Source organism: Arachis ipaensis, chromosome B2 (genome assembly GCF_059453495.1).
Source record: "Arachis ipaensis isolate K30076 ecotype BB chromosome B2, ASM5945349v1, whole genome shotgun sequence".
In the NCBI taxonomy this organism is placed as follows: domain Eukaryota; kingdom Viridiplantae; phylum Streptophyta; class Magnoliopsida; order Fabales; family Fabaceae; genus Arachis; species Arachis ipaensis.
Genome location: NC_142437.1, coordinates 29,948,325 through 30,020,413, shown reverse-complemented (window position 1 = coordinate 30,020,413; position 72,089 = coordinate 29,948,325). Strand labels below are relative to the sequence as shown.

Below are 72,089 nucleotides of genomic sequence, written 5' to 3'. Positions count from 1 at the left end.
TGCTCCTCACAAACCCTTTCCCAACTTGACCCACTGCTTTTAAAACCTTGGGTGGGTTGCGTGCTTCATTCACATCTGTCTCTTGCTTCCGCTTCTTTAAAAGAGAACGGAAAAAAGGAAAGGAAACGGTTACAAAAGAGAGGGAGATTTGTTTTTAATGTATTTTGCACTAAGTCCACAAATATAAAATTCTGAATGCAATTTTCATACCTTTGAAGAGTAAGATTCTACCCATGTTAGGCCAATTACATCACCTCCCAGAGAATCATGCCATACCTTGAATGTGTTGGAGAACTCTTTCTGCAAGTGATAGATGAAAGTATCAAAATTAGGCATAAGAAACACACCATGTTATGTTCACCGTCAAATTATTTTCAATGTACTTGCCTCTAAATCTCTGACAAAGAACCTTGATGGATCAAAGTCTATAAGCAACTTATTTTTAAGTGCTGCTGGTTTACCCTTCAAATCTTTTGGCAACAAAAAGGGTTGAAAAGACTTGCTAGCATGCCCTCTAGCAATGAGTTTTCCTGCCAACATTGTAAATATGAATATCATTTGATTAGTCAAGCACAAAATCTGAAATTGAAGCAGAGAAGCTAAAAACATAAAATATCCATGCTGTCAACTACTTATAGTCCTCGTTATCATATGAATCATATATCTTGAACATTTTTATATAACCATCAATGTTGATCAGATAAACCCGTATAAGCTAGCAAAATCACATAATTGCCTTGTATCAGTAATAATCACAGCAAACCAATTATGTTCCCATCACACTTAAACCATTCATGGACTGTAAAATTGTATAAACTACCAGTTATTAGGAATTGTACCATTATCAGCTTCAGATGGAAAGAGAAGTCTTTGGGGATATGGGAGTTTGTCCTTGTGGAGAAGAATTATGGCATCATAATTGTTTAAAGGAGTTCGAAAAAGGCACTGCAGCAATAATTTAATAACTCATCAAGTTTGTGCAAAAAGATATCTAATTTTTTATTAAAATTTGAAACAATTAAGGAACTGAAAAAGGTGCTCCACTTACCTCCCATCTATATGGACCAATCTCCTCCTGAAAAGTGAGTTTTGTCAACAAATTTGCACTGCTTCTGGCATATGCAACTAACCTTTTAAGTTCCTGTTAGAAACAAATAATGCAGAAATTAAATAAGCAGAAAAAATTACTTACGTTTATTCTTAAACACAATCTGAAGCCATGTATTACCATATATCATAGAGAATTACTCCAATATTTAAATGCATTACCAAAACGATGAGTCCAAAGACAATGAAATTATCAAACATATAAAGGTAATGCATTTTTTTCTTTCAAAACTCAGGCCTTAATAACTGGGAAAAAAGCTGTAAAATATCCAATCACAGGATGACAGGAAGAACTAACCAGAACACTTGGTGATAATCCAGTCCAAGACTCAGATGCCTTATCATAAACTGTAGCTAAGAACATTCCTGCTTCCGTACTTTTCCCATTCTCTCCTTGACCTTTCCTTCTTAGCAAAAAGTTATCCTGAAAATCCACAGTTGTCAAGAAGATATTATGTTTGACTGAAGACCAACATAATCAATCAGTCTTTACTGATGTGCTCAATCACACGACTTACATTTATTTCTTTCTCATCACTTGGGCTTAAGTCATTATTTATGTCAACAATCAATGGTGAATAAGTCCAATCATACTGTGAGAGTAATCTCAGGAACCTGTCAACAAATCGGACACGTGTATGAAAACTAGAAAAAGTGCTGGAAACACCTAAGTGCTTAACAGCAATCTGATATATACTGAATCCTAAATCTACGGAGAATTATCCGCCCAACTTCACACCCAATTCTGTGATATTTCAACATAAAACATAAGTTTCTAGTAATATAAGTTAGAGAGTACGTGATGCAATGTTTAAGCAATCTCAAAATAAATAATTAAACATTTCAAAATTATGATTGCAGATTTGATTACCAGAAATGATTTAGAAACTCACCTTAAAAACCCATTGATTCTGGAGCAAGGAACACCAAGCGGAAAGGGATTCAGAAAGACATATGCAACCAACAGCTCGACAGCCTCCTCTAACAAGCAAGCTGAAAATAAATGTGAAGAAACCCATCGTTTTGCAAGTCTATCAACATGAAATTCCATGTATTAGTTCCACATTACAAATGCAATATAGCTTAACAAAGAAATTTTCAAACATTCACCTCACTACTGTCCCATATATTGGGTGACGACTTTGTAAACCATTGATCATGCTTGCATGCTGACTATGAATAAAAAGTTTCTTGTCAGTAGAATGAACACGCTTTGCTTGATCATTTCCTGCTGCATGTTAAATGGTATTGAAGTAAGATTTCCAATAAGTCATCAAATTCATATAAGTAGTGGAAGCCCATACCTTCCTTGTTTAACAGATTAAGTCCCCTTTCATGCAAAATTTTAAGACGAAATGCATATCCAGCCATCAAAACATCTACATCATTCTCAGTGGCAGTACATGTCACCCCCCATGTCTTCTGAAGACTGCCAATAATAACCAAAAAATAAATAATGAATGAAATACTGGTAAAGAATCCATCCTAAGGTAAAACAAAGATTCAAGGCCCCACCTCTCTCCGATTTGAATAAGAAAACTAGATTTTGTCTTTTCAATAGCAATTTCATCCATGGGCCAGTTTCCAGAACCCTCCAGCTGTGAAAAGCCCCAAAAAAGGAAGAAAGTTGTCATAAATTGCCTATATCAAGCTTACTTCATTTAACACTGCCGGTGAATAAATCCATACCTGAATCATGACTTCCAGAGGTTGAATGCACGATGGAACATACTTATTAAGTCTCAGAGATTCAAATTTTTCATTAGCTAGAAGATGAGGTTCAGGAGGGAAGACTGATGTAAACCTGAAAGCTGTAAATAAAAAATAAACATGCAACATTGATCTGGCTCAGGTTTCAATAATTACTTTTTCTTTTTTGTAAAAAAATAATAATAATAATTTTGTTAATTGTGAACTACAATGCAAACGCAAATAGAAGCACTGAAAATGACAAGTTTAAGGTAAAATACCAGAGTCTAAAGGTTGTACACTTGACACCTTCAAAGGGAGGTCTTCAATAAGACGCAAGCGCTTTGATAAAAGATCAAATGCCCCAAGCAAACTTCCAGAGTATGATACAGGATCTGCCAAGAGTTAATCGTTTCAAAAACATTGCATTTATTAATAAGGTAAGCACGCACACACACAAACACGAGAGAGAGAGAGAGAGAGAGAGAGAGAGAGAGAGAGAGAGAGATTCCCAATACCTCCAGCACCATGAAGCAAAGAGAAATCCAGTTGATCAACAGCACCTATAATATTTTCCATGGATAGAGAAAGATGACGACCAATCACATGCTCAACTATTCTTTTCAAAACAAGATGCCTTGACCATTGCTCACTTTCCCATACTATGATTTTTCATACAATAAAAAATGCCATTATCATGTTAGTCATCAGGATATTTGACTTCAGCCACAAGGATAGAAAGGTATGATGGTCAAACAACTAAACCATAAGTCAGAACACAAGAAGCCAAACCTGTGCTTTCAGCAATTCTACCATCTTTAAACCTTCTAAGCTCTGCTTTCTCTCCCCAAAACTTCCGGAACTCCAGAGCCTGCTTCAAATCATGAGTAACGGCTGTATTGCATGCAAGGAAACAAATTTGAAAACAAAATGAAAAAGAGATTATATTTGGACAAAAAAATATACCTCATCTTTACTTTCAGCATTTGGGCCAATATCAACTATCCTAAATGCTTTCTCCAAAGTACTCACTGAAATTCCTATGAACAGTGGTTCTTTATCAAGTACAGACAATCCCTGGAGTTGTGAATTCAACTAGAGTTAAGAGAAAGAACAAAGTATCCAAAACATTATATTTAAATGAAATAGTGAAAAGTCATGTTTAAAACCATACATCATTCACACTCCATTGGCATTGTGTGTTTCTCCATGTAACTTGGATTGACTTTGCTCTGTCATTCAACGCTTTGGCTAAAATACCATGTACTTTCTCCTCATACAATCTCCAGCACTCATCATCCAAACAAAATCCTGATACATATACCTCCTTCTTTCCCTTCAAATTTAATCTATAAGAGCAATCATGTAATCAAATAGATTGTTAGCTTACAAGTCAGTCAATCAGTCATCAAGAAATTGATCCAAGGAGGGGAGCTCAGAACTTTTCTGTTCAAACTTCCTTTGATATATTCCGCTAAAATTTTAATGACACATAAACTTAAAAGACCTTATATAAAAATAATTAAAAAAAAAAAGAATTTGGATCCTCTAAATTTTAAATTTGTACTTTAGAGGGTAAAGTGTAATCTTCTACCCTTGAATGGTTTCTCTCTCATATTTATTCTTGGTCCCACCTATAAAATAAATGGTGAAAGATTACACTTAACTCTCTAAAGTGAAATTCAAACTTTAGAGAATCCAAATCCAAAAAAAATACTTGCTTTTAAGAGCTGCTAAAAATCCAAATATGATCACTGAAATTCTTCATTTTCCTTTGTATTTATATTACATTTCCAACATATTACATTGATCAGATTCCAATTGTAGAGTGTAATTAATCTACAAAGAACATTGAAAAGTATACAACAAAGTAAAACATGCAAAATGTTTTGCACTAGAACATGGAGATCGCAGAGTAACACTCCTATGACTTATATTGCCATCCAACAGGAAAAGCATTCAATCAGACTAACGGACACAACAAAATTAAACGGAATAAGTTACCTTATGCAATAGTCGTATTTAACCGCATAGTCTATCTTGGTCATAAAAACTTCCTCAAATCCGCCATCTCTACACTTTTCCATGCACTTAAGTGTCAAAGCAGCCTCATCTTGAAGCTGAATACAAAATATGTGGAACAAAAGCAAAGAAAATAAGGAGAACAGCAGCTATAGAAAAAAGAAAAGGAAAAATTAAAATTGGTATTATGGCCTACGTACCTGATTTAAACCATTTCTAGACATTCGGAAAGCCAAATTGAATCCCCCAGATGGATGGCATATGATAACAGGAAATGACTCTTTAAGCTGAATCTTTTCCTGAAAATGTAAATCATGGACACAATGATTGTATTAAGACAATGTAATGCACATAACATGTTGTGCCAGAAAATTGCAAATATATTATGCAAAATCATAGTATGAGATAGTCAAAACTAAGCCTTGTTTCACTAGGTCGGGCTGGTTCCCTCTCTCGAGTATAAAAAAACGGACAATAGAGAAAAAAGAGAACCAAATCACTCAAGTTGATATCAGAACAGAGAACAAATGGAAAGTAAATGCAAATAAATACCACATAATATGATAACACAGTTAAAAGTAAAACGAAACCAAATAATGGAAAAATTAAAAAACAAGTAGAGATGTGGACCTCTTTTGTAATACTACTCAGGCCTGTCTTTGGAAAGTATAGCCCTCGGCTCCACGACTCCGAAGTTGCTACAAAAAAGAAAAAACATTTGCAACAATGAATATATACCTATTGCACAACATATGTGCATTGAATGTCAAAACCTAATCCCCACTCCCAAGTCCCAATCTATGATGGTTCTTTGTCAATAGCAAATTGGCTACAAAATTGATTAAGAAACTAGATGTGACACTGGATTGAAAGGATATGGCATAGGCTTCCATAACAAAACTATCAAATTGGATATACCAGTAAAGAGGAACAATGTTAAGCAATTGCGAATACATAAAATACGGTAGACACCAACCTTGTGATCAAAATTAGCCAAGTATAGGGCAAAAAATTACAATAATTTTGTCCATAGCATTTACATGAAAGAAATGGATGTCTATCTTAAGTGCAAACAATCTGAACAGATACACTTTCGTAACTGACCAATCATGATGATGATACAAAGGAGAGTCTATACACATACCAATGAAGTTCAAGGTAACCCGAACTATTTCAATTGCCTTCATTGAATTGCTGATTTGTTGCCTAGAAGCAAGATATGCCAGTATGACAGAAATCAAAAACCCATTCAGGCAATCATGAACATACACTGAACTTCTATGTCGAGCCCAAACCTAGATCAATGGAAACAAGAACTCAATTCCGTGTCCCTATTATACATATCTTTAACATTATTAGATGTTATCATGTTATGCATGATGCAAAAGTAATATTCAAATATGAAACCTTAAGCTGGATCAAAGCCTCCCTTATTTCCTTCCAACCGAGAAATGTTTTGTTGACAAATTCTGTATCCTCTAGAAACATGTCTTCCAGAATGCTAGAATTGTACTTTGGCGTAGCCTGAAGTGTGGTCCCTTGAGAATATTAACAATCAATGATTAATAGGTTGTAGAAAAGGGAAGAAGTCGTTATCTCAATGAAACAAAATATAGATAAACTAGATATCGGGGGAAGTCGAGGAACAAACCATGATTCAAATTATGAATGTTATTACGCTTCATGTTTAGCTTTGATAAGCTAAATAGAGACGTAGCTGACGGAATGATTCTTACAAAAAAACCAGGAACTTCAGCAACCTTTGCAGCTGCAATTTTTTCCCTTTTAATGTTAGTCATGCCACTATTGTTTTAAGGTAAAATGTGTGCAAGAACAAAAAGAAATTACCTGGATAAACATGCAGCAGAGGCTTTCGGGCTTCATTCTGAAAGGTAGACCATTCAACCTTACCAATAGATGGAGAAGCCTCCAAGTACTTCTTGATCAAGCAGAGATAAAGGCACCTTTTGGCATGGTACCTATAATTTAAGTAATCTTTCTCGTGGAAACACCCCTAACATAAAAATAGGAAAATAGCATGACATTAATACCATGAACATTAACATGTATATAAGTTTGGTTATCCCTTCTTTTAGTTTAAGTTTATATGAATATTAAAATAATATACCTTGGGTAACCTGATAATAAGATCAACATTGAGCTCAGGCCTAACGAGACTCTGAATAGAATAACTGCCTCCGATTTCGATGAGCGATGGCTTCTTAAACATGAAGTCAACCTTATCCGCACCAATGTCCCTCACGAATTTCGGTGCTACATCCGCAGTTACCTGAAAACTCATCAGCACTCAAAAGAATCAGGGTTGAATGCTCCAAAAAGAACAAATTATAATAATATGAGCTTGAAAGAGCAGACCTTGAAGTCAACGGGGATTTCGTCGATGCATGACTTTATGGCGGAGACAGTGTTATCAACGAGGCTGGAGAAGTGAGAGGAATGATAAAGGTGGACCTCCTTCAATAACTCGCTAACCTTCAACTCCGTTGAGTCCATCATAGCATGGCTGCCTAAACCCTCCATGTTGGCACCGGCGGAGGAAGACGAAGGCGGACGACGGCGTGTGCGAAGGGTGTAGTGTCGGCGAGCTCACAGGACGGTTGTCTGGAATAGAGCGTGACTTGCTAGTGGCTTCAGGGAACAAGAAGCGTGGTTCCGGCGGTAGAGAAGAAAGGGGTGGGTGGTCGGAGGCAGCGACAGAGGAGGATATGAAGCTGGTGCAATTCTGAGCTGCTGGAAGCAGAGGAGGGAAAGAGTGTGTTGTTGGCACACAGGCACAGCATAGTTATCAGAACCGAACTGGTAATCAACCCGGTCATATGACCGGTCACCAGGTTATTGGTTCAACCGGTGGGTCACTAATTCACCCGATTAACCCAGTCATAATTAAAAAAATATAAAATTATATAAATAAAATTAAAATAATGTCTTAAAACTTAAAATGCAAGTCTTTACAAACATTAATAATCTAATATCAAGTCTTAAACATAACTAATAATCTGATGGTGTTTGAGACGAAGACATTTTTAAAATTCTAGCAAAAGAAACCAAAAATATTTTCAGCAACAAAAGATTTACTCAAGTCAGTTTTTAAGCAACACAGCATCCACCACCATTCCACCAAAGTTCACTAAAGTTCACTGACTTTGTGATTCAACAAAGTGAACAAACAGCAATTCAAAAAATGCGCCAGCAACAAACAACAACAGCTCTAAAAAACACGGCAACTCTAAAACATAGCAACTCTAAAAGACTAAAACACAGCAACCAGCAACAAACAACAACACTAAAAAACTAAATGCAACATCAGCAGCCACCAGATTCAAGTTCAACAATAATTCTAATTCTAACTAAAGTAATAACCACCAGATTCAATAGCAACTCTAAAAAATCAAATACAATAGTAATAACCATCAGATTCAATAACAATACTAACTAAACGATGCTCAGCTTCAACAACTCTAAAATTCAACTACAACAGTCACCAGCAATAGGGGTGTTCGCTGTGCGGTTTGGTTCGGTTTTTGAGAGAAAGGTCATCCACTCATCCGATCCGATCGTCTAATTAAACTGCGGTTCGGTTTGGTTCGATTTTTTTAGCAAGGCCATCCGAACCAAACCAAACCAATTAAAATCGGTTTGGTTTGGTTCGGTTTGTTTGGTTTTTTCAATCAATTCAAAAAAAATACTACCATACTATTTCACAAAGTCATAACATTGAAATCGACAAAAAAAATACACAATAGCTAACAAAGTCTTGATCCAATATACTTAGTGTTTACATATTATATAAAAGTTATAAAAGGACGTCATGTGGAATATCGCCTAACCATTGGAAGGCCAGTGTAATATTGTAATTTATCCAAGAACAAATGATCTAGGAAAGGAATACTCACATGATTTATAACCTTAAAGGAGTTCCCACGATCAGCTATAACAAGCAAGTCGGTCTTCCTATCTCTATTTCTCCCTCCAGGATTTGTTACCTACACAAGGCATATTAATCAATATAAATACTAATGCAAAGAGAATTACAGATTGACTTGTACACCAAATCACCAAAACAGATGATGGTGCAGGGCAAGAAGAATAAATAAGGTTTTCCTGTTTATCAGAAGCCCCGCTTAAATAATGGTATGTCATGAGTACAACAATAATCTGGGCAAAGAATTCGAAACATGGGAATGAGTTTAATGAGTTTCAACACATTTACCAAAGTTCTCAGTGTTTTGGGTTGATTCTTTTCTTTTTCTAGACGATAATAAGCAAATGACAAGCAGGGTATGGCCAGAATCAATTAGCAAATCAACAATCATAAATGATCATAGACATTCTTCAAAAAATAGTTTACCAGATGAGGAAAATTTCTAAATTGCATATGATAAAGTATAAAGGAAGCAAAAGCTAGACAGTAAAACTGGATAAGTTATGGAGTAATCATACTTAGTGAAGAACATACAAAGTTGCATCTAAAAGCATAATTTATATCTTAAACTCAGAGGTGGGTAGTAAACAAGATTTCCATGTTTTGCATCAGATGTCTAGGGTCTAAAGTTGGGGCACAGATCCAAATATACAGCACTTCTAAGGGGCATAGTAATATTCTAGAGCAATTCATAAGCATATTAATCTTAAGCACTGGTGCACCATCAATTCAACAAAAGTAATTCAACAATATTCAGTTTCTCATGACATATACGAGGTAATCTAATACTTCAAAACTGCTTCCATTTTCTCATTATTCAAATTTATCTTACCATACTGATTTCAATCTCTTCCTATCAAGATCCAGAACCTCCAACACTTGATAAATCATACTAAATCACTTCAAAAGTAATTTTTTATTTCATATTATTTTTCCAAAAAAACTAATAATAATAAACCAGAAGCAGTTTCACATAAAGTTTTCAGATATTATCAGATAACACTATTCAACAATACCAACAATACAAACCAGAAGCAGTTTCAGTAATTCAACAAAACAGCAATTGGAAATGAACAACAAACAGAACAGCAATTTCAGTCAAATTACATACCTGACTCGGTGGCTCGGGCTCCAACTCTGACTTGAATCGGTGGCTGGGTGGGAGGTGTTGTGTTGTGGGTGGCCAGAAACGCTGCTGGGTGGTGGCGTGGTGCTCTGTCCGCTGGGTGGTCCTGGGTGAGTGGGTGGTGCTGTGCTACTGCTGGCCTGCTGGGTGTAACTGTGCGAGGGTGGTGCTGGGCTGCTCGGCGCTGGCTGTGGCTGGGGCTTCGTGCCTTCGTGGTGCTCTGTCCGCGAGGAGGTCCTGGGAGCAGTGGGAGGAAAGATTCGGCGGCGCTGGAAGGAAGGCTTCGGCGGCGCTGCGAGGTCGTGGGAGGAACGGTCTCTCGCCGGCGCTGGAAGGTGCAGAGAGCGAGACTGTGAGAACTGGGAAGAGAGCGGCTAGGTTTCGTTTGGGGGTGGGGCGTGGGGGTTACTGGGCTAGGTTTTGTTTTCACGTTCATTTGGGGGTGGGGCAGTTTTTTTAGGGTTTTTTACCTTACCGGTTCGGTTCGATTATAGTTTTCATGGTCAGAACCGAAAATCGAACCGAACTGCAATAAAAACAGTAAAACATATTTTTTTCAGTTTTCGATTTTTTTATTCGGTTAGTTGGTTTAGTTCGGTTCGAATCAGTTTTGAACACCCCTAACCAGCAACCACCAGGTTCAGTATTCAACAATTCTAGTGAAAGGCCACAGTCAAAAAATTGAAGGGAGCTCACCTGGATAACTGGTTTCCAGACCGCGACCAAGAAGACGACCACCACCACCCGACTGACCCGAGGGAGCAGATGTAGAGATGCTGCTTGATTTCTGTCTTTTGTGCGCTTTCTGCTGCCGATGAAGTGAACGCAGGGCAGGAGCACGGGACCTCGATGACGACGAGGTGAGAGACTAAGAGAGCAACGAGGTGAGGGCATGAGGCCGTGACCGTGAGAGACCGAGAGTGACGAGGTGAGCGAAGAGGCGACGAATTAACGAGATGAGGGGGGAGAGGGTGGAGTGACGAGGTGAGGGCGAGAGTGAGCGACTGCCGAGTGCCGAGTGCTGGTGACGAAGGAGCAGATCAGCAGAAAGACGAGTGATGGGGCCTGGGGGTTCCACACCTTCACTAAAATCATATTAGGGGCAATGAGGTGGGGGAATAGCATTAGGGTTTCGTTGAAAGGGGAAGGGGATCTGAAAGCCAAACGACGCCATTTTCTATTTGTTTTAAAAAAAAAAAAAGCACAGCCCGGACTGGGTTGAATTAACTGGCCGGTTCATCAATTTTAACGAAAACCCGCCGGGTTAAATCGGGTTCCACCGGGTCCCATGCACAGTCGATTTGACGAGTGGCTCAGCCCTAACAGGTGATCGAGTGACCGGGTTTCCGGTAGAATCTGCCGGGTCGAGCCGAGTTTGATAACTATGGTTGGCAGTGTTTGATATTAGGGTAAGGGCATTTCAGGAATTTTGTTCCTATGGGTTCGTTTCTTATGACTTCCTAACAGGGTAGTAGAATTTATGGCGGATTCAATGTTTTTGGGTCAATTGGGTGTAGGGTTTATGGGAGAACCTCTGCTGTCTAGACCATTATAGAAAAGAAGAAACCAATAAATGTTAAGTTACTAGTGTTAAACTCGTGCAATGCACGGCTTACATTTAAATTTGACATGATAAATCCAAAATAATATTTTATAATCATAAATTGTAATGGGTATTAAAAACTTAGAATGAGTTGTTCTGCCACCAGGTAGGAGTAATGACGCAATTCCACTGAATGCGATATTTAAACCAATCTTTCCTCTAGATCAAATAGCAGAAGAAAGTCCATTCTAAATAAATATCTTACCACATCCACTATGCCCATAAACGAAGTAAAAACCATCCGAGTCTGTAATAATAGCATTGAATATCTCATCGAATACTAACATTTTCTCATGAGTCATCTTTTGTTCTGTATATAAATTTGTAAGAGTTGTGCCATATGCTAACTCCGCCTCTATTAGCTTTTTTTTGAAAGTAAAAGCTCAACACAATAAAGTGGAGCATACAAAGCTAGACAAACACCACTACCCTACTTAAAGAAATAAACACAACAAAACCACGAAAAGTTCCCATGTCATCTTCGGCATAGCCATCAACAACAGAAGGGATCGACACCTGTCCACTCCTTAACGCTAGTCACGGTCATGTTGATTATCTCTTCAACACCTTTGCTTTTATTCTGAAAAATCATCATGTTACTTTCCATTCAAATATTCCAAACGATCGCACAAAAGCACCTTAACCGCTGCTTTCGATCCTCCTTACTCCTCGGTTCCTCTGTCCAACTTAGAAAATGCTCTTTCATTGAATCCAGATAAGACCATTGACAGTCAAAACTTGATATCCAAGCACTCCACACCTGCCAAGCAAATGCACAGCCTAGAAACAAGTGATGTACATATTCCAAATCTTTATTATATAAAACACAGACATTATCTTTCGAACTGATAATCCCAAACCGGCTTAGCCTCTCCTTTGTATTCACACTGCCTATCAAAACAAACCAAGCAAACAGCTCCACTCATGGTGGAACCAAACCTTTCCAAATGGTCCTAGTGAAGCTGTAGCTGGTTACCTCCTCTAGAAGCATTTCTTCCTGCAGCACCTGCACAAATGAGTTAGTTGAAAAAACACCTTGCCTATCGTATTTTCGCACCACTTTATCCTCTCGATTATTTACTAATTTCACCGATCTCAAAGCCTCATGTAATTGACTCAGGAGTTCCAACTTCCATTGGAAAAGCTCTCGCCTCCATTGGAAGTTCCAAATCCACTCTAACCCATTCCAAAACTCGCAATCCCCTATAACAGATCCACATTGGTTTGAAACAGAGAAAAGCCTCGGAACCGATCTTTTAGAGATCCACAAAGTAACCATACATCCTCCCAAAACCGAGTCCGTCGCCCATCACCAATCTCCATAGACAAACCTGTAACCATCTTATCCCTTATACGTTGATTCGTGATTTGTAGCTGGCAAATATACTTCCATGGGCCTCCTCTAATAGGTAGCACTTCAGTTGACAGTAGCTCATTAGGATTTAGATTATTATACAAACATACGACCTTCTTCCACAATGGGCACTCTTCCTTTGCAAACTGCCACCACCACTTAAACAACAGTGCTGTGTTACGAATCATAGCATCTCCAACTCCCAATCTGCCTAGATTCTTAGAAGCCTGCACCACTTCCCATCTTACTAATGACATACCATTTCTACCATCTTCCTTACTCCACAGGAATCTTCACTGCAAAGAAATCAATTTCTCAGCAACAGCTTTCGGCATCTTGAACAAGCTCAAATAATACCCTGGCAAACTATTTAAAACTGATTTGATAAGCACCAACTTCCCAGCTTTGTTTAGCACCTTAGCTTTCAACAAACTGAGTTTCTCCTCCACTTTGACTATTATAGGCTTCCAAGTCTTCACCAACCTCGGATTTGCTCCTATAGAGATTCTAAGGTATTTAACTGGAAGGGTGTCCCCCTTACAACCCAATAAGTTGCACATACGCTGGACCCACTACTCATCACAATTAATTGGAGTCAAACTGGACTCATCAAAATTAATCCTGAGCCCTGACATCAACTCAAAACATCGCAGAAGTCGCTTGCAATTCTTAATAGTCTCCTCTTCAAGTTGGCAAAACAGAATAGTATCATCAGCAAAATGCAGGTGCGACAATTCTATGCTATCTCTCCCAACCAACAACGGTGATATACATCCGTTCTTGATTGCCTCTCCAACCATTCGATGCAGCACATCCACAACCAGTACAAATAAGAAGGGAGAAAGCGGGTCACCTTGTCTCAAACCTCTTTCCATTTTGAATGGCTTAGATGGCGAACCATTTATCAGAATCGACATAGATGCAATTATCACACACTCCATAACCCACGCTCTCCATCTATGCCTAAACCCCATCTTTTGTAATACAATGTCCACAAAACTCCATTTGACTCTATCGTATGCTTTCTAGAAATCTAACTTGATTATTGCTACCTCCTTTTTTCCTCAGTTTAAGCCAGTTTACTGTTTCACACGCAATAAGTGCCCCATCATGTATTTTTCTTCCCTTGACAAATACACTCTGAGTCTTCCCTACTAACCCCGGCACCACTGCCCTCATCTTCCTAACTAGCACCTTCGAGATAACCTTGTAAACGCACCCCACCATACTAATAGGTCGTAAATCTTTGATCTCCTTCGCACCAATAAATTTGAGTGCTAGCGCCACCCAAGTGATACTGGCATCTGCCGGTAATCTGGATGTCTAGAAGAACCCCATCACTGTTGTCGTGAATTCAGACCCAATCTCACCCCAGCACCTCTTAATGAAATTCATGTTGTACCCATCACAACCTGGTGCTTTAGATGACTCACAGTCCCACACAGCCTCTCTGATCTCCTTAGTCAACGCCAGCTCCTCTAAAGTCATAGCATCTTCCTCATCTATCTTACCCTCCAAACTATCTCTGAATTCCATCATAGGAGAAGCTTCCTGATGAGATAAATCCTTGTAGAACTCTCTGATAGCTATCTTAATTCTTGCTTGATTCCTGACTTGTCTGCCATTTATTACCAGTGTATCAATCCTATTATTCCGCCTTCTTGCTGAGGCTATATTGTGAAAGTATCTTGTATTTTTGTCTATCTCCTTCGCATGCCGGGACTGAGACATCTGTTTCCAATGTACTTCCTTCCTTACATACCATCTCTCACAACAAGTAACCAACGTCTTTCTTCTAGCCTCCATCGTTTAATCATACACTCGATTACTTACCATATCATCAATCCTCTTGATTTCTTCCTCAAACTTTGAAATTTGTTTGTCCATCTCACCAAAATTGGCCTTATGCCATCTTCCCTATGGAATTGTCAGCGCCTTCAGTTTATCTATGAACTGTATTTTCCCCAAACCTCTCCACTCCTCCTTAACCATGCTAAGAAATCCTTCATGTATAAACCAAGAATCAAGACTTCTGAACGGCCTTGGACCTCCCCTCAGCTTTTTGTCCTCCACTATTATAGCGCAATGATCTGACAAACCCCTTGGCCCACCTCGTAGCTGAGTCTCTAGAAACTCTTCTAGCCACTCCACATTAACCAGAACTCTATCTATATAACTGCAAGATCGTCCTCAAAACCATGTAAACTTACGATCAGTGAGCAACAGATCCACTAAGTGCATATCTTGTATCCAAACCTTGAACTCTTCTGCAGACCGAGGTAAGCTAGTTGCACCTTTCCTTTCCTCCACATGTACTATTTCGTTAAAGTCTCCCAGAAAAGAACAAGGAACCTGACGTAACCCATCTATATAACTCAACTCCTCCCAAACATGAGTCTTCTCATCTTTATTATGTGCACCATAGACCAAGATAAATGCGCAGTTGAAACTACTCTTTAACATTACTCCTTTAATACACAACCACCTCTCCCCTTTATAGCAATTATTCACTACATATTCCCAACCTGAACCATCTTGCCCCATATTCTTGCAATGTCAAATTTCGTCACAACTTGGCTTTTAGTCTCAATCAATCCTAATAGATTTAAGCTATATTTTTTCTTTAGGTCCTTCACCATTCTCAACTTCCCATCCACTAACATTCCAAGCACTAACAATCATTAAAAAAAATTTTACACACCTGTTTTTTATGTTTGGGTCTGCACTGTCTCATTTTCTCCTTCTGCTTAGCCATTTTCTTTTTCCGAACTATTTCATCGTTCTATGCCTGGAGAATTGCCATAATGCCATCCTCTTCATTGTACAGCATAACACCTAACTCTTTGGCCAGCTCCCAGGTCCTTCCATTTTCTAGCAATTATTCCCTCAAAATTGAGCTCTAACTGCCACTGTCTTCTGCTTCATTTTTGGTACCCTCATGGCCAAAATTACCCTCTCTAATGCCATCGTGATCACGTCTGACGATCACCCTCTTACCATTTTGAACAAGACACTGGTTCGTGTGGCCACCATTCAATATCACGTCTATCTCCTCAATGAACACATCTGCTTCTCCACTTCCACCGACCTCCACCACCTGTTGTTCTGCACCGCCATAACCTCCATAAGCGTCCCTAATTGCTGATATCTCTGTCCCGCCACTCATCTCACTTCCACTGTTGTCAAAAGCCGCACCTTCACCGGTTCGGACGCATTTCTCCCCTCCGCGAATCAATTGGCAGCGTAGGTCCCCGACCAGCCAAGTCTCGCTGTGGCTATCCTCATCATGCGCGCCGCTATCACCTTCGAAGACGACTTCCCCCTGAGCGCTGCTTTCTTTCCTTTTGCCCTCTGTAGCTCGAGACCGTGCCTAGCACAAACGCTGGATACCCGACCCGGATTCTCCACCACAGTCCCAATAGCTGCCTCCTTGGTAGCTGATAGCATTGGGCCCAACCAGGCCAGCTTCCCCTCCTCAAACTTCTTATTACAGCTGGCCTAAGGCTTGCTTAGGCAACCCCTTTTTTTTTTTTCGCTATTGGACCTCCTGTCCAGCCCATTAAGCTCACATGTCAATGTTTTCTCAGAATCTGCCACATAACTCATAATGTACCTTCCCCCAAAATTAGGCAATCCTTGATGATGCCAGTAACCGATTGATTTGTTACGATTTTTTCGCGATTGTGATATTTACTGCCATTAACCCATTCTTTCAAAATTAAGTCTAGAATTACTAATCTGCCCTTGTCTTCTTCGTGCTACCATCATCACCAGCTCTTCATCCTGGCTTCCTTCATGTATAACTTATGTCCCCTGCCTCTGCCTAATAACTAATACTGGGCTCTTACTTATGTTACCATGATTCCATTCTACACATGTCTCTTCATTCCCACTATTTTCTGTGCACTACAAATTATATGCCTCATGTCCAACCTCTTTCACCAGAACATCAAAGCCTCCTGTACCAATTGTGATATGGATCCATTCTTGAATCACATCCATTACACAAGTATCAATCTGAAGACGTCCTACAGTAAACGAATTACACAATTCCGTCTCTCTATCACATCCAACCACTTCACCCCATTGACCTCCTATCATTTTGAATGTGTCAATTGACCAGTGTACAGCGGAACCCCAAAGCATTCCAGCCACACTCTTCGAGTTTTACTATGTTCCGACTCCTCCCACTTTCATACACTGTGAAACAATTGCAGGAGACTATTCATGTTAAAAGTGTATGCTTCTTCAGCATGCAAAACACTATCAAAAGTTAAAAGCACTTTGTATGCTCCCATTTTCTGAACCGGGATGACATTTGGGACGTTCTTTGCAAACATTTCCTTCAAAGAGGCAAAATTAATAGGCTTCGTCGTGCTTCCTACAAGACTTCGCTGCAGCCATTCCAAATTTTCTATCGCCACTGCTACTTCTACCTTTCTGTTATATTTTATTTGTTCTCTTGTTCTAGTTGCATGATCATTTGCATTGATGTCTTAAATTTGTAAAATATTCTATATATCTTTCACCTTGCTTAAAAGAAGATTTTTATTTGAAAAGAAATGAGAGATGCATGAATTTTAAGTTTAAAATAAGAATAGTTTAATTATGTTGATGTGGTGTCAATTGCTTTTATTTTCTGAATGTATGATTGAACAGTGCATATTTGAAGTTGAAATTTTAGAATGTTGGCTCTTGAAAGAATAAGGAAAAAGGAAAAATATTATTGATAATCTAAAAAATCCAAAAATTGATTCTTAAAGCAAGAAAAAGTAGCAAAAATAAAAAGAAAAAGCATGTTGCAAAAGAAAAAAAAATTATTATGCATGCGAAAAAGAAAGAAAAAAATGGCGAAAAGAAAAAAAAGCAGAAAAATCCATTACTGCCCAAAAATGTAGGAAAAGGAGGGCAGATTGAAAAAGCCAATAACCCTTTAAACCAAAAGGCAAGGGTAAAAAGACCCAAGGCTTTGAGCATTAATTGATAGGAGGGCCCAAAGGAATAAATCCTGGCCTAAGCGGCTCAAATAAGTTGTCCTTAACCATGTGCTTGTGGCGTGAAGGTGTCAAGTGAAAAGCTTGAGACTAAGCGGTTAAAGTCGTGGTCCAAAGCAAAAAGAGTGTGCTTAAGAACTCTGGACACCTCTATCTGGGGACACTAGCAAAGTTGAGTCACAATATGAAAAGGTTCACCCAGTTAAAGTGTTTGTGGCATTATTGTATCCGGTGGTAATACTAGAAAATAAGGTACTTAAGGTCACTGTCAAGACTCTGAAAGCTATGTTCAAGAATAAAAAAGGGCTTAACTAGGAGAGTCAATAATATCATCTGGATTCTAAGTTCCTAAAGATGCCAACCATTCTGAGTTTCAATGGATAGTGAGATGCCAAAACTATTCAGAAGCAAAAAGCTACTAAGTCTCGCTCATCTAATTTTAGTGTTAAATTCACATTTTTGGATTCTACCATGAGTTTTTGTGTTCTTGGATAATTTTAAGTATTTTCTGGCTGAAATTGAGGAGCTGGAGCAGAAGTCTGATTCAGAGACAGAGAAAGCATTGTAGATGCTATCCGGATCTAACCTCCTTCCACTTGGAAGAGCTTTTCTGGAGTTACAGAAGTCCAAATGGAGCGTTCTTAATGGCTATGGAAATCTGACTTCCAAAGCTTTCCAGCAATATATAATAGTCCATACTTTGCTTCGGATTGGAAGGCCCAAAATTGGCAACCAACGCCAGCTACCTGCCCCCTTCCAGGCGTCCAGCGCCCAAAGAGCAGATACCAGCATCCAAATGCCCAGAGAGGACCCCCTAGCTGGCGTTCCATGCCTAAGAGAGATCATAGCACGTGGATCTCATCAAAGCTCAACCCAAACACTCACCAAGTGGGCCCCAAAAGTGGATTTTAGCACTGTTTTACCCTTGCTAGTCATCTATTTAGTATTTAAAGTGTATTTTACATAATCATTTGAACATGATCTATACTTTACAGCCCTATTTTCATTTTACGTTGTATTTTTACTTGACTATGAGGTTCTAAACCTCCTAGGTTGAGGGAAAGAGCCCTGCTGAGTCCTATGAATTAATAAAAGTATTACTGTTTTTTCTTCGATCCGTGTTTGATCTATTTCTAAGATGTATATTCGATCTTCAACGTGGTGGATAGGATGATCGAACAATTAACTCTTTTCATCACATTAAGATGAACGTACCTGACAAACACCCGCGTCTACTTGGGTTCGTGTGAATCCAACAGCTATGTTTATACATCTCTCAGACGGTTAATCCACGACTTCGTTGGAAACTTCTCGAGACACCAGTTCAGCCAATTTTCGGGGAGATTAGGGTCTCTGTGGTATAGGCTAAAATCCAAAGAAGGAGCATCCTCTGATCCGAAAGATTCGACCTTGTCTGTGGCGTTTTGAGTAGGATCTCCAGGAGAATGAACTGCTAAGCGCTTCACCCTTCGTCAGATTGGATGACCACGACCAATGGCGTTCAATCTGTAGCAGAAGAGATCAATGACCACGGCCCATGGTGTCGATCACATACAGTCTGCTATAGAAGAAGATCATTCACAAGCAAAGAAGACAGTAGTACCAGAGTTAATTCAGAAAGGTAAAGCAACTCCAATCCTCAACTCTATCCTTAAAGTATTAGCACCATATTATAATATTCCTTTAATGCAAATTTGACAACTCTTCCAACAACCTTTTGATCTGCCTGACTAAGACCTGCAAGATAACCATCGCTTACTTCAAACCACAATCCTTTCAGGATCGACCCTGACTCGCTCAGGTATTACTTGGACGACCCAGTCCACTTGCTGGTACAACAGTACAAAAGTGTGGGGATTCGTGCTACCAATTTTTTGAAATATTTAATAAGTAATTCCAAAATAAACCATTAATGTTATTAATAAAAATAAAAGTAATAAGAAAATACAATCTTGATATAAAAAAACACATAGTAAAATACTTTAGTTTTTCAATGCTTTTCTCCTCTCATATAGTATCCCGTCGGCTAATAATATCCAAGTTGCATTTCAAACACGCTCTGGTTTGCTAATGCTATTAGATATTGTAAACCCCGTTAAATTAGTAGATAATTAGTCAATAAATTAGTTTTTAATAAAGAAGATTAGAAATACAAATTTTATATTAAATTAGGATAGAGCTCATCGAAACGAGAATTTTAACACTAATATCGGTCCAAGATTGGACTGAACAGGCCGAACTGGTTGGACCGGGCCCAAGCCGATCCCGTGGGCCCAACCGGGCCAACCTTTAAAAGGACCCATGCTCTTTCTTTATCCTCATTTCAGCTGAAATAAAACTAAAAGCTTCAGGGAAGGAGAAGAATGTCGAACCCTTACGGCAAAATTCAACTCGCCGTAACTCCTCCGTCCGAACTCCGATCGCCGCGCCGTTTGTGGTCACGTGACCACCGCATCGAGCTCTACGTTTTTACCAAAACAATTTTATAGGTAACTGATGGTGCTCGGGGTTGCGTCGGTAAAGAATTTCTCAATAAAGTTGCGTTGCAAGTATAGCTCTACCAACAACAATCCTCGAGTATCAAATTTAGAAAGGGAATTGGTTGTCACAAGTTCAACCCCAATAAAAATAACTGAAGTATTCAAACCTCGGGTTGTCTCATAAGGAATGGGTAAACATGTGCTTCAACATTGGTTAGAAATCCGGGGTTGTGAGTCATGAGCAAAAATTTAAACTATGAATCTTAACAAACAAGTAATCTTAAATTGCAAGAAACTAATTCAAATAACTAAGCAAGATATGAGCAATTCCAAACTAATGAGATAACATTCAATGTAATTCTACACCAAACTAAACAACTAACTATAACTAAGACAAATTAATCAAGACTTTTGGGTTTTCAAATATGAATAATAAAAGTAACTCTTGGCTAGACATGGGAATTGGGGTCACTATCCTTGTCTAATAACCATATCTTGACAATTATGAGGAACCAAACTCATTAAGTCTACTTCTATACTTGAAGTACGTTAAATGGCTTGGTCAACATCAACCCGTAAGGTCTATCCTCACTACTAATTAACCTAGTAGTAGGCTAGTGTCAATGGCTATCAAATTGACCACTAAGGGTTCCCAAATCATCAAATCTATTAGACCCAATGACTCAAGTTTACCCAATTCCCTTAGCCTAGGCCAAGAGTAAAAAGAACTACTCCATAATCAAGGTAAACAATTCATCGAACACATGGTAAGCATTAACAAAAGACATGTTCAAATTACAATTAAATTGAAACTAACAAATACCCACTAACAATTATCAACATACAATCACTCAAACAACACAATTAATCATAGAAATCATCAATGTAACATCAACAAGTCAAGATTCACAACATTCATGAAATGGGTATAAAATGACAATTGACAAGAATTCATAAAACTAACACAAGATCTAAGCAAAATTGCACTAAGGAATTCAAATTAAGCAATTAAAACTAGTAATTAACAAGATCCAATTTAGAATTCAACAAAGGAAGATCAAATTAAAGCTAGATCTAGAGAGGAATAAGGGTTTCTCTCTCTAGAAGAACAAAGAACCAAAACTAGCTAAAAATTGTGTCTAGTGTCAAAATGATTGATCCTCCCTTTCTCCCTAGCATCCTTGGGTCTTTTCCATGCAGAAATAGCTTGAATTTGGGCCTCATGAGCCTCAGAAATCGCCAGACACAATTTCCTTTAATGAGGTCACATGCAGCTTTCCGCGCGTGCGCGCCATGTGTGCGTGCGCGCCGATTGCTTTTGTGATCCACGCGTGCGCGCCATGTGCGCGTGCGCGTCAGTGGAATTTCTCTGACTCGCGCGGATGCGTCCATCCTTGCGCGCCGCTTCTAGCTATCTTCATCCACGCGTGCGCGTGAAGTGCGCGTGCGCGCCGATGCTGAAGTTCCCAAAATCCAAATCTTTATGTTCCTTCCTTTTGTGCATGCTTTCTTTCTCTCTTCTAGGCCATTCTTACCCTATTAATTCTGAAATCACTCAACAAATACATCATGGCATCGAATGACAATAAAAGAAGATCAAAAAATAGCAATTCTAAGGCAAAATAAGCATGTTTTTCATTATGGAGCAATATTAGGAAGAGAACACAAAACCATGCATTTCTTGTGAATAAGTGTGAGAAATATTAACAAAACTCCCCAAATTCTACACAATATAAACCATAAAATTGGGGTTTATCAGTAACCTGCTTATTCACCCTCATCCTCTTCTTCCCCAATTTTTGGAAAATTAAGTGGGGATATTGAATTTATTTACTCTTTGATGTTTTAAGATCCAATTAGCTTGAGGAAAACGTTCACTCCTGTTTATGTGAAGCTTGGGTAAGGTGAGAAAACCATAATTCCACTTTAATTTCACTGAATTTGAGTTTTGAGTATTAAATTGGGTATATATGTGTTATGAAAGTGTATTAGGTTGCGAATAAATAGTTGGAGCTTGAAATTGTGAATACCGGAACTTGGAGGAAGTTGTTTAGTTGAGGTTTTGGGGCTATGTTGGTTAGTGTTAAATTGCCTTGATCGTTACGTAGGAATCGGCCAAGGTATAGTTTAGGTTTCTTGCATTATATATATTGTTAGTATCTTGTGAGAAAAACATGTTTGGCTTAGTGTTGGTTGATTAATTGATGGTTTGAATAAATATTGATTTGAGGTATATTTGTTATGGTGGTTGTTGTGATGATAAGGGAAGCTAAATTGTGTTATAAGCCTAGGTTTTGTCAACTATGGTTCTTGGTTAGTTTTGGTTGATGGATTTGAATATTGTAAGTGTATTATTGTTAATTTGAGGTAGGTTGTTGTGTTGATTGCTAAAATAATGAGAAAAGGGGTATATTGTATTGAAGAATGTATGGTTTAGAGATGAAAGGAATGGAATTATTGAATGAAAATGAGGTTTGGAATTGTTTGCAAAACTTTGGTTTTAGGCTGAACTTTGGTGGGCTATAACTTGATTTCCGAAACCCCAAATTGATTTCAACTTATTTTAAATGAAAATTGGGTTCGTGAAGTTTATGTCATTCGAAGAATGGAAGAAAAACGATTTAAAACGATTGAGTTATGCCCGTCATAAATTTTGGTGAGAAATATGTAATGTTGCAGGGGAGAATTTACATGATTGTGCAGCTCCCTGGTTGATCCTTTGTTTTGAAGAACGTACGTCCACGCGTACGCGTGACCCACACGTACGCGTGGCATAGAATTTTGACGATGTGTATGCGACCGGTCCCATGCGCACGCGAGCTGCAGTTTCACACTCCCACGCACACACGTGAGCCACGTGTACGCGTGGTCCCTGTTTCAGCAAACATGGTTTTTGGAGTTTTAAACCTTATTTCAAACTTCTAAACCTCTATTTTCATTCCTTTAGTAGTTAAAAATAGTATTAAACCTGACAATCAGATAAAGCTAGGAAGTGGGGATAACTTGGAGATGAAGTAAAGTTGAAAAGTGATGAATTGATTATGAAATGTTACAGATAATCATGTATGATACTTGGCCTGATAAATCAAATGAATGATCATGTATGATACTTGGCTTGAATGATTAAATGATCTGAGATACGAGATTCCTTGGGTAAAGTACCATGGCTTGCCACCACGTGTACTAGGTTGAAAGCTCGATACTCTGTTGACCCTACGACGTAAGGGTGACCGGGCACTTATAAATTCCCGGGAATGCTAACCCCCATTGAGCAATATTGATTATTTGAGAAAAAGCTATGCATAGACTCTTGGGGATGCACGTCGAGGGACAGTCTAAGGTTTTTGGACTTGTCGGGTTGGCTGGATAACCGACAGATGAGCCTCATCAGCCATAGGACAGGCATGCATCATATGCATACTACTTGAATTACTTGTTTGTGCATTAACTGGGTGTGCCTAAATGTACTTGTCATGCTAAATGTATATTTGTTACCTACAGTATTTGTAACCTTCTTGTGCTTGCTTTTATCTGTTTATTTGTCTGTGAAATACTAACGGAGATGAAGGTATGGAGGAATGGCAGTATGGAACATAGATTTTAAGGTTAAGTTAAGTTAAGCTTAGATACTCTTAGAAAACCACTTTGTATAGCTTCTGTTTAATAGTTTAAGCTCTATGATCTGAGTGTCAACGTTCTAGGATTGCCTCTGGCATTCCCAAGACCTTATATATTATGTGTATGGCAGATTTACCATACTGAGAACCTCTGGTTCTCACCCCATACTATGTTGTTGTTTTTCAGATACAGGTCGGGAGGCATCTCGTTAGGCGTCTGGACTCCTGCGAAGTGGTTACTGGGTTATTTTGTTGTACAACGATGTATATATATGTACTTAACTTTCTCTCCACATATCTTGCTCTTTTGATCCTCTTAGAGGTTTATGGAGAGGCAAGATTTTGTTTATGTACATCTGTGTTTTGGTTATGCATGTATATATGTGTAAATATTCTCCGGCCAGCCTTGACTTCGCGGGCTGAGTTAGGAGCTTGTTATTTTGTATCCTTGGCTCTTTATTCCTACTTTTATTATCCTATGTTTAATAGTTATAGTTCTCTTCACACGCAAGTTATTCCATTTCCGGAGCATTGCGCTTTTCGTTTCGTGATTTTGTTTTACCCATTTTCCAAGGCTCCTAGTTTATTATATTCTTTCTACTATTATATGTATGTATTTTAATTTTAGAAGTCGTAGTGCCTCGCCACCTCTGTTTTACATCCTATGTGTAAAGCTCTGTGTGGTAGGGTGTTACAGATATCAGTAGCATCACAAATAGTTTTCTCAATTGATGACCAGATGCAAGTTTAGCTACCTTATTAATAGCTGTAATGAATTCCCTTAGTTTCCATGGAATAGCAAGCATCTTAGAAGCTAGAATATGTAATCCCATTAATTGTCTTAATGGACTCATATGTTGTGCAACCTCTCTGAATAGATAACAAAATTCTCATATAGTATATATCACTTGTACCCGGTGGAACAGTTTAACCTTTCGATATAATACCTTTTTTTATATGGATGCCATTCCCTTACTTCTCTATCATAAACAAATTGATTTGGAAACTCAACATACGTCAAAGTTTGACCTACTTCGAATTCTTTGTTGGCCTCCATCCATGCTAAGAACATCGTACATTTTCCTTCCTCTTCTTCCATGATTTCCTCAAGATCGTCATCATCTTTAAAGATGATATTTTTTTCTCCAGGCAAATGAAAGGTTAATCTCATCATTGAAGGCCACCTCTGATAAATATCATAAGCTAAAGTTCTCCACACAACCTCACATGCAGACAAATACCTGCAATCATAAAATGGTTTGATCTCATCAATAATCTGAGCATCCTTTCCACTTGAAGCTTCCTTTGAAACTCCAACTGCTATCCTGTTTGGACCTTTATTCACGTATTTGAACAAATATTTGATAGCATTTGACTTGTTGCAGTACTCTACATTAACATACACTTGATAAGACATCAGCAAATATGCATTGTATGGAACCACATTTCTATTATTCATATGGACTCCCTTCTTCTTAGTAACTACTCCTAGGTCTCGTCTTCTGTATGATGAGTATCTACTATCATCGATAACTGTGGTGCTACTAAATATTTTGGGATAATATTTGGTACAGTACCCATCTTTCATGCAGGGAGATTTCGAGAAAGCTCTACCACATGGTCTATGAATCATATATGTTGACACAACTCTAAACAATTTTGGGTGCTGAATAGGATTTAACAACTCTAATCAATTTGAGTTTTCGTTGTTATCTTGTGGTCTCCACTCAACCATAAAAGAATGTGAGCATGTGGTATATAGGAGGAGATAGATCCTCTAAATTTTTTTTAATAATTGAGGGAGTAAAGTGTGATCTCTCACCATTAATTTTATAAGTAGGACCAAGAAAAAATATGAGAGAGAGTGCAATGAAAGGTTAGAGATCATACTTTACTCTCTCAATTTTTTTAAACAATTGAGATGATCCATTCCCGTATATAGGAATACTAATTAAACGTTCGTTGTTCATTAGGAATATAGGAATTTGTTAAATTAGGAATGTTTTTTTTAGTTTTGCCATAAATAGTATCAATCCTATTATTTGCCGATAAAATTAAATACAATTTAAAAATTAATAACCTTATAAATTACGTAAATTTAAAAAATATTTAAATTTTTTCGAAATACTAAATTAATTCAATTTTGTCGAAACAACATTAGAAATAGAATTAAGCATAGAGGAATGTCAAATTAAATTTTTCATTCTTTTGTGGTGAAGGATCTTTTGTCTCCAATGTGGTTGAAATGTGGTGAGTGATCTTTTGGCTGAAAAATAGAGTTTTTATTCTCTAATGTGTTATTGTTCATGTTTTGATATTTATTAGAACATTAAATAGTGAAATCTGGCTTTTCTCACTACAAGTAACTTTGCATATATAAGCTGCTGCTCAAGAATTGAAAGATGTTATATATAAACAGAAAAAATTGAGTGATTGAGTTCATTATCAATTTGTGATATTGGATCAAATTAAAATTTTGTCCCTTGAAAAAAGCTGTGTAATAATTTGTTGATAGTAAAATTGTGGGATAATGTTCATTATTCACGTGAGCCTAGAAGAATGAAATGTGTGGAAGAGTAATATGTTTGACTTATATTACTTTGCAAAATCAAATTGTGGTGATGTATGATATAGTTGGATTTTTCTATCCAATAAATTTGAAATGTAATGATATATGTGGCCTTATAAAATTGAATTGTGATGAAGGATCTTAGTCCCTATGACTCGATAAAATCTGGTATGTTTATCGGATAAGATTGTATGCTTGATGCTTATGTTGTGAAATTGTGTCATCTGTTATGTTTTCCTCTAAAATATTGAAGTTTAATGGTATATTTGACTATATGAAGTTGAAATGGTGAAGGATCACTTGTTTTCGAAATGGAGTTTTCTTTTCTTTGATGTGATCTGCTCATGCTTGAAATTTATTAGAACAGCCAAATTTGGTTTTTCTCATGCAAGTAAATGTGCATATATAGACTGCTAATTGTTTCGAGAATTGAAAGACGTGATACATAAACAAAAAACAATTGAGTGATTGAATTCATTGTCAGTTTGTTTATACAAAAAAAAATAGTACACACACTTTGAATTTGTCATTCCGATTCTCTATACTAATCTATTATAACATAATGTATGCTAATATATGTTAATTAGTCTCATAGAGTATGAGATTTTCATCAATCTCAACTCAAGGGAGATGTGAGTTGGTGGAATACATGTTCACTGCAAGGAATTTCTATGGGATGATCATATCAAAAAAACTCTTCCTCAACTTCACTCAAAAAATCTTGGAATAAATGTTGGTTCAAATATGAAACGGGTATCACAAAACGTTTTTTATTCTCTCCGACATACACTGCAAGATGGTTGGGACTTCTACGGATTTTGAAATTGCTTGCTTAGTAGAAAAACAGAAACCCATTTTTCTTGAATGTAGAGAATAGAAAGAGCAAGAAAAAGCTCTAGAGCTTAAATTTGCCACCTCTACACTTTTTCATGTACTTAAGTGTCAAAACAGCCTCATCTTGAAGCTGAATATTAAATATGTGGAACAAAAGCAAAGAAAATAAGGAGAACAACAACTATAGAAAAAGAAAAAGAAAAAATTAAAATTGGTATTATGGCCTACGTATCTGATTTAAACCATTTCTAGACATTCGAAAAGCCAAATTAAATCCTCCAGATGGATGACATATGATAACAGGAAATGACTCTTTAAGCTGAATCTTTTCCTGAAAATGAAAATCATGGACGCAATGATTGTATTAAGATAATGTAATGCACATAACATGTTGTATCAGAAAATTACAAATATATTATATATTATGCAAAATCATAGGTATCAGATAGTCAACAACTAAGCCTTGTTTCACTAGGTTGGGCTGGCTCCCTCTCTCAAGTATAAAAAAACGGACAATAGAGAAAAAAGAGAACCAAATCACTCAAGTTGTTGATATCATAATAGATAACAAATGCAAAGTGAATGCAAATAAATACCACATAATATGATAACACAGTTAAAAGTAAAACAAAACCAAATAATGGAAAAATTAAAAAATAAGTAGAGATGTGGACCTCTTTTGTAATACTACTCAGGTCTGTCTTTGGAAAGTATAGCCCTCGGCTCCACGACTATAAAGTTGCTGCAAAAAAAAAAAAAACATTTGCAACAATGAATATATACCTATTGCACAACATATGTGCATTGAATGTCAAAACCTAATCCCCACTCCTAAGTCCCAATCCATGATGGTTCTTTGTCAATAGCAAATTGGCTACAAAATTGATTAAGAAACTAGATGTGACACTGGATTGAAAGGATATGGCATAGGCTTCCATAACAAAACTATCAAATTGGATATACCAGTAAAGAGAAACAATGTTAAACAATTGCGAATACATAAAATACGGTAGACACCAAACTTGTGATCAAAATTAGCCAAGTATAGGAAAAAAGTTACAATAATTTTGTCTATAGCATTTACATGAAAGAAATGGATGTCTATCTTAAGCGCAAACAATCTGAACAAATACACTTTTGTAACTGACCAATTATGATGATGATACAAAGGAGAGTATATGAACATACCAATGAAGTTCAAGGTAACCCGAACTATTTCAATTGCCCTCATTGAATTGCTAATTTGTTGCCCAGAAGCAAGATATGCTAGTATGACAGAAATAAAAACCCATTCAGGCAATCATGAACATATACTGAACTTCTCTGTCGAGCCCAAACCTAGATCAATGGAAATAAGAACTCAATTCTGTGTTCCCTATTATACATATCTTTAACATTATTAGATGTTATCATGTTATGCATGATGCAAAAGTAATATTCAAATATCAAACCTTAAGCAGGATCAAAGCCTCCCTTATTTCCTTCCAACCGAGAAATGTTTTGTTGACAAATTCTGTATCCTCTAGAAACATGTCTTCCAGAATGCTAGAATTGTACTTTGGCATAGCCTGAAGTGTGGTCCCTTAAGAATATTAACAACAATGATTAATAGGTTGTAGAAAAGGAAGAAGTCGTTATCTCAATGAAACAAAATATAGATAACTAGATATCGGGGGAAGTCGAGGAACAAACCATGATTCAAATTATGAATGTTATTATGCTTCATGTTCAGCTTTGATAAGCTAAATAGAGATGTAGCCGACAGAATGATTCTTACAAAAAAAACCAGGAACTTCAGCAATCTTTGCAGCTACAATTTTTCCCCTTTTAATGTTTGCCATGCCACTATTGTTTTAAGGTAAAATGTGTGCAAGAACAAAAAGAAATTACCTGGATAAACAAGCAGCAGAGGCTTTTGGGCTTCATTCTGAAAGGTAGACCATTCAACCTTACCAATAAATAGAGAAGATTCCAAGTACATCTTGATCAAGCAGAGATAAAGGCACCTTTTGGCATGGTATCTATAATTTAAGTAATCTTTCTCGTGGAAACACCCCTAACATAATAATAGGAAAATAGTGTGACATTAATACCATGAACATTAACATGTATATAAGTTTGGTTATCCCTTCTTTTAGTTTAAGTTTATATGAATATTAAAATAATATACCTTGGGTAACCTGATAATAAGATCAACATTGAGCTCAGGCCTAATGAGACTCTGAATAGAATAATTGCCTCCGATTTCGATGAGCGATGGCTTTTTAAACATGAAGTCAACCTTATCCGCACCAATGTCCCTCATAAATTTTGGTGCTACATCCGCAGTTACCTGAAAACTCATCAGCATTCAAAGAATCAGCGTTGAATGCTCCAAAAAGAACAAATTATAATAATATGAGCTTGAAAATCAGACCTTAAAGTCCACGGGGATTTCGTTGATGCATGACTTTATGGCGGAGACGGTGTTATCAACGAGGCTGGAGAAGTGAGAGGAATGATAAAGGTGGACCTCTTTCAATAACTCGCTAACCTTTAACTCCGTTGAGTCCATCATAGCATGGCTGCCTAAACCCTCCATGTTGGTGCCGGTGGAGGAAGATAAAGGCAGACGGTAGTGTATGCGAAGGGTGTAGTGTCGGCGAGCTCGTAGGACGGTTGTCTGGAATAGAGCGTGACTTGCTAGTGGCTTCAGGGAACATGGAGAGTGGTTCTGGCAGTAGAGAAGAAAGGGGTGGGTGCTCGGAGGCAGCAATATAGGAGGATGGGGAGCTGGTGCGATTCTGAGCTGCTGGAAGCAGAGGAGGGAAATAATGTGTTGTTGGTAGTATTTGATATTAGGGTAGGGGCATTTCAGGAATTTTGTTCCTATGGGTTCGTTTCTTATGACTTCCTAATAAGGTAGTAGGGTTTATGGCAGATTCACTATTTTTGGGTCAATTGGGTGTAAGGTTTATGTGAGAACCTCTGCTGTCTAGACCATTATAGAAAAGAAGACACCAATAAATGTTAAGTTACTAGTGTTAAACTCGTGTAATGCACGGGCTTACATTTAAATTTGACATGGTAAATCAAAAATAATATTTTATAATCATAAATTGTAATGGGTATTGAAAACTTAGAATGAGCCGTTCTGCCACCAGGAAGGAGTAATGACGCAGTTCCACTGAATGTGATATTTTAAACAATCTTTTCTCTAGACCGAATAGCAGAAGAAAGTCCATTCCAAATAAATGTCTTACCACACCCATTATTCCCGTAAACGAAGTAAAAACCATCAGAGTCTGTAATAATAGCATTGAATATCTCATCGAATACTAACCTTTGCTCATGAGTCATCTTTTGTTCTATGTATAAATTTGTATGAGTCAACTCATTTGCGCCATATGCTAACTCCACCTCTATTAGCTTTTTTTTTTTAAAGTAAAAGCTCAACACAATAAAGTGGAGCATACATAGCTAGACAAACACCACTACCCTACTTAAAGAAATAAACACAACAAAACCACGAAAAGCTCCCATGTCATCTTCGGCATAGCCATCAACAATAGAAGGGATCGACACCTGTCCACTCGTTGATGCTAATCACGGTCATGTTGATGATCTCTTCAACACCTTTGCTTTTATTCTGAAAAATTCTCATGTTCCTTTCCATTCAAATGTTCCAAACGATCACACAAAAGCATCTTAGTCGCTGCTTTTGATCCTCCTTACTCCTCGATTCCTCTGTCCAACTTAGAAAATGCTCTTTCATTGAACCCGGATAAGACCATTAACGGTCAAAATCTGATATCCAAGCACTCTACACCTGCCAAGCAAATGCACAGCCTAGAAACAAGTGATGTACATATTCCAAATCATTATTACATAAAACACAGACATTATCTTCCGGACTGACAATCCTAAACCGGATTAGCCTCTCCTTTGTATTAACTCTGCCTATCAAAACAAACCAAGCAAACAACTCCACTCTTAGTGGAACCAAACCTTTCTAAATGGTCCTAGTGAAGCTGTAGCTAGTTACCTGCTTTGGAAGAATTTCTTCCTGCAGCAGCTGAACAAATGAGTTAGTTGAAAAAACACCTTGCCTAATGTAATTGACTCATGTAATTGACTCAGGAGTTCCAACTCCCATTGGAAAAGTTCTCGCCTCTATTGGAAGTTCCAAATCCACTCTAACCCATCCCAAAACTCACAATCCCTAATAACAGATCCACATTGGTTTGAAACAAAAAAAAGCCTCGGGAATCGATCCTTTAGAGATAAGCAAAGTAACCATACATCCTCCCAAAACTGAGTCCGTCGCCCATCACCAATCACCATAGACAAACCTGTAACCATCTTATCCCTTATACGTTGATTCGTGATTTGTAGTTGGCAAATATACTTCCATGGGCCTCCTCTAGTAGGTAGCACTTGAGTTGACAGTAGCTCATTAGGATTTAGATTATTACACGAACATACGACCTTCTTCCATAATGGACACTCTTCCTTTACAAACTGCCACCACCACTTAAACAAGAGTACTATGTTACGAATCATAACATCTCCAACTCCCAACCCGCTTAGTTTCTTAGGAGCCTGCTCCACTTCCCATCTTACTAATGCCATACCATTTCTACCATCTTCCTTACTCCACAGGAATCTTCGCTGTGAAGAAATCAATTTCTCAGCAACAGCCTTAGGCATCTTGAACAAGCTCAAATAATACACTAGCAAATGATTTAAGACTGATTTGATAAGCACCAACTTTTCAGCCTTGTTTAGCACCTTAGCTTTCCACAGACTGAGTTCTCCTTCACTTTGTCTATTATAGGCTTCCAGGTGTTCACCAACCTCAGATTTGCTCCAAAAGCGATTCCAAGGTATTTAACTAGAAGCGTTTCCACCTTACAACTCAATAAGTTGCACATACGCTGGACCCACTGCTCATCATAATTAATTGCAGTCAAACTGGACTTATCAAAATTAATCCTGAGCCTTGACATCAACTCAAAACATCACAGAAGTTCCTTGCAATTCTTAATAGTTTCCTCTTCAGGGGGTAAAACAGAATAGTATAATAAGCAACTGTAGATGTGACAATTCTATACTATCTCTTCCAACCAACAACGGTGATATACATCCGTTCCTGATTGCCTCTCCAACCATTCGATGCAGCACATCCACAACCAGTACAAATAAGAAGGGAGAAAATGGGTCACCTTGTCTCAAACCTCTTTCTATTTTGAATGGCTTAGATGGCAAACCATTTATCAGAATCGACATAGATGCAGTTGTCACACACTCCATAACCCACGCTCTCCATCTATGCCCAAACCCCATCTTTTGTAATACAATGTCCACAAAGCTCCATTTGACTATATCATATGCTTTCTGGAAATCTAACTTGATTATTGCTGCCTTCTTTTTCCTCAGTTAAAGCCAGTTTACTATTTCACACGCAATAAGTACCCTATCATGTGTTTTTCTTCCCTTGACAAACGCACTATGAGTCTCCCCTACTAACCCCAGCATCACTGCCCTCATCTTCCTAACTAGCACCTTCGAGATAACCTTGTAAACGCACCCCACCATACTAATAGGTCGTAAATCTTTCATCTCCTTCGCACCAACGAACTTGGGTGCTAGTGCCACCCAAGTGATATTGATATTTGTCAATAATCTGGATGTCTGGAAGAACCCTATCACTGCTGCCGTGAATTCAGACCTAATCTCACCCCAACACCTCTTAATGAAATTCATGTTGTACCCATTACAACCTGGCGCTTTAGATGACTCACAGTCCGACACAGCCTCTCTGATCTCCTCAGTCGACGATAACTTCTCTAAAGTCATAGCATCTTCCTCATCTATCTTACCCACCAAACCATCTCTGAATTCCATCATAGGAGAAGCTTCCTAATGATATAAATCCTTGTAGAACTCTAATAATACGTGAGCATCTTTCCTATCTTTTCCAAGTGAATTTGCATTTGAATTGTTAAGTTTAATCAAGATTTAAATACTTTTTAGCCACTATGAATGCTACTTTGAGTTGTTTGCAATTTTTTTTATTTCAGGTAGCATTCGGATGGATTTGACAAGTTTGTGTAGCAAAAAAAGAAGAAAGAGAATGATGTTGTCAACTCTGATCTCCTTGCACTCTAACAGAAATAACTTGAGCTACAGAGGTCCAATTGATATGGTTTTAATGGCATTAGAAAGCTAGCTTTCAGAGCTTTCCAACGATATATAATAGTATACCATTTCTTTCCATTCTGTACGGCCAAGATGGCACCTAACTTAAAATTTCTCAAGTTAGGCGCCAGGAACACAAATCCTTCCAAAGCATGCTGCCAAAGCCATGCCTAACTTCAAATTTTTGAAGTTAGGCGCCAGTCAAGACAAGCACGCATAATCCATTCGGCCAAGGCAGCGCTTAACTTCAATTTCTTGAAGTTAGGCGCCAATTGAAAGGGAAATGCTGGTCCCGCATCCATCAACTAAGAAGCCTACGAATATTTATTATTTATTACAAATAGGAAAAGATATTATTTAGTTTTAGAAAATATATTTTACGTTAATTAGGATTAGATATAAAAGGAAAAAGATTCAGCCCTTCCAGCTTTTTTCTCCTCTTTTACCTCATTCCAGACTTGACAGTTTTTCTGAATCCTAGTTTTCTCTCTGAGCCATGAGCAACTAAACCTCCACTGTTAAGGTTAGGAGCTCTGTTTATTGTATGGATTGATACTATTACTCCTCTATTTTAATTACTGTTTTGATTTTAATTTTAAGAATTTGTTTTTGCTTTTCATCTTATGAATCTGGGTGGAACGAAAGTATGACTGGTGCACGTATGCAAACCCCACACTTCCGTACAGCAGTACCAGCGAGTATACTGGGTAGTCCAAGTAATACCTGAGCAAGTCAGGGTCGATCCCACGAGGATTGTGGTTTGAAGCAAGCTATGGTTATCTTGCAGGTTTTAGTCAGGCGGAATCAGAAGGTTGTTGTGTAAACTTTGAATGATTATATGTCATATATAGAGTTGTAAGAGTAATGTGTGAAAGGGGTAAAACCAATTGGATTAAATGATAGGAATAGAGTTGAGAGTTGGAGTTGCTTTACCTTTCTGAATTAACTCTGGTACTACTGCTCTCTTTGCTTGTGAGTGATTTTTTCAATGGCAGGTTGTATGTGATTGACACTGGTTTGAGCAGCTGCCAATACTCTTCCGGATATGAACCCCAGGTTTAGTGTGGATCCATCTCTACTTGAGGGTGAAGCGCGTCCAGTCCATTCTCCTTTATGATCCTACTCAAAATGTCACAGACAAGGTCGGATCTTCCGGATCAGAGAATGCTGCATCTTTGGGTTCTAGCCTCTACCACAGAGACCCTAATCTCCCTGGAAATCAGCTGAACTGATGTCTCGAGAAGTCCCCGACGAAGTCGTGGATTAGCCGTCTGAGAGATGTATATTCAAGCTGGTGGTTCATCATTGTCCAATGAAAGACGCACTCTGAACCCATGTAAAATGTGATAACCTTATGCCAGTTCAACACATTCATATTGATGAAGAACAAATATACATCTTAGAATTAATCAAACACGGATCGAAGAGAAACAGTAATACTTTTATTAATTCATAGGACTCAGCATGGCTCCTCCCCTCAATCTAGGAGGTTTAGAAACTCATACTGAAAGAAAAATACAATTGAAAAATGTGTATGCTATGCGTGATGTCCCTCTGATTATGTAAAATACACTTTAAATAATAAATAGATGACTAGTAAGGGTAAAACAGTCTATTTAGTGCTAAAATACACTTCTGGGGCCCACTTGGTGAGTGTTTGGGCTGAGCTTTGATGAGATCCATGTGCTATGAGGTCTCTTGGGCATGGAACGCCAGCTAGGGGTCCTCTTTGGGTGTTTATACATTGGTCTCTGCTCTTTGGATGCTGGACACCTGGAAGGGGGCAGGTAGCTGGCATTGGACGCCAGTTTTGGGCCTTCTAATCCGAAGCAAAGTATAGACTATTATATATTGCTGGAAAGCTCTAGAAGTCAGATTTCCATAGCCGTTGAGAGCGCTCCATTGGAACTTTTATAGCTCCAGAAAAGCTCTTCCGAATGCAGGCAGGTCAGATTTAGACAACATCTGTAATGCTTTCTCTATCTCTGAATCAGACTTCTGCTCCAACTCCTCAATTTCAGCCAAAAAATACTTGAAATTGTCCAAAAACACAAAAACTCATAGTAGAATCCAAAAATGTGAATTTAACATTAAAACCTATAAAAACTCAATAAAACTAAATAAAAACTACTAAAAACTATATGAAAGTGATGTCAAAAAGCGTATAAAATATCCGCTCATTACAACCTTAAACTTAAACCGTTGCTTGTCCCCAAGCAACTAAAAACACAGTAGGATAATAAGAAAATTAAGATACAATAAATTTCTAAGTTTCAAATGAAGCTTAGTTACAATCAGATAAACGGGACTTAGTAGCTTTTTGCCTCTGAATAGTTTTGGCATCTCACTTTCCATTGAAACTCAGAGATGTTGGCATCCTCAGGAACTTGGAATCCAGATGATATTATTGACTCTCTTAGTTAAGCTTATTTTGATTCTTGAACACAGCTTTCAGAGTCTTGGCCATGACCCTAAGCACCTTGTCTTCCAGTATTACCACCGGATACAATAATGCTACATACACTTTAACTGGGTGAAACCTTTCAGATTGTGACTCAGCTTTGCTAGAGTCCCCAGATAGAGGTGTCTAGAGTTTTTAAGCACACTCTTTTTGCTTTGGACCACGACTTTAACCGCTCAGTCTCAAGCTTTTTACTTGACACCTTAACCCCACAAGCACATGGTTAGGGACAACTTGGTTTAGCCGCTTAGGCCAGGATTTTATTCCTTTTGGGTCCTCCTATCCACTGATGCTCAAAGCCTTGGGTCCTTTTACCCTTGCCTTTTGATTTAAAGGGTTACTGGCTTTTTCAATCTGCTCTCATTTTCCTGCATTTTTGGGCAGTAATGGATTTTTCTGCTTTTTATTTTTTTATTTTCGCCATTTTCTTTCTTTTTTTTTCTTTTTTCGCATGCATATATTGTTTTTCTTTTGCTTTTTGCTGCTTTTTCTTGCTTCAAGAATCAATTTTCAGATTTTTCAGATTATCAATAATATTTTTTCCTTTTTCCTTATTCTTTCAAGAGCCAACATTCTAAAATTTCAACTTCAAACATGCACTGTTTATTTCATACATTCAGAAAATAAAAGCAAATGACACCACATCAATATAATTAAACTAATTTTATTTTAAACTTGAAATTCATGCATCATTCAATTCTTTTCAATTAAAAATTTTCTTTTAAGCATGGTGAGAGATATATGGAACATTTTACAACTTTTAAGACATCAATGTAAATGATCATGCAACTAGAACTAGAGAACAGATAAATAAATAGACAAAAAATAGAAAAATAACAGGAAAGGGGTGTAAAGAGAACGAATCCACTTGAATGATGGTGGCTAGTGCTCCTCCTTGAGGATCCAATGTAGTGCTTGATCTCTTCAATGTCACTTTTTTGTCTTTGTTGAGACGGCTGCACAAGCTCTTGTGCATGATTCCTAGTTTGCTCCATCCTCTTCTTCCATACTTAGAAGTGGTAGAAGTCAAAAAGCAAAGCTTTTGCAACACCAAACTTAAGAGTTTTGCTCGTCCTCGAGCAAAGTAGAATAGAAGAAGGTGGGATAGGTGGAGCTTTTGTGGGACCTACAGGTCCTGAGAGGCATGAAAATATAGTTTCCCTGCTTCTTCACATTGGCGTTTGAACACCTAGAGGCTGCTCCCTGGCTGGTGTTCAACGCTAGCAATGCTGCCCATGATGGGCGTTGAATGCCTAGCAGGGATACCCTGGCTGGCATTCAACTTCAACACTCTATTTAGAGTGTTCTGTTTTTACTGTTGTGAAATTCTGTCTCTTGACTGAATGTTGCATATGATCATGACTCTGACAACTGAAAGAAAAACAAAATGAAAGAAAAATAAAAATAGTTGAGTAAGGTTGGGTTGCCTCCCAACAAGTGCTTCTTTAGTGTCTTTAGTTGGACTTCATTGTACTTAATTTAGTAACAGTGTTGAGCCTCCTGGCTCTATATCTCCTTCAAGGTAATGCTTGACTCTTTGTCCATTGACAGTGAACCTATTTTCAGGATCTTTTCCTTGAAGTTCTATGTGTCCGTAAGGTGATACTCTTGTAATCACATACAGTCCCTTCCAGCGAGATTTGAGTTTCCCAGGGAATAATCTGAGCCTTGAGTTGAAGAGCAGAACTTTCTGCCCTGGTTCAAAGACTCTGGAAGCTATCTTCCTGTCATGCCACCTCTTTGCCTTTTTCTTATAGATCTTTGCATTCTCAAATGCATCTAAGCGAAATTCATCTAACTCATTTAGTTGGAGCAGCCATTTTTCTCCTGCTGCTTTAGCATCGAGGTTGAGGAATCTAGTGGCCCAATAGGCTTTGTGTTCTAGTTCCACTGGCAAATGACAAGACTTCCCATATACTAACTGATATGGTAAAGTTCCAATGGGGGTTTTGAAAGCTATTTTATATGCCCACAGAGCATCATCAAGCTTTCTAGCCCAATCCTTTCTAGAGGCACTTACTGTCCTCTCTAGGATTCGCTTTAGTTCTCTATTTGAGACTTTGGCTTGTCCATTGGTTTGGGAATGATACGGTGTTACTACTTTATGGCAAACTCTGTAACGACTTAGGACAGAATCCAGCTGTTTGTTGCAGAAATGAGTTCCTCCATCACTGATTAGTGTCCTAGGGACACCAAATCTGTTGAAGATGTTCTTTTGGAGGAACTTCATTACTACTCTTGTGTCATTAGTGGGTGTTGCTATTGCTTGAACCCATTTAGATATATAATCTACTGCCATAAGGATGTAGGTGTTTGAGTATGAAGGCGGAAATGGTCCCATGAAATCTATGCCCCATACGTCAAACAACTCAATCTATAGTATTCCTTGCTAAGGCATGCTATGACCATGAGGAAGATTGCCAGCCCTCTGGCAACTATCACAGTTACGGATGAACTCTCTAGAATTCTTAAAGAGAGTAGGCCAGTAAAAGCTACTTTGAAGCACCTTAGTGGCTGTCCGCTTACTTCCAAAGTGTCCTACATAGTCAGAGCTATGGTAATGCCATAGAATTCTCTGTGCCTCCTCTTCAGACACACAGCATTGGATTATTCTATCCGAACATCTCTTAAAGAGATTTGGTTCATCCCATAGGTAGTATTTTGCATCATGCATGAGTTTTCGGGCTTACTGCCTGGTAAACTCCTTGGGAATGAACCGTATAGCCTTATAGTTTGCAATATCTGCAAACCAAGATACTGTCCGAATGGCATAGAGTTTCTCATCTGAAAAGGATTCGGATATGTCAGTGGAGGGAGAAAAAGTCCCTGCTACTGGCTCAATCCGGGACAAGTGGTCAGCCACCTGATTTTCTGTCCCTTTTCTGTCTCTAATTTCTATATCAAACTCTTGCAGGAGTAACACCCATCTTATAAGTCTGGATTTAGAATCTTGCTTTGTGAGTAGATACTTTAGAGCAACATAGTCAGTATAAATAATGACCTTAGATCCTACAAGATAGGATCTGAACTTGTCAATGACATAAACTACCGCAAGTAGCTCCTTTTCTGTAGTAGTGTAGTTTTTCTGCGCATCATTTAATACGCGACTAGCATAATAAATGACATGCAGAAGCTTGTCATGTCTCTGAACTAGGACTGTGCCTATTGCATGATCACTTGTATCACACATTAGCTCAAATGGCAAGTCCCAGTTGGGTGCAGAGATGATATGAGCAGTGACAAGCTTAGCTTTCAGAGTTTCAAAGGCGTGCAGGCACTCTTGGACAAAGACGAATGGAACATTAGTGGCCAAGAGATTACACAGGAGTTTGGCAATTTTAGAGAAATCTTTTATGAACCGCCTGTAGAATTGATGCATTTGCATCTTTGCTATATTAGCTAGTTAGTTTAGTTAGTTTTAGATTAGTTTCATTCATTATCTTTGAAATAAACAAGCATTTTGATGAGTTGTATCTCCATACATTCATGTACCAAGAACTAGGTGAAATTTGGCATAATTCATGCAAATAATTCAAGAAGTTTACAAATGAATTAGTATGAATGAATCTCTTGAAATTCGTTGCATAGAATGGCAAAAATTTGAAGCAAGTTCTTTGGTTAATGATAGGTGATGGAGTAGCAAAGTCAAGCCAGCAAGGAAGCAAAGTGTCATAGAGCTAGGAGGAGAGCAAGTGGCACGTTGCTAACTCCAGGGTAGCATTGCCAACGCCAATGAAGACCAGAGATGGAGTCAGGAAGCCCTGGAGCAAGAAGGAAGGTGGTACATTGCCAACTCTAGAATTCACTAGCGTGTTTGAGGACAACGCTGAGCTAGAAGACTTGGCCCAGGAAAGGGAGATGCACGTTGCCAACGCCAGCTCCTATAGGCGTGTTCCAAGGCAACGTAGCAAGCAAAGCTTGGTGCCATAAGGAAGGCTCGAACATGTAGTTGGCTTGGGAGAGCATGGACGTGTACCAAGGCAACGCCAAGCTAGAAGCCAACCCTGGAGGGCAATCTCAAGACATCAAGCACGTTGCCAACGTTGGGTGCATAGGCGTGTTTGATGAAAACGTGCCAGGAAGCAAACAAGCAAGGATCACTCACTCAAGAAAGTTGCCAACACTGGATACATGGGCGTTCTTGCTAGCAATGCCAAATAAACAATGCAATAATCCAAAGCAAGAAGGAGGTAGCCCTGGAGAAGTCATCGAGCACGTTGCCAACGTGGGGAAGCACTGGCGTGTTCACCAACAACGCAGCATTGCTTGGAGCTGGGAAGCAGGGGCTGGCGCGTTGCTAACTTAGGAAAGCAAGGGCATGTTCAGCAACAACTCCAGCGAACTTGGCAGGCTGACCTTGTCTCCTTCAAACAAGAATAACTTGAGCTACAAAACTCCCAATGAGGTGATTTCAGTGGCATTGGAAAGTAGACATCCAGAGCTTTTCAACCATATATAATAGTATGGGATTGACATTCGTTTAAAGCTTCAAAAGCTGGCTTCATTTAGAGCTTCAGAATCTGAACACGTTGGCAACTTGGAAGAACAAAGGCGTGTTCACCAAAAATGTGTGCGATTTTGGCAGCCTGACCCTGTCTCCTTCAAACAAGAATAACTTGAGCTAAAAAACTCCAAATAAGGTAATTTCAGTGGCATTGGAAAGTAGACATTATTAGCTTTCCAATGATGTATGATAGTCTATATTGAAGCGGAGGATTGAAGCTAAAATTTTAGGCAACATTAAGCATGAAAAGTGAAACCAAGAAGAAGAAGAGCCAAGTGTTTGGCAACAACTTGGGCTAGCAATGCCCAGCACCAAGTCCCAGCCCAGGAGACTCACGAGCACATTGCCAACGTGCAGTAACACTGGCGTGTTTGCCAGTAACGCCCGTCCAATGGGCCAGAATTGAGAAGAATGAGCTCTGCTCTCTCTGTTTTCCTTAAAGGGCAGCAACTCCTCTAATGAGCCAGCGAATCCAACAAGGACAAAGCCCAAATTGCTAACCCAATTGAGAATCTCTCAATGAGCCTTAGGACTAGTATAAATAGAGAAGAGTTTTGTACTTTAGGAAACTTTTTTTTGACACTTAGAAATTTTTTACTTTTCACTCTGGCATTTGAAATTTTACTGCATCTCACATGTCGTCTATTTTGTTTTTCTTGCAACTTTGAATTTCAGTTGAAGGAACTTCTTCATTCCTTTTCATTCTTCTTCATTCTTCTTTATCCTTCTTCCTTTTCTACTCTCAATTTAATGTCTATTTTTACACTTGTTGTTGAATTTAGAGCTATGATTCACTAAACCCTATTTTCATTAGGGGGAGGAGCTCTGTGTATTTGAATGAGTTGATAACTCTTCTTTTCCTTCTCAATTCAAGTGGTTCATCCAAGAGAAAACTCTTGTTCTTCAAAGATTCAATCACCATCGAGAAAGGGGTTGAATCTATATGAATTGTATGATGAACTTGAGAAAGGAGTCACCTAATTCAGTTTAGAGTTCATCCTTTCATAATTTCCTTGATTAATACACTTTGGGTTGGTATGTGAGATATAACCCCCCTTGGTTGAGATCCTGAGAATTGTGTGGCTTGAAGGATTAGTTAATGAGCTTCATCTCTTCTCATGAACAATTAGATCATGAGAGTGGCAATTGATTATGTTGATGAGAAATTGAGTTGCCAAGAGATTGGAATTCAATTATTCACAATCCGCTATGGATCTATACCCATGATTGAGAAGGAATTGAGTAACATCAATTCATGAGAATTCACATCTCTGATCCCTAATGATCTCTCCATCATTAATTCTCATTTCTTTTGTTCTTTAGTCATTTTGAATACCCACTACCCAATTCCCTTCTACATTCTTGCAATTTATCATTCTGCCATTTACATTCTACTCTAAATTACTTGCAATTTATTTTCTGCACTTTACATTCCTGCACTTTTATATTCTTGCAATTTACTTTTGATGTCATTTAAGTTTCTTGCAATCTAAGTTTCCGTTATTTACTTTCAGTCATTTAATTTGCTTCCCTTACTTTAGTTCTTTAAATTTCTTGCCATTTAATTCCTTGCAATTTCTTTCAAGCATTCAAATCTCATGAAATCAAAACAATGTTTGCTTAACTAAAATACCATTTAACTAAAGTTGATTAATCCACCAATCTCCGTGGGATCAACCTCACTCCGGTGAGTTTTACTACTTGATACGATCCGGTATACTTGCCGGTTATACGTGAATTCTAAATTTTCACGTATCAAGAATCCTGCATGTCCTAGAAAACTTCTGATTGCCTTGACATTAGTAGGTGGAGGCAAGCGTTCTATCATTTCCACCTTAGCTTGATCCATTTCTATCTCTTTGTTTGAGATCCGATGCCCAAGAACAATGCCTTCAGTTACCATGAAGTGGCATTTCTCCCAGTTTAGAACTAGATTTGTTTCTTGGCATCTTTTCAAGACCAGGGACAGATGATCAAGACAGGAGTCAAATGAGTCTCCATAAACAGAGAAGTCATCTATGAATACTTCAAGAAATTTATCTACAATATCAGAGAAGATGGATAACATGCATCTCTGAAAGGTGGCAAGCGCATTGCACAGGCCAAATTGCATTCGTCTATAGGTGAACATGCCAAATGGACATGTGAATGCTGTCTTCTCTTGATCCTGTGGATCCACTGTTATTTGATTGTACCCGGAATACCCATCCAGGAAACAATAAAAAGCATGACCTGCTAGTCTTTCTAGCATTTGGTCAATGAAGGGTAAAGGAAAGTGATATTTCCTGGTGGCGTCATTGAGCCCTCTGTAGTCAATGCACATACGCCATCCTGTAACTGTCCTTTTAGGGATCAGCTCATTATTTTCATTACGAACCACTATCATCCCTCCCTTCTTAGGGACAACTTGGACAGGGCTCACCCAGGGGCTGTCAGAAATGGGATAAATGATCTCAGCCTCCTAGAGTTTAGTGACTTCCTTCTACACTACTTCCTTCATAGCTGGATTCAATCGCCTTTGTGGTTGCACCACTGGTTTGGCATTATCCTCCAGCAGGATTTTATGCATGCATTGGGCCAGGCTAATGCCCTTAAGGTCACTTATAGTCCACCCAAGGGCAATCCTATGTATTTTAAGTACTTGGATTAGTGCTCCTTCTTTCTATGGCTCTAGTGTAGAGCTTATGATCACATGATACGTATCTCTCTCTCTCCGAGAAATGCATATTTCAGGGAGGAGGGTAATGGCTTAAGCTCAAGCTTAGGAGGCTTCTCCTTTTCCTCAGAGGTTTCCATAAGTTCCTCTGAATCAGGCTGAGTATCATCAAAGATATCATCTAGCCCTTCATTGAAGCTTTCGGCCATGTTGACCTCTTCCACCAGGGAATCAATGAGGTCAATGCTCATGCATTCCTTAGGAATGTCTGGATGCTGCATAGCCTTGACATCATTCAGTACGAACTTTTTCTTATTGACTCTTAGGGTTACTTCCCCTTTTTCAACATCAATGAGGGTCCGTCCTGTAACTAGGAAAGGTCTTCCTAGGATAAGGGATGCACTCTTGTTCCCCTCCATGTCCAATACCACAAAGTCAGTGGGAAAGGCAAAGGGTCCAACCCTGACAATCATGTCTTCAACTACTCCTGATGGTATCTGAATAGAACCATCAGTAAGTTGAAGGCACATTAGGGTTGGTTTGACTTCATCAGTCAAACTAAGCTTCTTTATTAGTGAAGCAGGTATTAGGTTGATGCTTGCTCCAAGGTCACATAGAGTTGTCCTTGTACAAGCATCACCTAGAGTGCATGGTATCATAAAGCTTCCAGGGTCTTTAAGCTTCTCTGTAAGTTGTTCTGAATGATTGTACTACATTCCTCACTGAAGAGGACTGTTTGTGTCTCTCTCCAATCTTTCTTATGACTTAGAATGTCCTTTATGAACTTTGCATAAGAAGGTATCTGTTCAAGAGTTTCAACAAAAAGGATCTTTATCTCTAATGTTCTGAGATACTTTACAAAGTGGACAAACTGTTTATCCCTTTCCTCTTGACAGAGTTTCTGAGGAAATGGCATCTTAGCCTTGTATTCATCAACCTTGGTTGATGAAGGCCGAATGCCATGTGAGTTGGAAGGGGGATTACTAGCTTGCTTAGGAGGGTTGTTATCAATGAATGACTGACCTCTCTTGCATGGGCGTTCAACGTCTATGCTGCTGCCCCCTGGGCGTTTGAACGCCCAGTCTCTGCTCTTTCCTGGTGAAAGAGCTAAAGATTGATGGTTTAGAAGTTATAGTAAACTCTCGTTGCAAGTATAGTTACTAAACCAAGAAATCAACATTTCTTGCAAAAGTTTTGGTTATCACAAGTAACAAACCCCTAAATAAATTGTTAACCGAAGTATTCAAACCTCGGGTCGTCTTCTCAAGGAACTGCAGGGAAGTATGTTCTTATTATTGGTTATGGAGATTGCAAATTTGGGGTTTCAAGAATGAGGAACAAATATGACAAATAATTTAAATGGCAATTAAAAATAAATAAATACTGTAAAGCAAACTTTTGGCAAGGGATGAGAAATTGGAAGTCCAGATTAGTTACCCTTCTCAATAATAAAGAAGATTGAATCTTAATTCCACTTAGTTGACCTTTACTAAAGCAAAAGAAAGTCAAGGGACTAATTAGCTTGATCTTCGAATCCTATTTATTTCCTAATAAAAGGTTGGGATTATTGAAGTTCAGTTCAATTAGCAAAGATAACAGTTATCAATTATATTGAGCTAAGATAACTCCTGAGTTACTGATTTCTTAACCAAGACCAAAAGGGAAAAAGTAAATCTATTGGAATAAAGATGTCTTTAGAGTAAAAGCAATAATAGCATAAATAAAAGAAAGCAACATTAAACTGAAATACCTCAAATAACATTAATTCAAATAATCTGGAACATAGAAGAATTCATAAATTAAATGGCAAAGTAAATAATCAACTAAAGTAATGGAATGAATAAAAGTGAAAGGGAAGCTTTAAAGTAAAGGAACATTAAACCTGGGATTGAGAGTCACTACTAAAGAGAGAAATCCTAAATCCTAATCCTAAAAGAGAGAGAGAGAATCTCTCTCTAAACTAAATCTAAATCATGAAAAGTAACTAAATTGGCGAGCTCTCTCTGAATGGATGCATTCCCCCACTTCATAACCTCTGGTCTATGCCTTTTGGACTTGGATTTGGGCCAAAAAGAGCTTCAGAATTTGCCGGGAGCATTTTCTGCAATTTCTGGTGCGTGGCCTCTGTCACGCGGTCGCGTCATTCGGAGCTTTTCTTGTCACGCGGTCGCATCAGTCATGCGGCCGCGTCATATGTGTTTTGCTTAAGGCGCGCGGTCGCGTCAGTCATGCGGCCGCGTCACTGTTGATTCGCGCTTGGCATGCGTCCGCGTCGCCCATGCGATCGCGTGGATGCCAGTTTCTTTAGAAACTCCGTTTTGTGCTTTCCTTCCATTTTTTGTATGTTTCCTTTCCATCCTATGAGTCATTCCTACTTTAGAAGATCCGAAACTACTCAACACACTAATCACGGCATCGAATGGAAATAAAGGTAATTAAAATAATTAATTTTAAAGCATAAAAAATATGTTTTGACATACATCACATAATAAGGAAGGGAAAGTAAAACCATGCAATTAATATGAATAAGTGGGTGAAGGATTGAATAAATTACTCAAATTAAGCACAAAATATATCATAAAATATGGATTTATCACCTGGCGTTCAACGCCAAGAGGGATACCTTTTTGGGCGTTTGAATGCCCAGTCTCCGCCCTTTCCTGGTGTTCAACGCCAAAAGGGATGTCTCTCTGGGTGTTTAAACGCCCAGAGTCATTTTGTGTAGAGACCTGGGTATCCTCAATGGGCTTTTTATTTTTATTGTACTGAGGTTGGGTGCTTAAGGTTTTCCCACTCCTCAGTTGGATAGCCTGACATTCATCTGTTATCTGCTTAAATAACTACTGCCTTGTTTGACTCGACTGGGCTTCTACATTTATGTTAGAAGCCTGAGTTTCTCATAGAGCCTCTTGCAGTTCTAGCATTTACTGGACAAGGGCTTGCAATTGCTGAGTCAATGGACCATTCTGCTCTGGAGGGTTAGGTTCAGCAACTACCGCCTTAACCTCTCCTTTTACAGAGGTCTCAGGAGATGAGTACAGATGCTGATTAGTGGCAATTGTCTCAATAAGCTCTCGAGCCTCTCCAATGGTCTTTTTCATGTGCATGAAACTACCAGCAGAGTGGTCCAAGGACATTCTAGCCATGTCTGAAAGTCCATAGTAGAAGATGTCTAACTATACACATTCTGAAAATATTTCATTGGGACATTTTCTTAACATCCCCCCATACCTCTCCCAGGCATCATAAAGAGATTCACCATCTCCTTGTTTGAAGCCTTGGATGTCTAGTCTCAGCTGGTTCATCTTTCTTGGGGGAAAGTATTGGTTTAAAAACTTGTCCACTAACTGTTTCCAAGTTTTTAAACTAGCTTTAGGCTGGTTATCCAACCACCTTTTTGCTTGGTCCTTTACTGCAAAAGGAAAAAGCAATAATCTGTAGACATCTTGGTCTACTCCCTCACTGCGTACTGTAACACCCTAACTACCAAAGCTCACGCTTCCGGCTGCGCAACTCTAATAGCTCGGACATTACGATGACACTTATACTATTTAATACTAAAATATGAGCCTGTTTAAAACTTTAAACCGTAATACCGCTCCCAAAAATACTTTCGTTCGATAACGTACATCCATAAATATCATACATCTTACAACAACTCATAAAGAGTACATCCATATATATACATAAATATATATAAATAACTTTACAAGCATTAACCAATACAATTACTATCCCTCTTACAGAATATATCAAGATAATGGCGAGGGTTCAATAAACCATAACTAAAACAAGGCAGAGCATCTCAACAACAACTAAATAAACACTTCGTGACTTCTGCGTCCATATCTTGAAAGGGGGAAAATGTAGGGGAGTGAGAACATCATCCTCGAAAGGGTTCTCAGTAGAGGGTTTTTGAGAATTACTGTAATAGGATACGTGAAGATAAACTGTACCAGTGATTAATAACTGTCTTATGCCTCTTTTCAAAACAACGATTTACAATAAAAGAGGAACCGAAAATCTTTTCTAAAAGAGGAACAGTTCAATTCTCAAAAACTCAAAAGCCTTTCAAAACAGTTTATCTATGTTGAACCAAAATAGCCTTTCATATTTTATTCCAAACCAGAAACACAAAACCGAAATCAACCATCGGTTCATCTCATTCTAACCACGGCTCTAGGCCCAAACAATCCAACCATCAACCAATCACCACAGTCCAACAGAGTCCCAGTAGCAAACACAAATAGGAAGATGCAAGCACAAACAAACAGTTATTGCAAGTAGAACAATTAGCAATTAATCACATAGGCAAACCAAGTATAATATGCACACCCAAACAATGTCACATAGATGCATATGATGCATGCCTGTCCCTAGTGGCTGATGATATCATATGTCGGTTATATAGCCAACTCGACACGTCTTGGTAGCTAACCATGGACAGAAACACCCATCGCGGAGCAAGTAGGTTTGAGCTACAACCCCATTGCTACTACCCGCTCAACCCAGAGCCAGTGGAATAATCACTACTGTGGCTACTACCCAGGCGGGTGTTTAAAAGCTCAACCTGGAACGAGTGGAATCACCACTACTACCGCTACTACCCAGGCGTCACAGTCTCTGACTTGGAGCAAGTGGGACAAACCACAACCCTTGCTACTACCTAGGTATCTCAAGCATATATTCATTCAGTCCCAACCATGGATCAACATCCATCTCAGCCATCCGGCTTAAATTCATAATTCATAGTCAGCCATACGGCCCATAACTCATTCGGCAATCAGCCATAAATCAATATCGTACACAGCCATTCCGGCTCACGGTTCAATCCAGAACCAGCCAATATTCATAATCATACACAGCCATTCCGGCCCATAACAAAACAGCACTTCCACCATTCAACATCATCAAATTCATAAAATCGGCATTTAAGCCATAAATCACTTTTCTCAAGCCATTTCACTTTAAAATCAAATTTCAACTCTTTTTAGCCTTGGCTTTTAGAAATCTCGTTTCTCAAATCATCTCAGGCTCATAAGCCAAATTTACTAAAAGTGAGTTCCCCTTTTAAAACAGAGCCACTCTCGGCATTCTGATAAACCACTATTTTATGGTTTATCTTGTGCTCAATTGAGTGATTTTTATCAACTCTTTACCCACTTATTCATACTATTTGCATGGTTTTACATTTGCCTTCCTAATTATGTGCTTTGATTGAAAACATGCTTCTTTGATCTTATATTTGCTTATTATTAATCCTCTCTTATTACCATTAGATGCCTTGATATGTGTGTTAATTGTTTTCAGATATTATAAGGCAGGAATGGCTTGGAGGATGGGAAGAAAGCATGCAAAAGTGGAAGGAATGCAAGAAGTTGGAGAAATTGCTAAGCTGTCCAGCCTGACCTCTCTGCACTCAAACGGCTATAACTTTAGCTACAGAGATCCAAACAACGCGGTTCTAGTTGCGTTGGAAAGCTAACGTCCGGGGCTTCGATTTGATATATAATATGCTACAGTTTCTCTGACGCTAGGCAACGCGACCGCGTGCTCCATGCGGCCACGTCGCAAATGACGAAAATCAGCGAATCTGAATTCGCAACCAGCGAATTCTGGGCTGTTTCTAACCCAGTTTGCGGCCCAGAAAACACAGATTAGAGGCTATAAAGTGGAGGAATGCATCCATTCATAGGAGGCTCTCATATTCACAATTTTAGGAGTAGATGTAGTTTTTAGAGAGAGAGGTTCTCTCCTCTCTCTTAGGATTAGGATTTAGGATTTCTCTTAGTTTTAGGAGTGACTCTCAATCCCAGGTTCAACGTTCTTTTACTTTATATTTATCTCTTACGTTCAGATACTTTAATGCTTATATTAGTTATGTTGCCTATTTGGCTTATGCTACATTCATGTTATGATTTTCTTAATTAATATTATTTGAGGTATTTCAGATTTAAGATTGCTTTGCTTTTAATTTAATTTAGATATTTTCTCCCTTTTGGCTTTGGTTAGGTAATTGGTAACACTTGAGTTGTCAAACTCAGGAGTGGTTGAAATTGGCAGATTTTGCTTTAGCTAGGATTGCTCTAGCACTAGTCTCTCCACAGGAGTTGACTAGGACTTGAGAATCAAGCTAATTAGTCCACTTGACTTAACTAAGTGGGATTGAAATCCAATTCTCATCACATCTGATAAGGATAACAAGGACAGGATTTCTGATTCTCATACTTTGCCAAGAGTTTATTTTACAGTTATTTATTTTTTTTATGCTCGAAAATATACCTGTGCGCATTGCCCAAACTTCCAAAACCCCAATTTTCAATCTTCATAACCAATAATAAGAACATACTTCCCTGCAATTCCTTGAGAAGACGACCCGAGGTTTGAATACTCGGTTATCAATTTCAAAGGGGTTTGTTACTTGTGACAACCAAAACGTTTGTACAAAGGGATTTCTGTCGGTTTAGAGACTATATCTACAACGCGACTGTTTTTATGACATTCTTTGCTGGCAAAAATCCTAACGTCAAAATGGCGCCGTTGCTGGGGAATTGCAAACGTGTGCCTTATTATTGGTTATTGTAAATATTTTTCTTTTACCTGTTTATTTGTTTTTATTTTTTGTTTTTATTTTTGCTTTTTCTTAAGTTAAGAGGTTATTGGTTTTTATTTTAAAATTTTTATTTTTCAAAAATCAAATTTCAAAATTAAAATTTAAAAATTTTCAAAAAAAATTCAAAAAAAAAATTTCAAATTTCAAATTTCAAAAATTCAAATTTCAAAAATTTAAAATTCAAAATTTAAATAACCTTTTAATTTAAATTTATTTTTATTTTTGTTTTTAATTTTTATTTGCTACTATGAACTCTCACCCCTTTGGCTATGAGTCTGGTTACAATAATGTTGCAGGAAGAAGAAATTACAATGAGAACAGGCATCAAGGTTGGAACAATCAAAGATGGGAGGAGCCACAAGGACTTGATCAATCCTCATGGCAACAACCACCTCCAATGGACTATCAACAACCACCACCATATGCCTATGAACCCTTTCCTCAACATAACTTTGGACCACCAAACTCACAAGCCCCTTTCCGCCATTCACCTCCATATGACCCTAACCTCAACCACCATACCAACCACCTTATGAGCCATATGAACCATATATAGAACCACCCCAATTCCAATCCAATCACTCCCAACCACCACCACTTTCTTTTGTATCATGTCCAAGTCCGGCAACCCGAGAAGCAGAGGATCGCCTAAGGGAAACAGTAATTAAATTTCAAGCAACCGTTCAACAACTGGAGCAAGTATTAATTCAATGGGCTTCTAGGCGCTTAAATATACAAGGATCAGCCACAGCTCCATGTGGACAGTCTAGTGAAGAGCATAGCATGAAGGAGATACCAGAAACCCCAGTGGACAAGACAGAGAATGAATTCGTACTAGAACAAGTAGAAGAAGCTGTCGTTGTTCAAGAAAAAGAGTTGGTTGAAGACTTAGGAGATGCAGAACCTCCATGGGAAAGTCCAATCATAGAACCTCTTTCCAAGACGGTTGAAATTGATGCTGAGGAGGGTGTACAACCTCCAAAGCATATCATAGTTGAAGACTTGGAAGAGGTTGATCAAGAGATGGAGATTCAAGAAGAAGAAGCACAACCTCCCATGCCCTTGGAAAGCAATGAAGAGGAGATTGAATTGAAAGAGAGCTACCAAGAGGAAGAGGTTGAAATTGAAGAAGCTTGCAAAGAGGTGGTAATTATCAGAGAAGAGCACAAGGGAGTGGAACTTGCAATTTCATTAAAAATACCTCCCCCTAAGTTGCCATCATCCTTCACAACATTCAAGTGGGTAAATTTCATATCCCTTAGCTTTCTAATTCCACTTGAATATGGGCTACTGGAGACGGATGGTCAACTTAGAGCTCTTTGTGACATTAAGAGTAAGAGGAAGATGGCCAGTGGTAAGAATTGTCCTGCAAGGTTCATTATGGTTGGAAGCTTTAAGTTTAAACGCAAAGGTTGGTGTAGAGCTTAACTGAATAGGTCTAGGAAGTTGTTTGGCCGCTTTAGTGAGAATTCAGATTGCTAGCTGCCCGGATGGAATCATGATGATCAACACAAAGTCGGGTGTAAAAGCAAGGTTTGGGATCCTGGAATCTGTTCTGACATCCAACACCCCGGGAGCCTAAGAATCTGTTTGAAGCTGCTCAAAGGCTTCACGTGCCTTGTTTGGGATCCCGGAGGATTTTGGAATTACAAACATTGGTGGAGATTCCTGGATGAATACAAGCATAAGCCACCATAACAGGGAGCTCACCAAATGTCCAACTTAAGGACTCTAACTAAAAGTGCTAGGTGGGAGACAACCCACCATGGTATGATCATTATTTTTCATTTTTATTTAGTTTTATTTGTTTTTAAATTTTATTTTATTTTGTTATATTGATCCTGGAGTTTTGCATCACATTCATATTAACACTACATTCTGCATTTTTCAGATTACAAAAAAAAAAGAGAAGCGAGCACGCGACGCGACCGCATCAGCGACGCGTCCGCGTCGCAAGGAGATGGGAGACAATATTAATATGAACAGAGAGTTTCGCAGGAGCAGCGCTGGAGGCGTGCCAATGGCACAAATCACCCCACGCGACCGCGTCATATGGGAATAATGGCCTCCCACGCGACCGCGTGCCCCACGCGGCCACGTGACCTGAAAATCGACGTCAACCAGGTGCATGGCCAAAAGTTGAGCTGGAGTTGGGCTGGACTCGTGCTGGTAGCCCAAGCCTCACTACGCGAACGCGTGCCTCACGCGTCCGCATCATATCCCCATGATGGCCACTCACGCGATCGCATGCCCCACGCGATCGCGTCACCCAGAATTTTGGCAAAAAGAGTTTTGAACAGAGAGTTGCGCGACCACGAGGCTACACTCGCGCCAATCGCACAAAACAGGCCACGCGATTGCGTGACCCACGCGTCCGCGTCACCCGACCTTATCACGCACCACGCGACCGCGTCACTCATGCGTCCGCGTCACAGGCGGCGCACAGAATATCCAGATCAGCCAATTTTCTTATCTTTTCTTCCCTAATCCTTATTTTTCTTCTCTTTTTTTATTTCTTTCTTCTTTCTTTCTTATTTTCTTTCACTTCCATTCTATTTTATTTCATTTATTTGCATACTTTCATTCATTGCATTATTTTCATTGGTGTTAGGATTTTATTTGAGTCATTATTCCTCATTATATGTTTGACAATAATTATTATCTTCTCTAAAGGATTGCTTGCATGTTCACTATAATACTTTCTATACCTTCTTCACCATGCATGCTATGTGTCTGTGAAAAAGCTCATATGGCATTATGCACTTCTCTATTATACTTTATACTATTTAATGCTTGCTTTTCATAAACTCCCTTTACTATTTTAATTGAATATAATTGTCAATACAAACATGGTAATTTATTACAAGTAATGCTTGGTCTATGCTACTCATGCTCTTTTCCGGCATGCCAATAAACACCCTGCATCCACTTATCTTTCGATGCACTGGCTATTTTTCATTGCTGGCTTTTCACATGTACTCGAGAGCATGTGTTAATGTCAATTACATCCTAATGTGCATCCATCACCACTCTTCCATTCTCTTCCTTGCTATATATTTATTTGAATTTAATTTACTTTCTCTTCCCTTCTTCAGGATGGCCACCAAGGAAGGAAAGGAGAAAGCTACTCCCAAACCGCCGGCAAGGAAAGGAACAAAAAAAAGAACCCAGCTGAGAAACCACATCCCCCATCCACTTGCACATCTTAGCATGCACCGAGGACGGTGCAATCTTTAAGTGTGGGGAGGTCGATACCGATCTCCATGGGTTAGTACTTTCTTGTCTCAAACACCAATGTTTAAATTTTCTTTGTAGATTAGTTATTGCATTTGCATGTTTGTTTGATTTTTGCATATTTTACCACTTGGTTGAAGTAATATTTTCTTTTTCAAGAAAATTTTTAGAGAATTTCACTAATTTGAATAAAATTTCATGTTACACTTGTTTGAAGAAATATTATAATGGAACATGGTTTAGAGCTTGAACACACAAAACCTGTGAGATTTTTTAGCCTATTTGAATTGGTTACATTTTATCAACCAAAATTCTGTTTTAGTGTATATTTTTCTCTCTAAAATTGTGATCTTTGTCTTGCTTAATTCTATATTTCCATTGTTTGATGTATGCATGCACTTATATGATCGAGGCCTTTGTTTCACTGAGCTTACATACCCATATGGCCTTAACCCTTCATTATCCCTTGCAAACCAATTTGAGCCTATTTTTTACCCCTCTGTTCTTTATTTTTAGCACATCATTTAACTCTAAGTGAAAAACAATAATGTCCTTAATTTGAATCCTTGGTTAGCTTAGACTAGTGAGAGTGCTCATGAATTAAGTGTGGAAAAATTGGGTTTGGAAATATTTGGTTTAAGAATTGGGTGTTATATATCTTTATGAAAATATGAAAGAAATAGGACATGTTCATGCATTCAATAAATTAATCATATGCATTGAGAAAAACAAAAGAAAAAAATATATATATAAAAGAAAAAAAAAAGAAAAAGGGAGAGAAAAAGAAAAGAAAAAGAGCAAATAATAAAAGGGGACAAAATGCCCTAAAGTAAGTGGTGAAAGCAATGCATATGAGTTGTACTTGAAATTAGAATGCATGAATATGTGGAAAACATGGTTAATGGATAGTTGGATGTTGTATTATGATTACATGGATTGTTTAAGTTAGGTGGAAAGTTTAAGTTAATTAAGGATTCAAATTTTAGTCCACTTGACCAAATACAGTCCTACCTTGATCCTAACCCCATTACAACCCTTAAAAGACCTCTTGATTTGTGTATTTGTGCATTAAATTTATGTTGATTGTTAGATGAAGAGCAAGCCTTAGAAAGCAAGGTTAGTAGAGAATTGAGAGATCGAACCTTGAACACTTGAGTGATTAGAGTGTATACACTACCAGTGAGGGTTCGATGCTCAATTCCTTGTTCCCTGCTTTCATGAGCTATTTTCTTCTTGCAAGTCTATTTGTACTTCATTTTTATGATTTGAATTAGTGAAATCCAGTTCATATTTATTCTTGGAGAACTTATTTACTCTTAACCAAGTAAGTAAAAGCATTTTGCATGTAGTCACATTCATAGGTTGCATTTCATACCATTCCTCTTCATCTTTATAGCTTCTCTTGAGCTTAGCATGAGGACATGCTAGTGTTTAAGTGTGGGGAGGTTGATAAACCACTATTTTATGGTTTATCTTGTGCTCAATTGAGTGGTTTTTATCTACTCTTTACCCACTTATTCATACTATTTGCATGGTTTTACATTTGCCTTCCTAATTATGTGCTTTGATTGAAAACATGCTTCTTTGATCTTATATTTGCTTATTATTAATCCTCTCTTATTATCATTAGATGCCTTAATATGTGTGTTAAGTGTTTTCAGATATTATAAGGCAGGAATGGCTTGGAGGATGGGAAGAAAGCATGCAAAAGTGGAAGGAATGCAAGAAGTTGGAGAAATTGCTAAGCTGTCCAACCTGACCTCTCTGCACTCAAACGGCTATAACTTTAGCTACAGAGGTCCAAACGACGCGGTTCTAGTTGCGTTGGAAAGCTAACGTTCGGGGCTTCGATTTGATATATAATATGCTATAGTTGCTCTGACGCTAAGTGACGCGACCGCGTGCTCCATGCGGCCGCGTCGCAAGTGACGAAAATCAGCGAATCTGAATTCGCAACCAGCGAATTCTGGGCTGTTTCTAACCCAGTTTGCGGCCCAGAAAACACAGATTAGAGGCTATAAAGTGGAGGAATGCATCCATTCATAGGAGCCTCTCATATTCACAATTTTAGGAGTAGATGTAGTTTTTAGAGAGAGAGGTTCTCTCCTCTCTCTTAGGATTAGGATTTAGGATTTCTCTTAGTTTTAGGAGTGACTCTCAATCCCAGGTTCAACATTCTTTTACTTTATATTTATCTCTTACGTTCAGATACTTTAATGCTTATATTAGTTATGTTTCCTATTTGGCTTATGCTACATTCATGTTATGATTTTCTTAATTAATATTATTTGAGGTATTTCAGATTTAAGATTGCTTTGCTTTTAATTTAATTTAGATATTTTCTCCCTTTTGGCTTTGGTTAGGTAATTGGTAACACTTGAGTTGTCAAACTCAGGAGTGATTGAAATTGGCAGATTTTGCTTTAGCTAGGATTGTTCTAACACTAGTCTCTCCACAGGAGTTGACTAGGACTTGAGAATCAAGCTAATTAGTCCACTTGACTTAACTAAGTGGGATTGAAATCCAATTCTCATCACATCTGATAAGGATAACAAGGACAGGATTTTTGGTTCTCATACCTTGCCAAGAGTTTATTTTACAGTTATTTATTTATTTTTATGCTCGAAAATATACCTGTGCGCATTGCCCAAACTTCCAAAACCCCCAATTTTCAATCTTCATAACCAATAATAAGAACATACTTCCCTGCAATTCCTTGAGAAGACGACCCGAGGTTTGAATACTCGGTTATCAATTTCAAAGGGGTTTGTTACTTGTGACAACCAAAACGTTTGTACGAAGGGATTTCTGTTGGTTTAGAGACTATATCTACAACGCGACTGTTTTTATGACATTCTTTACTGGCAAAAATCCTAACGTCACATTCTCTTTCCAAAACTTCCAAAACCATGGCAAGTTAAGGATTTATTTCAAAGTATTCAGAATCACCCATCCAACAATGGAATTTTATAACCAAAAGTTTTCTGGCAGAGTCCTAAGTCTTTAGGGGAGAATAACATAACTCATTTCGCCAAATTCATATAAAATCATTAAAACCTTGGCTTTCCGATTTGAGTAATAAAATAGGATCTAAGCCAAACCGAGTCACGTAATCATTTACTTCTTTCAAAGCCGTTTCCTTTACTTAGGCAAAACCAACTTCAACCCCCATGATAAATTCTAGAACGTTTCAACTGTTCAAAATTAATTTAGTCTTGCAAGAATTTAGAATTCAAAGAGTACTTAAAACCTTTCTCAAAATATTTCAAAATGAAACTTGTCAATAGACATTCAGGTCCTTTCAAAATCATTAAAACTTCTTTAATTGAAACCCCCAAGTCAAATTCAAAGGCATAAACCCTTTTCACATTCAAACAGCTTTAAAACACAAGTTTCATCTAAATAACTTTCTCCTGAAAGAGATACAATGCCTTTCTTAAGAAGCAAGACCAAATCACAATTTCCTCTTTAATAATTCATTTCAAAAGCATGAATCATCCTTTTCTTGATAATTCAAATAAAATAGTAGAAGTCTTTAACTCATCAATTTTTCCAGACAACATTCAACAAAGACTCAGATTTTATAGAAATTTCGGCAGTACCTCCCCTAAAACTTGGACTTTTGCCACCCGGTTCGGCTCCCAACTAAACCGTTTCACAATCCTTTTCAAGAGCCCAAAATCCAAAATCAGTTCAAGTCAAGCCAAATCCAACAATCATCTCAATTCCATATTTCAAGGAATCCGTTTAAGAATCAAATCATTATCAGCCGAATAAACTCATTTCTAAAGCTTTAAAGAAACGGTTCAGTAACAATCATTTATCAAAAACCAGATCATTTAAAGCAAGCCAGGCTGAATTCAAGAGTGTATTCTATTTTTCACATTCTCAAGAAAATCAACTCAACTCAAATCAATTCCCAACGGATTAAACTCGATCTCAAAGCTTAAAAAGAATCAACTTCAAAAGTATTTCGTTTCACAAAAACACACAACAATCCAGCCAAGCAAACATTCATAATCATTTGAGACAATCAATAATACATAAGGCTGATACCATAACCAGATACAAAATTGTCTCACAACAGTATCCATATGTAATAATTCCAACATATAAAATATAGTTTTTGGAAAGCGCCCCTACCTCAAAACGCAAAGTTCCATAATCCAAACGCCTCACAGAGTCCTTTCCGCCTCAACCCGAACTGACGGCAATCAAAACCTCAGCTCCCAGCCACTTTCGCAATATCCATAGAAACACTAATCGCAACATACAATAATCAGGACTCAACCCCCACGTTACCAAAACTCATATTTATTAATCAAACACAACCGGATACTAACGCGGGGCTTTTTTTTTTGAAACACACTTACTTACCGAAATAACGAGATAAGGCAGCTGCGATTTCGAACAGGCTCGGCAACAGCTCCGACGGCGGCCAGAAGCCCCGGTGGATCAACTATAAAAACCGGACAACATTAAAACCTTCTCGAAATCCAAAAAGGCAGAAACCTCAAATGAAACCCTTACCGGCAAATTTTCCCGGCGATGGCAGAAGTAGCCAGAAGCTCCGGTAGTGGTTCCGGTGGCCTCAGAACTCCGGCAACAATATCAGAAGCGCCAGCCAAGCACCGCAGAGCAGCGGGTCAGTAGAGGCGGAGGTAGGCGGCAGAAACGGCGGTGTTAGCTTCGCGCAACTCGGATCAGTGGCGGTCCTTGGGTAGTGACGCACGCGACGGGACGCGCAGCCTCCCTCTCCCTCTGCCTGGTTCGACCACCAGCACCAAAACCCACGGCGGCGACCATGGCGAAGCGGCCTAGCCAGTCAGTGACGGCAGCAGGGATGCACGGCGGCACAGCTCCGCGCGGTGGGTCGCGCTCCCTCTCTCCTCCAACGCGAACTCTCTCTCTCCTCCCTCTGCCCTTCGCGCGGTTCTGGAGGCAGCATCATGGGTCGGCGGCGACGTGGTTAGGTCGCGACAACAAGGCGCGGTGGCGGCGGTGCGAGTCCACCTTTCCCTGTTTCGCTAGCTCGACGGCGGCAAGTCCTCCTCCCTCTTCCTCTTCTCCCGCTGCAGCCCCCTGCCTCTCACTCCACGGATCCCTTTCTCTCTTTGTTTCTTTCTTTCTTTCAATCAGCTTGTAGCTGCTGCTGCTGCATTAGGTATCCTGGGGTGTACCGGGTCAGGGGAACCGGGTAGGGTTTTTAGGGATAGGGTTTTTGAATAAAATTAGGGTTAGGGGTATTTTGGTAATTTCAAATAAAGTTGGGAATAATATGGTAATTGAAACTCAAATTAAATCCAACACTAGAGGTATATAGAAAATACTACTTTCTCATCAATTTTTACAAATTACTTTCAATAAAATGTCCAAATCAAATAATTAGAAATAATATACTTAATTTCTTCAATTTTCCAAAATAGCAATAGTAATATTTAAAATATTACTTATCTAATCCAAATCATATAGAAATCCTTATTATTTCACAACTACCAACTTTATAATTTGGATATAGAAAATAATCCAATAATTGTAAAATTAGGTAGTAATCATAACTCATCTCAAATTTAATAAATCAAAACTTGCTTTAATTTTCTTTAATAAAGAAATTTCTAAAATTAAGGCTATAAATAACCATATGATTTGAGACTTGATCATGAAAAGACTTTTCAAAGGTTCTGGGTCTTACACGTACTGTGTCAGCAATCTTTAAGAAATCTGCCAGGAATTCTGTAGGTTCTTCCCGAGGAAGCCCATAATACTGACAGTTCTGCTGCACTAGAGTAATGAGTTAAGGGTTCACTTCAAAGCTACTAGCTCTTATGTGAGGTATGCTAATACTTCTTTCATAGAAGTCAGGAGAGGGATTCGTATAAGATCCTAGAGTTCTCCTGAACTCTTCATTCCCACTTGGGTTTATGATGAAGAAAGGTGGAAGATGAAGAAGGAAGAAGATAGAAGGAGTAGAAGAATAGATAGAAGTAGAGAAGATAAACAATAAAATATTTTTTTGTTTTTATTTTATTTATTTATTTAAACCAAAAATAAAATTAATTAATTAAAAAGAATTTAAAATTTAATTATTAAATTTCGAAAATAAAAGAGAGAGAAGGAGAAGAGGATTTTCGAAAATTAGAGAGAAGAAGTTAGTTAGGAAGTTTTGAAAAAAAAGAGAGAGAAGATAAGTAATTAATTAAAAAAAGATTTAATTTTAAAATAAAAAATTTAAAATTTAAAATTTTAAAATTTGAAAGTTAAAATTTGAATTTTGAATTTTTTGAAAAAGTCAACAAGATAAGATAAAGATTTGAAAAAGATAAGATTTGAAATTTGATTTATTAAAATTTGAATTTTGAAATTTGAATTTGAAAATTAAAATTCGAAATTTGAAAAGATTTAATTTTAAAAATTTAAATTTAAATTTTAGATTTTGAAATTGAATTTTTGAAATTTTAATTTTAAATTTTTTAATTTTTTTTAAATTTTAAAATTGAAATAAGATAAGATAAGAATTTTGAAAAAGATATGATTTTAAAATTTTGAAATTTGAAAAAGATAAGATTTTTAATTTTAAAAAGATTTAATTTTTGAAAACTTGACAACTAAGATATGATAAGATAAAAATTTAAAATTGAAATTTGAATTTTTAATTAAAATTTTCGAAAATTATGTTAAAATTAAGTTAGAAAAGATATTTTTTTATTTTTTAATTTAATGATGAAAGAGAAAAACAAGTAAAAGACTAAAGACTTAAAATTTTTAGATCTAGCACCCCTTTATTTTCGAAAATTTGGAGGGAAATACTAAGGGACACCAAACTAAAAAATTTTTAGATCAAAACACATACAAGACTCAAGAATACCTTGAAGACTCACAAGAACACAAAGACCAAAATTTAAAAATTCAAAGAACACAAGAACATAAAAAAGAATACCAAACTTAAAATTTTTAGAAAACCAAAAGCAAATTTTTGAAAATTATAAAGAAAAATAAAAGAAAACTCCAAACTTAAGGATTTGACACAAGAATTAAACAAAGAAACTATTTTTAAAATGTTTAGAAAAGAGAACTCAAAGAAAACGTACAACTCAACAAGAACAAACACAAAAGACTCAAATAAAGAACAAAGATTAAACAAAGAAAAGAAAGATATTTTTGAAAAAGTTTTAATTTTTTTTTCAAAAAATAAGAGGAAAAGAAAATAAAAATAAAAGACACAAATCAAAAAAGAAAGTTATACTCTTGCAAAAATCAAAGATACAAAGACTCAAACCAAGAACACAAACAAAGACTCAAACAGAGAAAAGAAAATATTTTAAAAAAGGGTTTTAAAATTGTCGAAAATTTAAGGAAGAAGAAAACAAAAATTAAAAGACTCAAATAGGAATGATAAAGAAAAGAAAATAAAAATTATCTGATCTAGGGAGTAAGACAATCCTTCAGTTTGTCCAAACTCGAACAATCCCCGGCAATTGCGCCAAAAACTTGGTGCGCGTATGCAAACCCCACACTTCCGTACGGCAGTACCAGCAAGTGCATTGGGTCATCCAAGTAATACTTGAGCGAGTCAGAGTCGATCCCATGAGGATTGTGGTTTGAAGCAAGCTATGGTTATCTTGCAGGTCTTAGTCAGGCGGAATCAGAAGGTTGTTGTGTATACTTTGAATGATTATATGTCATATATAGAGTTGTAAGAGTAATGTGCGAAAGGGGTAAAACCAATTGGATTAAATGATAGGAATAGAGTTGGGAGTTGGAGTTGCTTTGCCTTTCTGAATTAACTCCGGTACTACTGCTCTCTTTGCTTGTGAGTGATTTCTTTAATGGCAGGCTATATGTGATTGACATTGGTTTGAGCTGCTACCAATACTCCTCCAGATCTGAACCCCAGGTTTAGTGTGGATCCATCTCTACTTGAGGGTGAAGCGCGTCCAGTCCATTCTCCTTTATGATCCTACTCAAAATGTCATAGACAAGGTCGGATCTTCCGGATCAGAGAATGCTGCATCTTTGGGTTCTAGCCTCTACCACAGAGACCCTAATCTCCCTAAAAATTGGCTGAACTGATGTCTCGAGAAGTCCCCAACGAAGTCGTGGATTCTGAGAGATATATATTCAAGCTGGTGGTTCATCATTGTCCGATGAAAGACGCACTCTGAACCCATGTAGAATGTGATAACCTTATGCCAGTTCAACGCATTTATATTGGTGAAGAACGAATATACATCTTAGAATTAATCAAACACGGATCGAAGAGAAACAGTAATACTTTTATTAATTCATAGGACTCAGCAAGGCTCCTCCCCTCAACTTAGGAGGTTTAAAAACTCATACTGAAAGAAAAATACAATTGAAAAATGTGTATGCTATGCGTGATGTCCCTCTGATTATGTAAAATACACTTTAAATACTAAACAGATGACTAGTTAGGGTAAAACAGTCTATTTAGTGCTAAAATCCACTTCTGCGGCCCACTTGGTAAGTGTTTGGGCTGAGCTTTGATGAGATCCACGTGCTATGAGGTCTCTTAGGCATGGAACGCCAACTAGGGGGTCCTCTTTGGGCGTTTATACATTGGTCTCTGCTCTTTGGGCGCTGGACGCCTGGAAGGGGGCAGGTAGTTGGAGTTGGACGCCAGTTTTGGGCCTTCTAGTCCGAAACAAAGTATGGACTATTATATATTGCTAGAAATCTCTGGAAGTCAGCTTTCCATAGTCGTTGAGAGCGCTCCATTTGGACTTCTGTAGCTCCAGAAAAGCTCTTCCGAATGCAGGCAGGTCAGATTTGGACAGCATCTGCAATGCTTTCTCTGTCTCTGAATCAGACTTCTGCTCTAGCTCCTCAATTTCAGCCAGAAAATACCTGAAATTGTTCAAAAATACAAAAACTCATAGTAGAATCAAAAAATGTGAATTTAACACTAAAACCTATAAAAACTCAATAAAAACTAAATAAAACTACTAAAAACTATATGAAAGTGATGTCAAAAAGCGTATAAAATATCCGCTCATCAATGATCCTTATTCTAATTGAGTTCTTGTAAACCTTGGAAAAGCAATTTACCTGAACAATAGCTTGAAAATAAATTCTCCTAAATAACTAATTATCTGGACTTAACGGGATACGTGACATATAATCCTCTTATATTTGGATAATTAGGCACATAAACTAGTTTTGAGCTTAACCCTCTAATCGGAATCAAGTGACCAAGGAATTGGCGAGTGATAAAGGTTAGAGGAGACTAAAAAGGTCTAAGAAATTAGGGTTTAGTCAATTACAGTTTGCCATGAATTGAATATTGCAGGATTAAAATAGTTAGTAAGAAAAGTTAATCCGGAAGATAAACATCTTTGAAACCTTAACTATTTTACTCATATAGTCTTCACACCAATTTACTGTTTACTTTATTAATTCTCTAAATTTATTGTTTAATGCAATTGGAACCCAAATATCATTTTCTGCTTGTTTGACTAAGCAAATTAATCAATCATTGTTGCTTGATCCATCAATCCTCGTGGGATCGACCCTCATTCACTTGAGATACTACTTGGTACGACCCGATGCACTTGGCGGTTAGTTTGTGAACTATAAATTTCGCAACAAGTTTTTGGCGCCGTTACCAAAAATTGATTGTGATTGACAACTACTAGTTGTTTGATTACCTAAATCAGATAATTTTTCTTTTTCAATTAATGTTCTTCTATTAATAAATTCTATTTTTATTTTCTTTATTTTTTATTTTTTATTATTTGTTATTTAGTTCCGTTTACCCCCTTTCCCTGCGTTTTTTTTTACTTAATTATTTAGTCCAATTTTAATTTTTCTCTAAAAAAAAACTCGCGTTCCTTTTTTTCTTTTATTTATTTCTCTTTTAATTTTTGTTTTCCTTTATATTTTATTTTATTTTCATTTTTTTATTTTTATTTTTTTTATTTTTTGAATATATATACATATATATTTTAATTTATTATTTAGGCATTTAGCTTTAGTTTTATTTTATTTTTGTCTTAAATTTTCGAAATTTGCATCATATATTTTTTTTTGAATTTATGAAATTAAATTTGGTGTCTTCTAGTTATTTTTATTTTAATTTTTCTGTTTATTTTTCTTATAAATTTCGAAATTTTTTGAATCAATTTTGCTTATAATTTTTGAATTTTATTGCTTTATTTATTTAGTTACTTTATTTTATTTTTTTTACACATGTTACCTCATTGGGAATTCTCTACACTCTGACGTAGAGATTTCCACTTTTCTTTGTTTTCTGTTTGTTTATGAGGAGGAACAGGAACAAGGAACTTCTGCTAGATTTTGATCCTGAACTTGAGAAGACTTTGAGGCGGCGCTTGCAACAAGCTAGACTTTACAAAGCTAGTGAAAATCTCAGTGAAACTTTTGAAAAGGAAGCCGCAGAGTCCACTATGGATCCTAATCATGTTGTTAATGCTAATGGGGTCAACCAGAATGGTAATGAGCCCCTTAGAAGAATTCTTAGCTCATACACTACACTTACTCCTGATTTCTATGGGCGCAGTATAGTTGTTCCTGCCATTGGTGCAAATAACTTTGAGCTTAACTCACAGCTGATCACTCTGGCACAACAAAACTGTTAGTATCATGGACTCCCGCAAGAAGATACAAATCTTTTCATCTCTAATTTCCTGCAGATCTGTGACACTGTGAAGACAATGGAGTGAATCCTAAGGTTTACAGGTTCACGCTCTTTCCATTTGATGTGAGGGATAGAGCAAAGCAGTAGCTTGATTCTCAACCTAAGGAGAGCTTGGACACATGAGACAAGGTGGCCCATGGATTTCTGACCAAATTCATCCCACCGCAGAAGCTGAGTAAGCTAAGAGTGAATGTTCAGACCTTCAGGCAGAGAGATGGTGAGTCCCTCTATGAAGCCTGGGAGAGGTATAAGCTGATGATCAGGAAATGCCGTCCTGACATATTTTCTGAATGGACCAAGTTGGAGATCTTTTATGATGGTCTCTTTGAAATAGCAAAAATGTGTTTAGACAACTCTGCAGGTGGTTCATTACACATGAAGAGGACGCCTGAAGAGGCCACTGAGCTTATTGAGTTGGTTGCTAACAACCAATATCTTTATTCTTCTGAAAGGAATCTTGTGAACTCTAGGACTTCTCAGAAGAAAGGAGTCTTAGAAGTGGATACCATGGATGCTATTCTTGCTCAGAACAAAGCAATGTCTCAACAAATCAATATGCTTACTCAGCACTTGAGTGGAATGCAAGTTTCAGCTGTTAGTGCTCAAAATGTCCCTCAAGAGGCTCCATATGACATGAATGGTGGTTACATTCAAGGTGTGGATTATGAATATGCTCAATTTTCTCCTGAACAGGTCAACTTTATGGGAAATACTCCTAGAAATCTCAACAATGATCCATATGCCAAGACCTTTAATCCAGGATAGAAAAATCACCCAAACTTTGGGTGGAGAGAGCAACCTCAAAGGCCACAGAATTTCAATAATTCTCAAGGTGATTTCCATTAGAATAATTTCAATAACTACCAGTTTCAGTCATCCCAGCCACAACAATCTCAGCAAGCAACTCCTCAACCTCAGAAGACTATTAATTTAGAATCTCTGGTAGTAAGCTTTGTACAGGAAACCAGAGCATTACTCAAGAACATAGAGGTTTAGATGGGTCAAATAGCCACAAAAGTTGCTGAAATTGGTCAGAGGACCACTAATAGCCTCCCTGGTAACACAATTTCAAATCCAAGAAAGGAGTGCAAGGCTATCACCATGACAAGTGGACAAGTGGCAGTACGGAAGCACAAGTTACTGAGGAGCCGGTTGAAAAAGAAGCTCCGGAGCAGACTGAAGACACAGTAGTACACGCCCCTCCTAGGCGTGCAGATAACCCTTTTTCAGTCACTCTTGACACACATCCGACATTACCTAAGGCTCCTGAATACAAGCCTAAGATGCTATATCCTCAAAGGCTTCAAAAGGAGACCAAGGACATGCAGTTTTCAAAGTTCTTGGAAGTCTTCAGAAAGTTGCAAATTAATATTCCTTTTGCTGAGGTTTTGGAGTAAATGCCTCTCTATGTCAAGTTCATGAAGGAGTTGTTGTCAAAGAAGAAGCCTTTAAAGGAAAATGAGATAGTGGTCCTGACCAAAGAATGCAGTGCCATAATTCAGAATAACTTGCCAAGGAAGATGCCAGATGTAGGGAGCTTTCAAATTCCATGTACCATTGAGAGCACTACCTTTGAGAAAGCCCTATGTGATCTGGGTGCAAGCATAAATTTATTGCCCTTGTCTGTGATGAAAAAGCTACAAATCAAAGAGGAACAACCAACAAGGATAGCATTACAAATGGCAGATAAATCTTTGAAGCATGCACATGGAGTAGTGGAGAACATCTTGGTCAAGGTAGGTAAGTTCTTCCTCCCAGCTAATTTTGTGATTCTTGATATGGATGAGGATGAAAATGCCTCCATAATCTTAGGAAGACCATTCCTAGCCACTGAAAAAGCTTTAATTGATGTAGAAGTGGGTGAATTAGTACTTAGAGAGTGCATGATGAGCAACTAGTCTTTCATGTCTTCAAAAATATGCATTCATCAGGTGAAGAGGAAAAGTGTATGCAAACTGAGCTTATTGTTCCAACCTTTCAAGAACCCCCTGATGATGCACAACAGAATCTGCAACTCAAACTTCCTTTGGTGACAATAAAAAAAAAATTTTCTAACATCAAACCTAAATTTGGTGTTGGGAATGCATCATCCACTAAGGAGGAGATTCCCAAAAAGAAGGTACCCAGAGGATGGAAAAACAAAAAGATCCCCACTAAAGATTTCTCCCGAAGAATGAAGGTGGTATTCACTGCAAATCCAATCCTGTCTCATACAGTGAATAGGATACTGTCTCTTGAGCATATAGAGTTGATCCATGAGAGCACTGGAAAGAAGTTCACCATGAGGGGTGAAGATCTGAGCCCCTATGATCCTCCTCCTTAGAAGAGATGACCGTCAAACTAGTGACGGTAAAGAAGCACTTATTAGAAGGCAATCCAACAATAGTATCCTTTTAAATTTTTGTTCAGCTTACTTTTTTTTTATCTATATTTATCTTTTAGTAATATTTCTATAGTTTTCTTTTGTTTTATATGTCTTTTATTCATGCAGAGTGATTAGAATAGGAACATATGCAATCAGAAAGAATTTCGGACACCCTTAAGATACATGATGCTAACTGGGTGGCGCCTAACTTGGATTTCTGAAGTTAGCTAGGCGCCAGAGAGGGCTTCGCATACGGGAGGGGTCAGCGCCTAACTTCACATCCATAAAGTTAGGCGCCAATGCTGAATTTGGCTTCCGGGGATGCAGCGCCCCCCCCCCCCCTTCTCAGATTCCCTTACCCTTTTTCTTATTTCCCCCACTCCCTTCCAAAACTATCCTCCCTTCCCCACATATATGATTCCGAATCCATCATAAACCCTTAGACTAAATCCAAATAAATCCCCACCTGTAACCCCCCTCATCCCCTACTATATATATATAAAATCCGAAACCCCCCAACGTGACTTCATCGTTCCCTATATATATGAAAACATTTCAAGTGCTCTAGTATACTTTATTGAAAGTCTGGTATGTCATGTACGATCCAGTAGCAAGGTTTAAATTTGTCATGGAGTGAAGCTCGCAATGACACTTGTGGCCCTGAAATAACAAAAAAAAAAAAGACTGTAATGAGCTAAAGAAATGGAGAATGCACAGCTCTAACCTAGCGGCTATGTTGGGACGGACATGATGAATAGAAGAGTTTGAAATTGATTAAGCCAAGAAATAGTTAAAAAAATCAAATAAAAATTAAATAAATTTTTTTACACATAAAAATTTGAGTCAAATAATTTTTTTTAATAATAATAATTTTTAAATTTAATTAAAAATCAGTGTCAACATAATTCTTTTTTTATTTAAAAATAATTTTTATTTTATTTAAGTATTAGAATAAAATTCTTTTCTACAGAAGTATATAATTATCAATTAAAATAACTAAATTTGTATAAAATTTGTGAAATTGACATAAAACATTTTCTTATAATTTTAGTTTACTCACTATTAGTTTAAATTGCATAAAGACAATAAAATAATATTAGATGAAAATTCAGAATATATATGTTGTACTTTATAATTCATCTGTTAATTATTTTTTTATTGTCATGTACTATATACTATATCCCATGTGTTATAGATACACTTGATTATTATTACATTATTAAAAAATAACATTAATTTAATTTTATAGTATTAGTGATAATAAGTTTGGGTAATATTAAATTTTTACTTAATAAATTATTAATTTAGCTATAAAATAGAAAAAAAGATAATTTAGGGCAAAAAAACAGAAATAAGCCAAGGAAAAAAATAATTTACGTGAATAAGTTAAAACGAAAATTGCTTCATGAATCCACCAATGCACGTTTATATGTAGTTCGAACCAACTTGGTTCGAACTCCATTTCTACATAATTCGAACCAGCTTGGTTCGAATTATACACAAACACATGCACACACTAATTCGAACCATCTTGGTTCGAATTACACACAGTAATTCATGGTATAATTCGAATTATGCTGTTAAAAAATTAATAATTTATAAAAAAATTATTAAAAAAATTATTAAAAAAATTTAATAATTTAAAAATTAAAAAATATATATTTTATTTCATACGTTAAAAAAAGGTAACAAAATATTTAATTACGAGACTTTTTTAAAATATTAATGAGCTATCAATTCGAATTCTATACAATACTTTTCTGTCCATTTTTAATAGCCCATGAATATTTTTTAATAAATTTTTTAATAATTTTTTTTAAATTATACTACAAAAAATATTTTATCCTATGCAAAACAATTTAAAAAAAAATGGCTTAAAAAATGTTAGGAGTACTATAAAAATTTGTAATAATGTTATAATAACTTAGGTAAATACATGCATGTACTCAAATTTTAAATAAAATATTCTACATAGTCAATAATAATTTAGAAATGAAAGAAAATATTTTATTTCATACAAAATAATTAAAAAATATATTTTATTCTATACAAAATAATTTTAAAAAATGGCTTAAAAGATGTTATGAGTACTATAAAAGTTTGTAATATTCTAGTGATTTAGGTAAAAAGATGATAAATATATTTTTTCTTTAATTTCTAAATTATTAGTGACTATGTAGAGTATTTCTTTAATGTCCTAAGTCATTAGGACATTACAAATTTTTATAGTACTTCTAACATTTTTTAAGTCATTTTTAAAATTATTTTGCATAGAATAAAATATTTTTTTTGTGGTATAATTTAAATAAATTTATTAAAAAATATTCATGAGCTATCAAGAATGGGCAGAAGAGTATTGTATAGAATTCGAATTGCTCACCATATAATTTGAATCAGAGTGATTCGAACTTCCCTATGCGTAATTCGAATCATGTAATATCTCACCATATAATTTAAATAATTTTTTCAAAAAATTATCATGAATATTACAAACTTAAAGAAAAAATATTTTTATCATATTTTTACCTAAATCACTAGAATATTATCTAACCATATAATTTAATTATTTCTACATAGTCACTAATAATTTAGAAATTAAAAAAAAAATATTTTTATCATCTTTTTACCTAAATTACTAGAATATTACAAACTTTTATAGTACTCATAACATCTTTTAAGCCATTTTTTAAAATTATTTTGTATAGAATAAAATATATTTTTTAATTATTTTGTATGGAATAAAATATTTTCTTTCATTTCTAAACTATTATTGACTATGTAGAATATTTTATTTAAAATTTGAGTACATGCATGTATTTACCTAAGTTATTATAACATTACAAATTTTTATAGTACTCCTAACATTTTTTAAGCCATTTTTTTAAAATTGTTTTGCATAGGATAAAATATTTTTTATAGTATAATTTAAAAAAATTTATTAAAAAAATTTATTAAAAAATATTCATGAGCTATTAAAAATGGACAGAAAAGTATTGTATGGAATTCGAATTGATAGCTCATTAATATTTTAAAGAAGTCTCGTAATTAAATATTTTGTTAGCTTTTTTTTAACGTATGAAATAAAATATATATTTTTTAATTTTTAAATTATTAATTTTTTTAATAAATTTTTTAATAAATTTTTTTATAAATTATTATATTTTAACAGCATAATTCGAATTATATCATAAATTACTGTGTGTAATTCGAACCAAGGTGGTTCGAATTAGTGTGTGCATGTGTTTGTGTATAATCCGAACCAAGCTGGTTCGAATTATGTAGAAATGGAGTTCGAACCAAACTGGTTCGAACTACATATAAACGTGTTTTGGTGAATTCATGAAACAGTTTTCTTTTGGCTTATTCACGTAAATTATTTTTCTCCGTTAGCTTATTTCTGTTTTTTGCCCCATAATTTAAGATGATTAAGTAAAATTTTATTATTGAGGTGTGATAATAATAGCATTTTTCTCTATATAATAATAGATAAATAGTCAAATAAAAATTACACTTATAGAAACATGAAAAAGAACTATACTTATAAAAACGATAATTAATCCTTTTATTTTAAATATATTTCATCGAGATTAGTTTTATAAATTATAAACTCTGAATTTTAATACAATCATATCATTTAATTCTATTAATAGATAAATATTATTGTTTAGATAAACACTTATTAAAATTATTTTATTGAAAACTTATATATTTGACTACCAATAAAACATGGTGAATTCTACCTAACCCCCTCTAAAATAACATGTAAGTTACCCTTCATGATGTGTCACATTTTAATTGGTCATTACTTAACTATAGTTGGGCTATTTTGTAATTTATTATTTGAGATGGGTAATTGTATAATTTCTTAAAATATTAAAATTCTACCCCATTAATTGAAGCACGTTCTCACGCAATCTCTTTCTACAGTGCATCATTCCTTAACGAGTCGTTGAATTTCCATGGCTTGTAACTTCTTCGTTCTTCCCAGTATAGTCAGCACCGACTTCCAGTATAGTCAGCACCGACTTCATTGCTATCTCATGTCCTCTCACTCAATCTCTTTTTTTTTTATACCATGGATCATTCCTTACCAATATAATTAATGGTTAGTTTGGTTATTAAATTTTTTTCATTAAAAATAATATATGGAATATATATTCATATGTAAAATATAATATAATATAATAAAATAAATCAATTAAGAGTACTTAAAAAAGTATAATTAAAATCAGGAATATACAAATATAATAATAAAATTTGTACTCTAAACAAGTAAACATATCTTTTATCATACATAAATTATTTTAAAAAAATATAAATTGTTAAAATTAATAACACAAATTTAAAATGATAAAATTCAACTTTCTTACAAGTAATTTTTATAGTATTTTTATTCTTTTAATTTTTAATTTATTAATATTTTATTATTTAATTAATGATTAAACAAATTATTTTCATGAGAAATATTTTTTGTATAATCTTAAAGAAGAGACCAATATACCAATTTAAAAATTAATGTAAAAATGATATTTTAAATAAAAAATAGTTAATATTAAAATTTTTAAATACAAAAGCAAATTATATAGATATTCAGGATATAAATATAAAATACATGTTTAAAATAAATAAAGGAGACAAAAATAATTATTTATTTCTCATGAGTACTTCCATTTTATCTGTTTTATTTATTTTATGCATATATTTTATATTTATCTTTTAAATATTTATACAAATTATTTTTATATTTAAAAATTTTAATATTAAATATTTTTTATTTAAAATTTCATTTTTACTTTATTTTTTAAACTAATATATTGGTCTCTTCTATAAGATAATACAAAACATAATTTTTTATAAAAATAATTTGTTTAATCATTAATTAAATAATAAAGTACTAATAAATTGTAAATTAAAAGAATAAAAATATTATAACAGTAAAAAATTAGATTTTATTATTTTAAATTTGTATTATTAATTTTAATAATATATTTATTTTTTAAATAATTTATGTATGATAAAAAATATGTTTACTTGTTTAGAGTACAAATTTTATTATTATATTTATATATTCATGATTTTAATTATACTTTTAAGTATTTTAAATAGATTTATTTTATTATATTATATTTTAAATATGAATATATATTCCATCTTGTAATTAAATAAACATATATTTTTTTAATAAAAAAATTTAATAACCGAACTAACCATTAATGATGCTGATATTGGTAAAGAGTGATTCATGGCAAAAAAAAAAAAAAAGGGGGGGGATTGAGTGAGAGGACAAGAGATAGCAATGAAGTTCGCGTTGGCTATACTGGGAAGAAGAGGGAAGTTACGAGCCATGGGAATTCAACGACCCGTTAAGAAATGATGTACTGTAGAAAGAGATTGCGTGAGAACGTGTTTCAATTAATGGGGTAGAATTTTAATATTTTAAGAAATTATACAATTACCCATCTCAAATAATAAATTACAAAATAACCCAACTATAGTTAAGTAATGACCAATTAAAATGTGACACATCATGAAGGGTAACTTACATGTTATTTTAGAGGGGGTTGGGTAGAATTCACCATAAAACATAGTAAATACGATATATCTAGAAACTTCTATTTTTTTAAAAAAAGAAAACAAAAGAATACCTACATGTTTTGATTTTTTAATAAGGAGAAAATATAATATATATATATATATATATATATATATATATATATTGAAAAAGATTTTAATCTTAATTGTTTATAATTTTAAAGATACTAATATAAATTTATTTAACTTCCTAATTTTTATTTTAGAGAAAGAATAAAGAGATAATGCATGATGAGTAGCTTTGATTTTAGTTAATTCTCAAAATTTTGAACCATTTATATTGTTAATGTCCGTATATTTTTCTCTCTTAATAAAAATTGGAGTGACTAAAACTGATTTATATAAATTCTTCTCTTCTAGTAAAGACTTCAACTGAATTATATATCAATTGGTTTATCTACTAAATCGTACTTAGTTAAAATAATTTGTCTACACTTCTATCTTTTATTATGGCTTAGAACAATTTATTAA

General features: G+C 36.6%; 5 protein-coding genes across 16 annotated transcripts in view; all 5 read right to left on the bottom strand.

Annotated features, from left to right (window-relative positions):
• Positions 1-10,315, bottom strand: part of LOC107625180 (uncharacterized) — a 10,788-nt gene extending 473 nt beyond the window's left edge. The window contains exons 1-28 of one of the 12 annotated variants that reach the window (XM_088505187.1): positions 9,873-10,315; positions 8,733-8,822; positions 7,195-7,569; positions 6,947-7,108; positions 6,667-6,832; positions 6,470-6,586; positions 6,226-6,356; positions 5,963-6,113; positions 5,449-5,516; positions 5,019-5,117; positions 4,801-4,916; positions 3,971-4,145; positions 3,763-3,873; positions 3,589-3,667; positions 3,315-3,458; positions 3,078-3,191; positions 2,797-2,918; positions 2,623-2,705; positions 2,412-2,536; positions 2,218-2,335; positions 2,001-2,138; positions 1,626-1,722; positions 1,406-1,531; positions 1,049-1,141; positions 840-945; positions 388-530; positions 211-300; positions 1-94 (exon numbers count right to left, since the gene is read on the bottom strand). The exon at positions 1-94 is cut by the window's left edge and continues 473 nt beyond it. In XM_088505187.1, the coding sequence (XP_088361313.1) occupies positions 1-94; positions 211-300; positions 388-530; positions 840-945; positions 1,049-1,141; positions 1,406-1,531; positions 1,626-1,722; positions 2,001-2,138; positions 2,218-2,335; positions 2,412-2,536; positions 2,623-2,705; positions 2,797-2,918; positions 3,078-3,191; positions 3,315-3,458; positions 3,589-3,667; positions 3,763-3,873; positions 3,971-4,145; positions 4,801-4,916; positions 5,019-5,117; positions 5,449-5,516; positions 5,963-6,113; positions 6,226-6,356; positions 6,470-6,586; positions 6,667-6,832; positions 6,947-7,108; positions 7,195-7,359 (3,133 nt within the window). In that variant the 5' untranslated portion in view covers positions 7,360-7,569; positions 8,733-8,822; positions 9,873-10,315. Of the gene's footprint in view, positions 95-210; positions 301-383; positions 531-839; positions 946-1,048; positions 1,142-1,405; positions 1,532-1,625; positions 1,723-2,000; positions 2,139-2,217; positions 2,339-2,411; positions 2,537-2,622; positions 2,706-2,796; positions 2,919-3,077; positions 3,192-3,314; positions 3,459-3,588; positions 3,668-3,762; positions 3,874-3,970; positions 4,146-4,800; positions 4,917-5,018; positions 5,118-5,448; positions 5,517-5,962; positions 6,114-6,225; positions 6,357-6,469; positions 6,587-6,666; positions 6,833-6,946; positions 7,109-7,194; positions 7,695-8,732; positions 8,823-9,872 lie in introns of all 12 variants that reach the window. The other 11 variants (XM_088505180.1, XM_088505183.1, XM_088505186.1 and 8 more) reach the window with 11 other exon arrangements.
• Positions 10,316-14,167: 3,852 nt separating this feature from the next.
• LOC148573465 (uncharacterized) lies at positions 14,168-14,650 on the bottom strand. The gene has a single exon (XM_088505783.1). It carries the CDS (start codon positions 14,648-14,650, stop codon positions 14,168-14,170), a length of 483 nt encoding a protein of 160 aa, XP_088361909.1.
• A 10,189-nt stretch (positions 14,651-24,839) lies between these two features.
• Positions 24,840-25,568, bottom strand: LOC148573464 (uncharacterized). The gene has a single exon (XM_088505782.1). It carries the CDS (start codon positions 25,566-25,568, stop codon positions 24,840-24,842), a length of 729 nt encoding a protein of 242 aa, XP_088361908.1.
• Positions 25,569-28,029: 2,461 nt separating this feature from the next.
• On the bottom strand, positions 28,030-29,919 carry LOC107625182 (uncharacterized). Its single transcript, XM_088505781.1, has 5 exons — positions 29,755-29,919; positions 29,509-29,670; positions 29,229-29,394; positions 28,790-28,920; positions 28,030-28,080 (listed from the first exon to the last, which is right to left on the bottom strand). The coding sequence occupies exons 1-5, from the start codon at positions 29,917-29,919 to the stop codon at positions 28,030-28,032; spliced, it is 675 nt and encodes a 224-aa protein (XP_088361907.1).
• Positions 29,920-66,590: 36,671 nt separating this feature from the next.
• Positions 66,591-72,089, bottom strand: part of LOC107627098 (uncharacterized) — a 10,690-nt gene continuing 5,191 nt past the window's right edge. The window contains exon 2 of the mRNA XM_016329963.1: positions 66,591-66,686. Coding sequence (XP_016185449.1) covers positions 66,591-66,686 — 96 coding nt within the window. The remainder of the gene's footprint in view (positions 66,687-72,089) is intronic.

Excerpts from the sequence above, each read along its gene's own strand:
- LOC148573465 (XM_088505783.1), bottom strand. The coding sequence starts at position 14,650 with ATGGAGGCTAGAAGAAAGACGTTGGTTACTTGTTGTGAGAGATGGTAT.
- LOC148573464 (XM_088505782.1), bottom strand. The coding sequence starts at position 25,568 with ATGATTCATAGACCATGTGGTAGAGCTTTCTCGAAATCTCCCTGCATG.
- LOC107625182 (XM_088505781.1), bottom strand. The coding sequence starts at position 29,919 with ATGGAGGGTTTAGGCAGCCATGCTATGATGGACTCAACGGAGTTAAAG. Across the intron at positions 29,671-29,754 it reads AAATCCCCGTGGACTTTAAG|GTAACTGCGGATGTAGCACC; the intron begins GTCTGATTTTCA and ends ATGAGTTTTCAG. Across the intron at positions 28,081-28,789 it reads AGGCTTTGATCCTGCTTAAG|CAACTTTATAGTCGTGGAGC; the intron begins GTTTGATATTTG and ends TTTTTTTTGCAG.